Genomic DNA, 61,713 nt, shown 5'->3' with positions numbered 1-61,713 from the left:
TCGGCGCCGCTGAAATCCATCTCTTCTTCCTCTTCCTTCTCTTCTCCTCTTCTTTCCCTTCTTTTCTCTCTCCTCTTTACTCCTCTCACCAACGTCCGAGTGTCATAAATGAGAAAAGAAAAAGGAACATAAATGCTATATATACTTCTTAAAATAACTAAGTAATCACATGGGTGGGTCACTCAGGTGGGTGGATGCGCCCACCTATGACCACTCACCTGAAGGCCAAAACTTGGCCAACAAGTGTGATTTTGACAGAATTCGACCCTCGGCACGAATCTTACTCTTGGCATAAGATGTACTATACGTATGTGCCTTAAGATACGGCTACATACCTGCTTTATCCGTACATGACCTTATGATAGGAGCATGTACACGGCTTGGGTACACCCGTTTCCTCTGGCACTGGCTCGGACTTGTCGGGCCAGCCGGTGCTTAAGGTCACCCTTGCCATCATAGTCCATAAGGATCCCGCCTTAGCTCTCTCCGGTTCGGGTCCTGCATGGTTAAACCGAGTCAACCGTGAAATCAGACCGGGTTTAAGAAGTAGGGTATTACAAAAGGACATGAGATTAGATTGGCACTCATATGATGGGGTGGTCATGAAAAATTTTTGTGAGTGGATTTACAAAATTGAAGTATTTGACTCTAATTTATTTTGATTTACTGAGGTAATAGATAGTACAATAATGAGTAATGCCCAATCTGAGAGTAATGTGCATTAATCTTCTTTTTTGTTTGAAAGAGATTCTTTGTGAGCTTAACCATATCACGATTTTGTAAAAACTTTCCTTAAGTATACCTATAGAGTTCCTTGAGAGGGTTTGAGAAGGTGGAACAGATTGGGAGGTAGCAAACCCAAAAGAGATATCCCAAGACTTTTTTATAAAGGAATACAAGTGGTTTCAATCTATTGAGTAGTAAATCCTCTAGGACCATTAAATTTGACCCAGCTGACATCACATCTAAAGTCGGTGAGTTTTGACTCTCTCTCTCTCTCTCTCTCTCTTTGTGGGTGTGCCCAAATTTAACAACTATTTATGATGTTAGTTATTGCTTTGGAGAGATAGATGCAAGGACAATGCTCTGATTTTGATGAGGTAGATCTAAATATAGGAGAGCATATTGAAAACACACTAAAAACTTAACTGGACTTCTTATGAGTTAGTTTGTGAATTGATAAGGATATATAAAATGAAATGCTTCAAAATTTTGTAGAATATAATTTTTTATTTTCTTTGCTTATTCCTTTTAATGTCTTGATTATTGTGTGAGATTTGAATATCAAAATGACTTTCAATACAGGCAGATGTGATTTGCATTATATAGATGATCAATTCTATTTTGCATCATTCTCTATGTAGTAGGAGATTAAATTCTTGAATAAACTCAGTATTTGATCTACAAATGTTTCAGTAGGCTAGTCATTTGCCTTACTCGACGCCAGATTTATCTATATGTACCGGTACTTTAGTGTTTATTTTGTTTTTTCATCTGATTTATATTTTTTTTCCTTTAAAAATTTTTAATTAAAATTAAAAATATTTTAAAGCAATGGATCTTTGATCACATAAGGATATTAGTTTCATATAATTTGAATTGAAATTTCAACCTCTGTTATTGTTGAGAGAGATTTTAACTATCTAATTTGTTTACTAATTTTAATTTTATAGATTAAAATTTTAGAGTAATTTAGTATTTGGTCTATCAGATGTTTTAGTGTGCTAGTCATTTGTCTTATTTGACGTAGCTTTTATCTATATGTTCCGAGCCTCTAGTATTTGTTTTGTTTTTATCTGATTTATGATTTTTTTTAAAATCTTTTTAATTATATTATAACCCTTTTGTAATAATAGACCTGAGATCATATGAGGAGATTAATTTTCGCATAATCTGGACTGAAATTACAACTTCTCTTGCTTTTGATAGAGATTTAGTTATCGAATGTTTTTACTAATCTTAAGTTTTGAGATTAAATTATTTAAATAACTCAGTATTTTGTCTATCAGATTCTTCAGTGGGCTAGTCATTTGCATTATTCGACCTAAGTTTTATCTATATTTTTCTCGAATATGGTGTTTGTTTTGTTCTTCATCATATTTATGTTTTTTTTTTCTTCTCTTTTCTTTTGGAATTTGTTAATTGAATTTTTAACTGTTTTATAGTAATATACTTGAGATCATATGAGGAGATTAATTCTCGTATAATTGAACTGAAATTCTAAATTTTCTTAATGCTGAGAGGGATTTTAAATATCTAATTTGTTTATTGATCTTAATTTTTAGGTTAATTTTTTAAGTAAATTAGTCTTTGGTCTATCAGATGCTTCAGTGGGCTAGTCATTTGCCTTATTCTACTTAGGTTTTATCTTATGTTTTTGGTATTTGGTGTTTATTTTGTTTTTAATCTAATTTATATTTTTTTCCCTTTAAAATTTATTAATTGCAATTATAAATTTTTTGTAGCAACGGATTTGAGATCATTAAAGAGATTAATTTTCATCTAATATGAACTAAAATTCAATCTTCTCTTACCACGTAGAAGTATTTTAAGTATTTAATTTGTTTGTTGATCTTATTTTTTTAGATTAATTTTTTTTTAGTAAATCAGTATTTATTCTATCAGATGCTTTCGTGGACTAGTAATTTACCTTATCCGACATATGTTTTATTTATATGGTCCTAACTTTTGGTGCTTTCTTTGTTCTTCATTTGATTTATATATTTTTTTCCTTTAAAATTTATTAATTGCAATTAAAATCTTTTTGTAGCAATAGATCTGAGGTCATATGAGGAGATTATTTTTTACATATTTTGAACTAAAATTCAGCATTCTTTTGTTGTTGAGAGAGATTTAAAATATCTATTTGTTTATTGATCTTAATTTTTTAGATTAAGTTTTTTAAGTAACTCAATATTTAGTCTATAAGATGCTTCAGTGGGCTAGTCATTTGCCTTATTTGATGTAGATTTTATCTATATGTACCTAGTCTTTAGTTTTTATTTTGTTTTTCTTATGATTTATGTTTCTTTTTTCTTCTCCTTTGGAGTTTGTTAATTGTAATTATAATCACTTTGTAGCAATAGAATTGAGATCATATGAAGAGATTGGTGCTTGCCTCATTTGGGTTGATTTACCTTAGAAATTATCCAGTTTTATTTTTTATTATTAACTTTTTTGGGATATAACTTACCTCATTTGGGTTGACATTGATGCCTTTTGAATGGTTTCTCTGTGATATTTTCAATAAGTTGAAATCTTGTGAATTTAATTCAACTTGAAAAGTTATTGCTAAAGATAGCCAGAGCATTAATTTGTAAGGGAAAGGTTATGATATATCCTTAATTCAGTGCCCTCATTGTACATTTAGTATAAATCAAGTAATATGATAAAAAAAATTCTGTTGGATAAATGCTTCTCGGATTGGTTAATATTCTCATATAGTGTTGACCCGAGATTTTTTACTTACGGTGAAAGAAATATATGGTAATAAATGTCGTCGCTACTGTACAAAGTCATCCATGCCCTTAAGAGTTTCATCCAATGACAATGAATGTAGGGAATCCGTTCACCATGGTCGAAGGTTAACTTGGTCCAATGTTATTGTGATAACATGCTGATTGAAATCAACAAGTCTTGTGATTGTGAATAGCAACTCCCATTTTTGTCTACTCATATTTGTTGATAGTCTCATGTATTACTGATGTTGTTGGTATTGGTTTGGATGCTCCTAATAAATTTGTGGTGGTCCTTGGAATGTGATTTCTGAAAACTTTGTTAGAAAGTGTTTGAACAAGTATGTTGGACACTCTTAACATACTATAGACAACTAACTCATCTATTTACCCATAAAGAAGGACAATTAACCCATCTAGAAGTTGAAATGTATCAGCTTATTCTTGATACATTAGCATATACCTAAACTGACAAGTGCATTTAGTGTGATCCTACTTTGCTTAATTGTTGTCGTCTTAATTGGGTGCAAATTTTTAAAATTCTTATACCAGTTCCATTATAAATACAAAGAAAGTCATTCAAGTTGGTCAAGACATTTAAAATAATGCATATAATAGAAATCATAGATTTTTTTTGAAAAGATATCCAACAAACTATAGATCTTCAATATTGGACATTTGGGTGAAGAAATATGACACAAATAAAGTGATTATATTATGGGATTTAAAATTTGTATTTTTTTCTTATTTTAGAAAAGATGGTTGATCAAATAACAACTAGTAAGAACTTCATCTAACTAATAGGACTTAGATAAATTTTCATGAAACAACAGAGAAATTTTTTCATTCGGCAACTCCATTTTGTTGGGGAGCGCCAACACAAGAAGTTTGATGCACAATTCCAAGGCTCTTAAGAAATTATTCAGACGGGTGGTTGGTATACTTGGTCCCATTATCAGTTCACAGGAGCTTGATACGAGCATTATATTGAGTGAAAATTATATCGCAAAATTCTTGAAAAACTTAAGAACTTCACTCTTGGAAGTCAATGGATATAATCAAGTAGAATGAGACTTATCATCAATAAATGTAATAAAAAAAATGAAAACATCATGAGAATCAAATAGTTCATTAAACACATGTGTAGTAGTGAAAATAGGCAATCTATGTTGCTTTGGGTAACGATAAATGTCACAATGACTAAAATCATGAGAAAAAAAAATATGAATTCAAGTGATGCAGCACATTATCTGAAGGATGTCCCATGCGCCAATGCCACAGTTGAGTTTAGCATCTTTTTTTTTTTTTTTTCTCCCCGAGTAAGAAGTAGAAGTTGCTTTTTTGGTTGTTACATTGAATTTTTCTTTTACCCTTCCTTCCTCGTAGTAAACCGATTTGGCCAGCATACAACGCCCCGGCCCCATTAGCCTTGCATAATATTCTCCTCTTTGGCCCATGGGCCTCAAGGCATTAAAACATGTTGTCCCATATTAAGGAGGCTGAGGTTATTAACTAGCCCAACAATCTCTTCCTAGGCGATGTGGGACTAAAGTTTGTACACCCTCACTAATCTTCCAAACCCCCTAGTACTTATAGTATTTTTGGTGGGAACACCTCACCGATCCTATTTTTCACACTGATTATAATCCTTGACCTTTTGAGTAGAGAGGTGATACTCTCGTGTCTTATCCAACTTATTTTTTAGATTCTGAAGGTGTACAATAAATAATTTGTCAGATGCTTGTGCATTATGGACGTATATGGTCTTTATAGATCCTGAAGGACCTTTGCCGTATCTAAGTATGAAAACATTTCATAAATTGAAGTGTCCATGGAGTTAAAATCCATGTCATAACAAGATTATCATTTTCTTGCCATTCTACAAACTTATGATTGGTGGAACCAGGGGGTTTGATGGTGCCATTAACATAGATAAGTTTAGATCGTCCTCCAAGAGCAACGAGAATGATTCTACACCAAGACAGACAATTTCAGCCATTAATGAGGATGGAGGTAAGATGATTGCCTCCCTTATTGAATCTGGGTTAGAATTCAAAGCAACCGTAGATCCAGCCATGAATTAAGGAAAAAAAAAAAGAAAAGAGAGACTACCAACGAATGAGTAAAAGAATTGACAAAACACAACTAGTTGATTGGAATTGAGAAAATTTTGTCTCTATTGTCTTAAACATATAATTCACAGCGAGATAAGGAAATAGATCGAACGAAGCAAGGTGTGTGTGCTGCCCTTTCAAGGGAAGAAGAAAAAAATTACAAATTCAATTCCATACTTCCATTGGTAAATCAAATCGGAGGGTTGGGTGATCCTGATTCGATCATCAGATGGGCTGTGGCTGTCCTCTCCCTTTATTAATTCCTATCCAGCATTGATAAGTTCAATTTCAAGCTCGGGCTGAGTCTAACATCTCTGCTTTTTTCATTCCTCCCAGAGGAAATGGCTTTTATCTGTTTTCATTCAAGTTGTAGCCGCTCGTTGTTAGAAGCTCGATACCCTGAGATTTCTAAAGTCCATCCCGCTTCGATATCATACTTTAATCTCACTCATCATGAAAGAATGAAAGAATGAAAGAAAGAGAGGAGAAAGGAAGACATGCAAGAAATTAACGAGGTTCAATCATTCAAGATGGAAGCCTACTCCACGGTGCTAATTTTTCCCATTCAACTTAATGTCTTTGGGGTGGATTCGTTCGCTTTAAATAGAATGCATATGATCTTGTTTGCTAACTACAACTGCCACACAATTCTACCTGATACCCTACTATATTGGGATTAAGGTTATCTATCATCCTTATCTCACCAACAGTTGGAGACTTTGAAGATGATATCTAGCTTGGAGGTTGGAATAGTGGGCCAACTTGAGAAAAAAATTTCATGTCATCGAAGAGCAGGGGACCTCAATAGGAATGTAGAAACCGCATGTTTTGACAGGATAAGCTACAACAACAGCTAATTGTTGGGCATGAGGAAGGAGATTGCCTTGCCTAGGGACTACATAGATGAAAGAATGGGATCAAGCTCTGCAATTATGAAGAGAAATTTGACGAGGTTGCAGTCGACTTCAACACATTCATTGGTAAGGGGATCATGAGGAGATGAAGCTCTACAACTCCTCCGTGATGATGGTGCTACCTAGAAAGTCCCATTGGGTTGAGACGAAGAAGAAAGATAGTGGGAAAAAATTGTTTCGTAATTTACACAATTACCCTTGAGAATAATTCTAGATACTAACACCATTTAAACTCTTTTAACTTACAAGTTTTGATTTATATATATTAAATGAATAACATTTTTCTCTGAATCTTCGACAACCATATTATTTCATCAGACATTGATGAAATTGTTTATAAAACAAATTTTTTATTTTTATTTTTAGGAAATAGACTTATTTATTCAAGCATGTCCAACTCAAGGTATCAAAATTACAAGATTCAGACAACCAAGGAGTGGAGTCCAGCCAAGTTATCTTACACGCACAAAGACAAGCCTTCCAAGTTAAGGAGTCAGTCAAGTTGTTAATCTTCCTAGACATATGGCGGAATGAACAATTCTTAAAGAAAGAAACTATTCTGTACATCAAAAGGTGAGAGAGAAGTACTTAAATCTTTGCAATTTGATTCCACCTCCAAGTCATCAATATCTTCTGCAATCAATAAAGAAGACCGTATTTGAGGGCTAAGGCTTCTCCTTGAAGCACAAAGGAGAAGGAAGCTGGAATAGACACTGCTATCAAGGGATTTCCTTCACAATTATGAATCACACAATCGAGGCCCCCTTTTGTACTAGTCAAAGATGCATATGAATTCAGCTAAAAATAGCTATGCTTATGAGGGGATCAACATTCTCTTGATTCTGATAGTTGGAGGAGGAGTTTTAGAATTGTTCTGTTGAGTAGAGCTAAAGGTTTCATTAAACTATTGAAAGTGGGTCTCCACCAGTTGAATAACTTCCAATGGGTGCGATCCTTGCCATTAAATAACAGATCATTCTGAGTCAGCGGAAGAGACCAACCTATGAAGGATGCAAAGCCCATGGTGTCCTTATGCAACTGCTTAGAAGAGGCTTTCATATCTCCCCATACATCTATGCGTTGATGGAGTTCAGTATTCTGAGAAGGGGAGAGTAAGAGAGTCCAAAATAATTGCTTATGATTTTTTATGAGAATAGATTTTTCGGTACAACATTTTCTATGAAACTGATTAAGAATCATATAATCATTAAATAGGCAGTTCGATTTTGGTTTTATTATATGAAACAACTTATTAAACAGTTTGGTTTTGACTTTTACCTTTGACTCCGTGAATCGAATCAAATCATACCATTTAATTGAAATCAAATCATTTAACACCTCACCCTATAGACACCATTGGAACATCCCTTGATCGTGGGTGTGGAGAACACGGCCAGGGGTAGATTTTGAATTATGAAAAAAATAAGTAACCTCAAACGTAACATTGTTGAAATGTAAGATATCTCAACCATAACAGTAATGAAATATGGGATACCCAAAACATGAGATTACGAATGTTGGATACCATCCTATAAGTGTATTTTATTCAAATGTTTGGTATCTCAAATGTCATTTATCATAAAAATAAAAGAGAATCAGAATGCTAAAAAGTAGTGTCACCTAGACATAGGGAGGGGTGAAATGGCCTCAATTTCTGATTGGCCTCCGTGCTAGCGCAATGGCCATGCGACCAAGTAACGATCCCCAACCATGATGATATATATGGGCATCCAAACATGGTTTTAAAAATCAAATCAGATCAGATTGATAAGGATTGCCTAGATTGGATCAATATCAGCTGAGACCATTCCTTGATACGGATAAAAATCCTTTTTTTATTTAACAGGGTAAACCCATCCGATCTAGTCCCATCCCGACCGATAACGATCCGATCCGTTTCCATATCGGTTGAGACCGATCCCGAGTTTTTAAAGCGCCAACTGAAGTGAAATCAAATACTTGTCTTTTATGGAGTGTTTCTTTCATTTTCAAGAAAATTCTCTTCACTTCGAATTGGGAAGTTTTCCTATTTTCCTTCGTACTTCCCATATGAACGATTCTCATTAGTTTCTTCGGCTCTTTCCTTCAACTCTCCTCCCAAATCAGAATGGCCACAATCATCAGAACTCCAGCGTTCCTCATCCCTCCGTTAGGCCTCGACTCCACTTCCTTGGAAACCCCTAAACGATTATCTTTTTCTTTGAACCAGAGACGTGTAAGACCTTTCCATGTATCAATCTCCAACCATTTCTATAAATCATCACTGGGGCTCCAAAAGCTAGTACATTTCTCCGCTTCTGAAGAAACTACAAAGATTAACGAGTTTCAAGAAACTGAGATACGGGTAATTGTTTTTCCCCCCAACCCCCCCTAGTTATTTTCTTCTTGGTAGCTAAGGTGATGGGTCTGGGCAAATATCTACTTAAAAATCCCATTTTGGTAATCCTGCTGGGGTTTTTTGTTGCTCAAGTGGATTGAATGAGCACCGAGTTTTCTCTTTGTTTGATATTTTCTCTGTTTTCTGGGTTTTAAGTTCAATGGAATTTACATATTGTTACATTTGTTAGTTATACTTGTAGCTAATAATTGTACCAAGAAAAAAAAATACTTGTAACTAAGTGCATATTTTGGGTGAATTTGTACTCTTTCATAGAACTTTTAGTAAAGGGTGGGTGGGGTGGGGTGGGGGGAGTAGAAATGATATTATAAAGATGTACTGCACATACAGTTATATATGAAAAGCTCTTTGGCAATTATGCTTTTCTATTGGGATCTTAGTGTCATGTAACACATTTGTTTGAGTTTTAAAGGTTATGAAGCTCTAGAAGTGATTAACTGAAACCATGTCCATGAAATTAGAAAAACATCGAAAGGGCCCTGTTTTATTCCTTAAGGCGAGAAATAGAAGGTAATATCGGGGAGATTCTAGAGGATATGATATGAAGGTCAAAATATTTAAAAACTATTGAGAAGGTCCATATTTGTTGTGATATTCTTCTGCGAGAAGAAATGATACGCTGCTAAAATCTTGCTCCAGTAAATGTCAACATAAAGAAAGTATACCCTCGATTCAATATGTAGGATTCACATAAATGTAGCTGGGAAATATTCTTGACGTAAGACTAAATTACCAAGGGCTAATTAGTCCCAGTAGGGTCCATCATAAACTCCCCATAAATCAAGTTCAGATTCAACAGAAACTCGGATCTGGAAAATATAGCTGAATTGAGGAGATTTTGATTACTCATAAAGCAGAGCTCATATGGAGCTGAATTTTGGATTGAATGGAGATCCTATATGAGGGAACAAACCATCAAAAGTTGAACAAATTCTGCTGGCTGGATTGAGAGATATGTTGGTTGCATGAAAAATGAAACTTTTGGTGATTTTTCAAGAACTGGAGTTGGAAGCATTGGATGATCCTCAAATTTTAGTCAAGTGGTCCTCCTAAGGTCCTCAACAAACCCTCAAAATCCTGCAAGAATTTGGGAGATATGCACTCGAAATTCTTCCTAGGAAAACGTTGTAACTAGATTCGGTAGCCTGGATGTGTGCTATTCTGACCAGCAATCTTAGAGGGCTTCCATATCACTTTAGTAGACAGATAAAAATAAAGAAAAAAGAAAGAACCAAGAAGAAGGGGGTTAGGGAAATGGCTATCTCAGCCTGAGCCTCTCACTCATAGCTGTCCCAACTGTTGAACATCCTATCTCAGGAGTTGGGAGTAAGGAGCAGTGATGGTTGTAAATTCATTCATTCATTAATTCTCAAAGCATTACATCAACTCTTCTTATATAACAGAGGGCACAACCTTACAATTTAGAAACAAAACCAAAATAGAAACTAACTGATTTTAGCACCTAAATACTAACTTGGTCACTGAGAAACTAACATAAGACCATAAAAAGGACTCTTCTAGAATACTAAAACTGACTTTGGCTACTTGTTAACACAGAAAGGAAACAACAAGGGTCCAAATTGGGATTGGCTGGTCTGGTTTGATAGAAACAGCAGCCCCCTTCTTTTGTAGGCTCGATCTACATCAATCCTCTACCAAAACCTGTAAGGGCTTAGGGAATAAGCTGAGTGGAAGAAGTTAATCATTTTAATAGAAATTTGATTATGTGGCTATAGTTATTGTAATTTGCACTATTACTCGGTCTTCTCAGTCTTCTCAACGTTGAACTGCTTTCTTTAAGCCAATTTTCCATCTGGTCTTCTGCAATCAAGCAGTATCATTTATATCCAACACTAATAACATGCTTATTAACCTATTTTGTGTTGAGTTGAAATCCTCTAACTTGAAAAATATTACCCTTTTTAACCTCACCTTAACAAAATGGTCTGAAGCTTCCGTCTTCGGACTGATGATAGTACCAGAGGCCAAATGGGATCTTTTTTACATAATGGGAGTATCTTCTTGGACTTTGGATTCCGTTGGCTTTGAGAAATCATAAAATGGGCCGCTATTAGGTTGTCGATGACTTCTGGGCTTATTTTCTTTACAAGCAACTGATTGCTAGTTGTCCTACAGTTGTGCTGGTTATAGCTCGAAAACTTGGTTGAAAGCACCAAGATTTCGCCAAATATTTTGGTTTCAATGAATGTCAAAATGAAATTGGGTGTGTCTCAGTAAGAATGTAGTGTGTTGACCGAAATTTTGGCATTTCTGTAAAAATTCCGGTTTCCACTCCATTTCAACTCTGTTTCCGTACAAAACAGTATAGAAAAGCACACTTTTGATTGAAGTTTGGTTTCAACTCAGTTTCAATTCAGTTTCGGGTGTTTTCACCTCTTAAGAGCGGAAAACACTCTAAAAATGTGTTGGGATCTACTACAACGCATCAATAGCAATGATTTTTCACATTTGAGCAAGGTTTCGAGCCTTCCCAAAACTCTGTCGCACTGGCATAAATTTGAAAGAGCGGTATCACAGGGGTGTGATAACCTTGGTTGTGCACTTGTACTTGACTGCGTTTAACATTTGTACACTTGTACTTATACTTGTAACTCTTTGACATTATGTAACATTAAATTCTTTTTCTTCATTCATAATTCGTATTTTAGTTGTTTTCATTGAATTTTGATGTTCTAGTACTAAATTATGTATAGAATAGGCTATATTTGAGATAGGATATAGCAAGGTACGGCCTACAGCCGTACACTACCAACCTAGGGTACAAAACCAAGCTACCATTTTGGGTGTGTTTTTTTTAACAATCTAAAGTTTCCATTATGTTTAGAAATGCTTAATTAGAATTTCCCTGAAGTTTTGAGGTCAAAATATGGCCATCTGACCACCAAAATGGCCAACAGAAATATGCAGAGTTTCGGTCGAAACCCAAAATGTTCCATGTCGAAACCGAAATCTCAAGCCTTGGTCCTGGGTGAATCATAGAGTTCAATTAATCCACTAGTATCTAGGAAGTAACATAGGGTTTTGATTTGATTTAATTAAAGTGGGATTATTCCTTCCATTGCTAGCAGATTTTCTTTCAGTACATCGTAGTTGTCATGGCGCCAGGGCGATCCATGACGGTTGGTAGGTGCCTAGGAAGTTAAGTCGAGCACCATATTTTAGGGAAATATGCCCCATCCCATCCCATCCCATTCCATCTCTTATACTAATTTCAGTTCCATTCTTTTCCCTCCTTTCCCCTCCCTCCCTCCCTCCCTCCCTCCCTTCCTTTTTTCCCCTTTTTTTTGGACTAAAACTGTGGTCTGGCCACTGGGAACCTAGATGTATAGGTTAATAACTTGCCTCGGCCATTTCTGGGTGCTTTGTTGCCGAGGCGGCGCCTAGCGTAGTGAGTATGTCAGCTTATTTAATTAGGATCTTTCGTGACAATGTGATTATGTTTGAATTAGAAACTTATTTAGGAGTTTATATATATGTGGTGGAGGAAACAGTGTGTTGTATTGGTTTGAATCTTGAAGGGAGTATGAGTTTGAAGAAAATTTTGAATATCTCTCATTACTATACAGGTCTTCTTTGATACCACTTCCATTGCTTCTTTTTTTCAGGTTTAGCTCTTTACTGTTTTGTGAGAAGGTGAATTGTTTTGTCCATCTGATCATATAGCCATTAATGTAGAACTAGGATTGACAAGCAACCTAATCCCAACTGTAGGATTTTATAATCGGGGAACAACCATAAAACAAACCAATCATATAGCAGAAAATTAGATCAGAAATAGGTTGACACAAAGGACTATCGATTCCCACAATAGGGTAGTTCAGGCCAAACCAGAAAATAGGATCAGCAGCCTATTAAAGAGTAACTACAGGTCTTCTACAGACCAAATAAAATACTCAGCGGTGTTGAAACAACAGAAAACCAAATCACAGCAGATAAACCAATCGATCCCCAATAACAGTCCCAAACATCCACTACAGGACAAGAAATAGGTGATTTCTTATAAATCACCAACCACTGGTCAGGAAGACCTGAAAATTGGATCAAACAAGCCCCTTATCATGTGCAACAGTCGACCAAAAGATGGGAACCAATGGATGGCTGGTTGGTCTAAACAGTGAAGGGTCAGGTAGGAGAAATCTGGGAATTCCAGAACCAGAAATTAAGAAAGTTCAGATCTATTACCTGGCTGTAGAACCACAATATAGTCTTGTAAATAACCTTGAAAATGAAAGAAGAATACTTGAAGAAGATCCTCCTGGGCTTCCCACCGCAAGGAGTCGAATGGATCACCCACCAAACCCTTCTCTTTGATCAAACACAAAGAACACTCACAGAGGAGAAACACAGCAGTATTATTTTGTTTATGAAAATCATTCTTTTTTTAGGAGCCTCCTCCTCTTTATTTATAATGTTGATAGGGGGGGGGAATTACAAAATAGAAGGTTCCTCAAAAAGGAAACCAAATATTCTCCTAATACAATAGTTACTAAAAACTGAAATTAGAAACTACATGAACTTAGAAACTAGTTGAAAAAGGAAACTAACTACTAATGACTTGACTCAACTAATAACTTGACTCCTAAGGAAACAAATATAACTCAAATCAAACCCAACTAAAAAGAAAACTAATGAAAAATGAAACAAACTAGTAATCCCGTATGCAACCTTAAAGCCCTTCTTTTAGGCCCGTAAAAGTGGGCTATTACACTCAAAACACACAGGATCAAAGGCCCAACATGTATGAAACCCAACCCTAGGCTTATTCCTAATAAAATAAGCTTAGTTTGGTGAAGAATCTACATTAGCCATATTACAACTGATCAATCTAACTTGGGTTCCCCGATCATCTACATCTTCCAGCCTAACCCAGGCCTTTAGATCATCTAGCCTGAGACCAACCTGTCCATTTCTGGCACGTCTTCTGTTTGTTCTTCCAAATCCATCTTTAAACCTCTTAATCTACTCATTTATGCATGTCTTTTTTGTTTCAGCTTTATCATAGATCTATTCCTCTGTTCTTTATCAATGCTGAACTACCCTTGTTTCTTTGCACCTAATGTTATGGCCATGCGGCAATTTCTTTTTCATATTCTATTTGTTGCATTCTCTGTAAGTTTGCCTTTGGATTTTTTCCAGCATCAAAATTTCTTTCTGAGATCATGACATTTATTTCTTTCTCAGTTTTACTTGGGAAGTTCTACCATTTGCTGTATACCGAGTTGAACAATATAGAATTTCCGCATACATTATACAACTAGGTTGCATAATATTGTATGTACTACAATGATTCTTTTGAAGAGTTTCTTTTGTTTGTATGGTAGCCTGTAATGCCCTTTTGTACCTCCATACATGTCCTCTTTTGGACGACTCCATTTTGAAACCTTTGTTGTTGTCATTCCCCTAATATTGGGGAGGCTTCCTTCTACTTTTAAGTACTGTGGCCCACTCTAGAGTTGAATATGATTATTTTTCAATATTTTTTGTGGGTCTCCCTTTACTAGTATGGTCTTCTATATTTTCTCTAACAACCATAGGATGTGCGCTGCTGGTCCAACCAGGTAAAGGTGAGCTGATGTGTCAATTAGGCAGCTTACATTCTAAATCTTTAGCCAATCCATCTAAGAATGGATGCAGAAGATTCTATGTTTATCGTTGAATGACATGACAGGATTTCTGTAGCTTACCGCATGTAGTTGGGGGTGTGGCTTAGTGCGTTGAGCTGACAGAGGGATACACAATTTGTCCTATAAAAAGAAGTGTTAGGCAATGTTTCTTTACAATGATCGATACAGTATTTTTATTGCATGTTTTAGTATCTATTTTGTTTACATTATAGGAATTGGATCAGTTGCTCTCTCTAATGACCTTCCAACTTGTTAATTTCTTAAAATTTTTGTACCTCATGTTCACCTTTTCTGTTTAGGTAGTACTACATTCTGTTTTTATTAGGTCTTGGTGGTACCACAAGTTTCTCCATTCCATACTTTTCTGCTATCTAAGTGTTACCATGCATCCATGTGTGCTGTTCATAGTTGTCCAAATAGTTGTCTAATATATGGTGTATGCCCCATCTATATGTTCTGTTAATAGTCATGCTATTCTTATGCTGCCTATTTTCCACATTTTCTTATTGATACACCAAGAATTCCAGAAGCACATTTTGGGTGGCTTCTCGGCTTATGAGGTGAAGATTCCAAATGTCACATTTTGATTGCAGCCGCATGTTTTTAAACTCCAGAAGCTGGCTTCTTAGAAGCCTCGTGGAAGCTTACCCGAACATGTACCAAGTCTCTAACATTCTGGTTTTGTGCCCAGAATCAATTTCTATGTATTAAATTATTGAAGATCTTGTTCACCCTCTGAGACTTTTGGGGGCACTTCCTTTATTCTGAGGCCTTAACTGTGGAAAAGGTTCATTTGACTGAAGTTATTGAACTATGTATCAATTTGGTTTCATAAAGAAAGTATTTGACCATTTAGCAAGCTAATGTCAGATGCCAGGAAAGAAGTAGAAAATACTTCTGTATGTTGAAAGAGATACAGGATAATCTTGTCCCTTGGCCCCAATTCTAACTGAAAACTTTTAACTGTCAGTTAATCAATGAACATTATAAAGAATCTAGTATTTTACTGCTAATAGACTGATTTACAGGATATCTCGCATGAAGAAGGCATTGCTAACATGGAAGAAAGACCAGCTTCTCCAATTATACCATTACTGCAAGCATAGAAGGAAGCATTAGCAAGTAACAACGAGTCCAAGGTTACTGAGATAGAAGCTTTTCTTCAGTCCCTTGAAGATGAGAAAATATCTCTTGCAAACAAAGTAGCTGCTTTATCTGTAGAGCTGTCAGTGGAGAGGGATCTGATTCTTAGGGTCATCGCAGACTTCGATAATTTTAGGAAGAGGACAGAGAGAACGGCTTTCTTTGGTGACAAATGCAAAGGGGGAAGTGGTGGAGAGTCTGTTGCCAGTGTTGGATAACTTTGAGCGAGCTAAAGCCCAAATTAAAGTTGAGACTCAGGGAGAGGAGAAGATCAATGATAGCTATCAAAGCATATATAAACAGTTTCTTGAGATTTTGGGATCACTTGGCATTGTTCCTCTGGAGACAGTTGGGAGGCCCTTTGACCCATCGGTAAGTTTGTTATTTCTGTTTCCTTGAAGTAGAAGAGGGATGCTTTGTACACTGATATGAGAAACTTTTGCACCGTAGATGTGGTACATGTGATTACCCAAGTCAATGGCTTCCACCTAGCCGATCTCCTTGCTGGGAATTGGGAACATATTGTGACCAGATAACCATGTGGAACAGGTCTTTGTCTGGACAGTTCCCTGGCCATTACCAACCCCCCAAACACACACACACACACACATACACAACTGACAAGATGAGGAATGTGGTAGATTAGGTGGGATGTTTCTTATATGAATCAACAAATCTTGAGAGATAAAAAGGTGCTGTATGACCATAGGATGGGTTCCCATGAATCCTGCCATCTTAGAATGGGCACTTTAATGCTCTCTTGAACTTGCTGCTTGTACCCAAAAACTTCTCAATGTCTTCAAAATAGAAAAAAAAGAAAAAAATGAAGATGTTGCATTTATGGAAATTTGAAGATGGGAAAAGAATTGTCTTGTAGCAACTTGCCTGCTACTGGTCTCTGCATTAAAATGTATTACGATGCCCTCTTTAACCCTTAAAACAATTGTGATCATTTTATCCAAAGGAAAACTGGGAAAAAAGTGATGGAGAAAGGTTTTTTAGTTTGAAGTCACTCCTGTTAAAACAGTTTAGAAGATGGTGGGAAGAAAAAAGAAAGATGAATATATCTGATTAATGAAAAACAAGTATTGCCAAACAAATAATTGGTTAGCATACGAATAACTGGACATGGATCTAAAAGAGCTGCCTTTTTTTTGGGGGGGGGGAGGAGGGGAGTCCTGGTCGAGTGGAGGGTCTTTAAGGAGAATTGAGGCCTCAAAACTTGAGCCCAATCCAAGTGCTAGATGGGCCAAAAACTACGGCCGAAATCTAAGTTCAGAATAGGGGCTTGTTTTGATGGCAGGTTGGATGAACTTGAAGAGAACTCTGTGATAACAGGTGGGAGTCAGTAAACATTGATGGACATAAAACCAGGGACAAGGGACAGGGGTTCAGACACATGCGTGGCCCTTAAACAGAACCAACAGTTCTGATAACCTTTGATCTGCAGACCGAATACTAACAACCAGTTGCAGAACTCTGTGATATTGGTTAGAATCAACAGATGTGGAGATGGGATATGAAACTGAGGTATAACCAAAAGAAAACTCAGAAAGACTGTTCTATATTCACTGCTGGAAAACTGAGACCAGAAAAACAATGGAAATGAAAAGTTAGGAAGGAGGGGGGGATAGGGAAGGGCCTCCTCTCAGCCATGGTCTTGCCATGTTACACCTGTGCCCTGACTCGGTCTAATTTGAACTGTTGTGGTAGGTCTCGGACTGAAGATCGGAAGCACTGCCTGGTTTTGGCTCGCGGCCGCCCATTGCCGAAGGGGGAGAGATGACCCCAAGTATTTGTGCATCGCGTGCCAATCTAACTGGAGGGAGTTCGTACCTTCCGATCCCAGACGGTAAGTGACCCTCGACTCCTTACACATAAATCCCTGCACGTACCGAAGTTGTCGAAAGACCATGAGCACTACCGAGGGCAACCACTCGTGCAAGGCCAGTTGGTGGACAGCAAGCTGTCTTGACCACCAGAAATATGCCACCGGAAGCACTGGGCCTGAATCCGGTGGGCTGTTTCCGGTGAGCCATGCTGTCAAGGTTCCGATGCCCGTGGGTCTCGCCACTCGCATTGTAGACAGTCTCGGATGATCCCAAATCATCCTCCACATCTTCCTCGTGACGTGAGCACATTGCGGACCTACGTAGTTGGGTTCTCGGGCTTTGAAAGTTGTATTAACCTGATCGATCCGAATAGGGTCCAACCAAATGGACCCTGAGGTCCAACTTAACATATAAGAAGGAAATGAGGATTTCATTTCCTCATTTCCTTTGTGTCTAGCATAGGAGAGGAGAGAAAGAGGGGAAGAAGGAAGAAGAAGAAGGGGAAGAAGGAGGAGGTCTTACCTTGGTGCCGGCTGCTGCCTAGTCGTAGGAATCATTGCCGGAGGTAAGTGCACTCACTCCCACCACTCTTTCTCTTCATTTTAACCTATATTAAGCTAGGTTTGGATGGAATCTTAGTGTACAAACCATGTTGAGGTTGGGGAATGCGTATTCCACCCTCCCGGTGCTATTGCCGAGTTCAAACCAAGCCCGGTGAGCTCCAGCAACAAGTAGTGCCAAATGACCAACTAGGGTTTCGATCGTTCGATTGATGTATCTCCCAAACGGCTCGGTGGAATCGGAATTTTATTGGCTTAAAAGGATGCTGGGAACCTTCCTTACAAACTCCACGAACAAATCCCGACGATCGGGCCCGAGCCGGAAAGCCTCAAAATGAGTAGCCAGTTCTGTACTGCCACCGGAAGCAAGCCACCGGATCCACTGGACTTGCTTCCGGTCGGTTGTTTTCGGTGAACCACAGAGTTCAAAGCTCTCTGTCACCACCACCAGAAACAGGACTGATATTTCTGCTGGAAAAACCCTGTTTCCGATGGGTGTTTCCGGTGACATTACTGTCACTGGGAAACCTTGTCTGTACCTTTTGGGGGTGACCCAAGTGGGCCTCTCCCGATCTTTCTAACACGTACTGATGTACGATTGCCCTTGTTTCTAGGACAGTGACGCACACGTGCCTCGAGACTGAAACTGAGTGGATTGATTGGTGGCCTTATTTGAATCCTAACACAAGCAGAGATCAACAAGGTGAGAGATGGTTGCTTTGTTTTTAGATTGTTTTATTATTATAGAATTGCTCACGTGTAGGATTATACATGATTATTAAATGTTCAAATGATGATGTTCTATCACATGTTTCATTTTTATGATTATGATATGAATTGTTATGGAGATGTATGGCGGGATCTGGTGTGGCCGAGGTGGTACCGGTACCGTGATCATGTGTTTGGTTGTATGTATGAGACGGAATCCGGTGTCGCCAAGGTGGTACTGGTGCCGTGATTCTCGTATGCTTGTTGCATTCATGCATTGAGTATGTGCATTAGAGTTAGTTGTAGTTGCGAATTACACTTTGTGGCCGATGTGTTACCGGTATCGTGTGCTTCGGGACTACATTTGGAAAATGATACTCTTCGTGGTAGATATATATGACCTCATGGGCTGTTTCCAAAATGGGCTGAGGAATTATTGATGCCATCAGTGAGGAACTTCCCAAGCTGGGGAGTATAATAAGCCCCCTAGCAGTATTGTCTCTGATAGTCCCACAGTTCAACCAACAGGTGTCCATATGATGGTAGAGAAAGGAAAGGCTCCTATACGTAGCGGCAATAACACGAATTGCTGTCATTGCCACCAGTATGTTCACTTTGCCAAGTTATTCCCTCAACGACCAACGAATCATACTGTAGCAGCCCTAGAAGCCAACCCTGAGACGACATATTGTGATCCACTTTCCTATGACGATGAGATTGATGATCAGCCGACTGATAACACTGAAGAGGATTAACACGACACCCTCATCATTCATGTTTTGTGTATGTCTCCTTCGATAGGTGTTACAGAGGACAGCGGTGAAGAAGATTCTGAAGCGTTTGAAGTGGAGGTTAACCAAGGTGATGATGTTGCAGAAGACCACTTGGTTACAGCCATTACTCTTGATGATGATTGTGTTTGAGCACATCAAGTGTGCTATTCCACCCAAGTTCTTTGAGGAGAGAGGGCCATGTCTGGAGGACTATATCCATAGTTATCGCTAGCTGTCTGAGTACTTGTATAGACTGAAATTCGATATCCATCACACAGTTGGTCCCTTGACTATCTAAAACCTGAGGTTGAGTGTTTTTAAGCGGGGGAGAGCTGATATAGTTTAAGAACAGTCCAAACAGGCCCCTTAATAGTCCATGTGGGTTTGGTTATAGGCAGCCCAAACCAAGGCCTATTCTGGTCATTGATTTACTCATATACAGGCCCGTATTGTGTTGAGGAGGAGATTCTGTCGGATTTAGTGGGTCCTATAGGATCCATGCATGGGAGAAGAACTTGGGAAGATTTTCCAGATCTGGTCTGGCCCTCTCTGGCCATTTTGTTGAGTCATTCTGAAGTTGGGATGCTGCCTCGCATGAAAGAGAGATTAGAAGATCTTGGTGGTCCTTTTACAGCTATCGCATGGACACCACCTGGACAGCTAGCATGGAGGAGTGGCCACCAAGATCTTTCAACTTATTTTGTTTCTTTTTATTTACTTGTAGTTATTAGTTAGTTGTTACTTGTTAGCAAGTAGGAGTTTCCATTTTTTGTCTTTCTGTTTCATGTAATAGCAATAGAGAAATTCGTTTCTATTTTTACCAAGAGACCTCCACGCATGGAGAAGTACAGTTTTGTGATTGATTGTTTACATTATTATAAATACAACAAAGGGAGACATCCCTTATCAGTTTTGGTGATTAAAAGAAATAGTTTGACTGTGTGTGCTGAGTAATTCAGTTGCTGTGAGAGGCAAATATGGTGAGAGGCACTTCCCTATTCCCTCTTCTTTCCTAGCTTTTCTTATTTTATTCTTTGATTGTTATTCTGGTCCAGTAAAGTCCAACAGCCATCTTTTCATTATTGTGGCTCATACCAGGGTAATCTCAGGTAGTGTTTTATCTTATTTCACTGTATTGTTCTTCATTATCCTAATCTATTCTTTAGTTTTCCTGTTCTGATTTATGTCTGCGATGAGTTTTCCCCCTTGATTTCTAGTCATCAAATCATCAGATTGCTCTGAATTTTTAGTATGTTAATTCCTTCCCTGGTTGTTGCCTTTGATCCCAGCCTGGTCTCCATTGGACTGCTGGATTGAGATTGACCGATATTAAAAATTTATTAGTTGATATTTCTGTTTTCTCCTTACTTTCTAATTTCAGTTCTGTTTTTTTATCTCCCAATCCCTCCATTGGTTTAACCTGAAATTTTGAGCACTCATTCAGTATAACAGCGCCTTCTTTCAACTATGATTTCAGCCCCATCCAGTGGTTTGATTTGTAATTATTAATTCTGTCATATTTTGTCCATATATCCTGTTGTTTTGGCCACTGCGATTCTGGAATTCTGTAGATGTATTAGTGTTGTTCTGTTTCAGCCTATCATCCCACATTTGGGGAAGAGGTATGGCTATACAGAGAATTGAATCCTTTTCTGAATTGCTATATTTTCAAAATCAACAGATAGTGAATGTGTAACGACCCCAAATCCGATCTAGGAGTTTGGTCGTTGGCGGTCCAAGATCAATTTCATTTTAGGGAATGAACCGGTATGGATTTCCATAAACCATGGGAAAAAACATATAAAATAAATAAAAGATGTGATTAATTCATAGAAATGTGCAGCGGAAGTCTTAAATAATAAATAACAAAATAAAAGACACTTCCCCAATAGGAAGGTTTAAAATGAAGATGACATTAAAGGTCAATAAGCCTTACAAAAGACTTTAAAGAAAATGCTAAAGAAAATAGAATCATCAAGAAACTAGAAATAGCCTCCACCCAAGTCAAAGCCACCCTTATCCTTGTTAGACCATAGGTATGCAATAGGTTCTTCATCTCCCTCTCCATGAATTTCAATCCCATCATCTGAAATATTGTTAGGGGTAAGCTTTTGGGGAAGCTTAGTAAATGACAGAAATCACAATTTATACAAGTTTGAAAACAAAAGAAATAAAGTTCTCTTTTCAATGAAATGTGAACTATTATGAAAAAAAAAAAAATTAACGAGTCATTCAAACAATAATAGATATCACAAATCATGATTAATGAAATTTAACACCACTGTCTCATATAGTACTATGGCTCACACTGTACTGTGATCTTGATCGGTTTGTTAACCCATTCACATAATTCATAATCTCAATAATAGTTCAAACATATGGGAATGACATATGCCCCCGTACCGTACTACGACTCACACCGTACTGTGACCATGATCTACATCAATCCTATATGCAAGATATTACAATCACACCATTGGTTCTTGTAAGGCGTAAAACACATCCAATCGTCTCGTACCGTACTACGGCTCACACCGTACTGTGATCTTGTTCGATAGTGAGGTTTTCGCACAAACAAAATGTGCTCAATGATAGCATACATCATCCAAAAATCCGCATAGGGACAATGTAACAATCACACTGAAAAAAATGAAATAAATATAAATCAGAATTTTTAATATGCTTGTATTATTAAGTGTGAAATGCCAAACCCAATAAAGAGATAGAAATTTCAAGAGAAATAATTTACAATTCTAAGAAAAAAAGTTAGTCATTTAATATATAAACATACAAGTTAATTTCCTATATCACATATCAATAATTATAAAACAAAACATGTGTAGAGAGTGAATTAAACCACTTACTGAAACTTTCATACAAGGCAAAAAAAAAAAAACCTTTAGATATAAGGTCTTGAATGAACGTCTCCTTCCTAATCAAGCAAAGCCAAGGGAAGGGGTTGAACCTTTCTTCTTCTTCTCTTTCTCACTTGAATCACCAAGAGAGGGGAAAAAGATGGCGGTGTCCCACTCTCTCTCTCTCTCTCTCTCTCTCTCTCTTTTCAAAATCTGTAGCCTTGTGAGAGGCTATCAACTTACCCTCTTCTCTTTTTATTTCCCAAGCTCTCTTCCTGATTCAAAGAAGAAATAAAATCTTTAAGGGTCATTTAGCTTTCCTCCTTGTCAATTTACTTAGCAAGGCTAAGAGGAGATGCCAAAAGTGTTGCCCACATGCCCTTTGATTATGCAATTTTCCCCCCTTGATTTGATCATTTGTCCCCTCTTGATTGGAATCTTATAAGGAAGGGAAAAAAAGATAATCAATTTACCCTCTTGATTTGAACTCACAAGGAAGGGGAAAAAGACATCACTAAGTTAGTATAATTAAAAAGATATTAATCTAGGTGTCAAATCATAATTGCAGGAATTTGAATAATTAACATAATAAGTAGGGTGGTTTGAAAATCAACCATAAGTATATAAACTAAATAAGGACATAATGTGAGGTGGGGAAATAAAATACCATATTTAATATGGTTTATAATAGGCAAGTAATTGTAAGGCAAATTAGGAGTTTCTATAAGTGACCGACAACAAAAAAGACAGTTATGCTTCACCACATAGTTATCCTAAAAGGCATGAGTCTTAAAAAAAAAATTTGCAATTCAAAAACATTTAAAAATGCTTACCAAAAATAGAGCGGTGACAAGGCTAAAGAATCTTAGACTTTTGTCAACAAGTTTACATTTTGACTGCCATGCCATCCATTACAAATATTGACTCTTACTGCCCTGTCATCAATTGATTCATCACTTCAGGTCAGGGTTGGACTAAGTCAAAGAAAAATCAGGGGTATTACATATCAAAGAGTTTCGCTTAGAAACTATCCCTGATGCCAAGCCCTCTTGAACATAAACTAGTGTATCTCTACCTTCAGGGGAGATTTCAATTGCCAACAAGATGTATGCATCTTGCCCTGTCCAAGTAGGAATAAAAACTTTAATGGCAGACTTGATATTGCTAGAGATGAAAGACTTGGATGTAATTTTTGGCATGGATTGGCTATCCACTTATAGGGCAACAATATTATGTTGCGAGAAGGAAATCTTGTTTAGGCCCGAAACTAGGAAAGAATTTAAATTCTCTGGGGTGAAGAAAAGCAAACCAATCCTGCCTATCATTTCAGCTGTGAAGGCAAGGAAGCTACTCACTCAAGGATGTCATGGATTCCTAGCGGCTATAGTGAAGGAAAAGATGGAAATCAAGACAAAGGACATAGAAATAGTCAGGGACTTCCCCGATGTCTTCCCAGCAGACCTCGATGGTGTACCACTAGAAAGGGAAGTTGAATTCTCAATAGACCTGATCCCTGGTACAGCACCAATCTCAAAGGAACCCTACCGGATGGCTCCAACAGAATTGAGGGAATTGAAGGAGCAACTACAAGAATTGTTAGAGAAGGGATACATCAGACCGAGTGTATCGCCGTGGGGTGCCCCAGTCCTATTTGTGAAGAAGAAAGACGGGATCATGCGGCTATGTATTGACTATTGTGAGCTGAATAAGGTCACAATAAAGAACAGGTACCCGTTGCCCAGAATTGATGGTCTTTTTGATCAATTGCAAGGGGCTAGCGTATTCTCTAAAATAGATCTGCATTCTGGGTACTATCAACTTCGAGTGAGGAAGGAAGACATACCAAAAACAACGTTTAGAACACGTTATGGACATTATGAGTTCATAGTTATGCCGTTCGGTTTAACCAATGCACCAACTGTGTTCATGGACCTTATGAATCGTGTCTTTCATGATTACTTGGATCATTTTGTGATAGTGTTCATCGATGACATCCTAATCTATTCCCAGAACAAGGAGGACCATGCTGAACACTTGGAGATCACACTACGGAAGTTACAGGAGAAGCAATTATATGCCAAGCTGAGTAAGTGCGATTTTTGGCTCGATCAGGTGATGTTCTTAGGTCATGTGATCTTTGGAGAGGGAATTTCAGTAGATCCTGCAAAAGTCAAGGCGGTAACCAAATGGGCTGTTCCTACCTCAATGACTGAGATTCGAACCTTTTTAGGAATGGCTGGATATTATAGAAGATTTATTGAAGGCTTCTCTAGCATTGTTATACCATTAACCGCTTTGACTAGAAAAGGGACAAAGTTTATCTGGACGGAAGCATGTAATAAAGCTTTTAAGGAGTTGAAGAGGAAGTTGGTGACTGCGGCTATCCTAACCTTACCTGAAGGGACAAGTGGAATGGTGATCTATAGTGATGCATCCTTGAGAGGTTTGGGTTGTGTGCTGATGTAGCACGGAAGGGTTATAGCTTACGCTTCTAGGAAAATCAAAGACCATGAGAGGAATTACTCTACTCATGGCTTGTAGTTAGCGGTAGTAGTATTTGTAATGAGGATTTGGAGGCACTACTTGTATGGTGAGAGGTGTGAGATATATACGGATCACAAAAGCCTCAAATACATTTTCGCTCAGAGGGAGTTGAACATGAGGCAACGTCGATGGGTGGAATTCATCAAGGACTACGACTGCGACATCCTATATCATCCAGGAAAGGCTAAGGTGGTTGCCGATGCACTCAGTAGGAAACCATAGGGGTTGTCCACAGCTCTGTTGATTGGACGAGCGAAGTTGAAAGAAGAGATTGATGACTTTGAATTGGGCCTGCTTGTTAGTAGACCTAAGGCCTTATTTTGCCACTTGGTTATCTAAGAATGGTTTTTAATGGACCAAATCAAAGAGGGTCAATTGAAGGATCAGAGATTAACCAAAGTTAGGAAGGTGATTCAGGAAGAGGACACACCATTCAATGTAGCCATGAATGGCATCATCAGAATAGGTGAACGACTATGTGTACCCACCGATGAAGATATAAGGATGATGATTCTGACCGAAGCTCATAGCACACCTTACTCCATTCACCCTGGGAGCACTAAGATGTATCGTGATCTGAAAGAACGATATTGGTGGGACAATATGAAGAGAGATGTTGCCAACTTTGTTAGAAAGTGCTTGACTTGTCAACAAGTGAAGGCTGAACATCAACGACCTTCTGGACTCCTGAAACCATCAGAAATTCCACAGTGGAAATGGGACTCCATCGGAATGGACTTTATCACTGCATTGCCAAGACTCCAAAAGGTCATGATGCTATATGGGTTGTGATGGATTGTCTAACTAAATCCACTCATTTTATTGCCTATTCTATGAAGTATACCATGGAGACAATGACTCAATTATATATTGATCAGGTATTACGCTTATATGGAGTACCCTTATCAATTGTATCGGATAGAGATGCTAGATTCACCTCTCAATTCTGCAAAGGGGTGTAAGTCTATGGGAACGGAGTTGAAGTTTAGCACTGCTTTTCATCCTCAGACAGATGGGCAGACTGAGAGGTTAAATCAAATCATTGAAGACATGCTTCGGGCCTGTGCTTTCGACCTAAAGGGCAGTTGGGAGAAGCATCTTCCTTTGGTCGAGTTCGCTTATAACAACTTTCAAGCGACCATTGGAATGGCTCCTTATGAAGCCTTGCACGGGAGGAAATGCCGCTCACCCTTGTTTTGGGATGAGGTTGGGGAAAAGAAGTTAGCCAAGCCTGACTTAATCAGTGAGTCATAAGTGAAAGTCCAACTTATTCGGTTGAGGATCAAGGCAGCCCAAGACAGACAAAAAAGCTATGCTGACACCAAATGGATAGAACTGGAATTTTCTGAGGGCGATAATGTGTTCTTGAAGATTGCACCGATGAAAGGAATAGTCAGATTTGGGAAGAAAGGAAAGTTGAGTCTTCGGTTTATCGGACCTTTTGCAATCTTGAAGAAGGTTGGAACTGTGGCATACCAGCTCGCTCTACCACCCGCCCTTTCTGGAGTACATGATGTTTTCCATGTGTCTTTACTCCGGAAGTATGTAGCAGACCCATCATATGTCTTAAGTTATGAGTCATTGCAATTGGACACCAATTTGACTTATTAAGAGTCACCTGTACAAATCTTAGACCTCAAAGACCAAGTGTTACGAGGACGTACTATTCTGTATGTGAAAATTCTTTGGAAACACCACGGTAATATTGAGGCTTCGTGAGAACTAGAAGAGGATATGCGGGCCAGATATCCACAAGTATTTGGTGAACCAGGTAAACTTTGAACCTAAGTACATACCTCAAATTATTGTTACGCTCAGGCTAAGCTCAGTCTAATTGTGTCATACCTTAACAGGTACCAATGACTTAGGAGCTGTAGCAATCGAGGGAAGAGAGGAAGATAGGATTCAAGCTATGGATCTTGAGGTAACTTCTTTTTCTCTAGAAAACTTTTAAATTTCGATATGAAATTTCTTTAAGGAGGGAGGACTATAATACCCTTGATTTTTCTTTGACTTAGTCCATCCCTGACCTGAAGTGATGAGTCAACTGATGATGGGGTAGTCAAAGTTAATGTTTGTAATGGATGACGTGGCGGTCAAAATGTAAACTTGTTGACAAAAGTCCAAGATTCTTTGGCCATGTCACCGCTCTATTTTTGGTAAGTTTTTTTAAATATTTTTGAGTTGCAAATTTATTTATTTTATACTCGTACCTTTTAGGATAACTATGTGGTGAAGCATAACTGCCTTTTTGGTTGTTCACTTATAGAAACTACTAATTTTCCTTACAATTACTTGCCTATTATAAACCATATTAAATATGGTACTTTATCTCCCCACCTCACATTATTTCCTTATTTGGTTTATATACTTATGGTTGATTTTCAAACCACCCTACCTATTTTGTTAATTATTCAAATTCCTACAATTATGATTTGATACCTAGATTAATATCCTTTTAATTGTACTAACTTAATGATGTCTTTTTCTTCTTGTGAGATTCAAATTAAGGGGGACAAATTATCAAATCAAGGGGGATAAATTGATTATCTTTTTTTCCCTTATAAGATTTCAATCGAGGGGGGACAAATGATCAAATCAAGGGGGGAAAAATTGCATAATCAAGGGGCATGTGGGCAACACTTTTGGCATCTCCTCTTAGCCTTGCTAAGTAAATTGACAAGGGGGAAAGCTGATTGGCCCTTAAAGATTTTATTTCTTTTTTGAATTGGGAAGAGAGCTTGGGAAATAGAAAGAGAAGAGGGTAAGTAGAGGCTGTAGATTTTGAAGAGAGAGAGAGAGAGAGAGTGAGTGGGACACCCCCATCTTTTTCCTCTCTCTTGGTGATTCAAGTGAGAAAGAGAAGAAGAAGAAAGGTTCAACCCCTTCCCTTGGCTTCACTTGATTAGGAAGGAGATGTTCGTTTAAGACCTTATATCTAAAGGTTTTTTTTTTTGCCTTCTGAGAAAGTTTCACTAAGTGGTTTAATTCACTCTCTACACATATTTTGTTTTATAATTATTAATATGTGATATAGGAAATTAACTTGTATGTTTATATATTAAATGACTAATTTTTTTCTTAGAATTGTAAATTTATTTCTCTTGAAATTTCTATCTCTTTATTGGGTTTGGCATTTCACACTTAATAATAAAAGCATATTAGAAATTCTGATTTATATTTATTTCATTTTTTTCCGGATTTGTGATTGTTACATTATGTCCCTATGCAGATTTTTTGATGATGTATGCTATCATTGAGTACATTTTGTTTGTGCAAAAACCTCACTATCGATCAAGGTCATAGTATGATGTGAGCCGTTGTACGGTACGAGACAATAGGGTGTGTTTTACGCCTTACAAGAACCAATGGTGTGATTGTAATATCTTGCATATGGGATGGATGTGGATCATGGTCATAGTATGGTGTGAGCCGTAGTACGGTATGGGGGGCACATGTCATTCCCATATGTTTGAACTATTATTGAGATTATAAATTATGTGAATGGGTTAACACACTGATCAAGGTCACAGTACGGTGTGAGCCGTAGTACAGTACAGGACGGTTGTGTTAAATTTCATTAATCATGATTTGTAATGTCTATTATTGTTTGAATGGCTTGTTAAATTTTTCTTTATTTTTATAATAGTTCACATATCATTTAAAAGAGAAAACTTTATTTCTTTTGTTTTCAAACTTGTGTAAATTGTGATTTCTGCCATTTACTAAGCTTACCCCTTACAATAGTTCAGATGATGGGATTGAGATTCATGGAGAGGGAGATGATGAGCCTATTGCATAGCTATGGTCTAACAAGGGTGACGGTGGCTTTGACTTGGGTGGAGGCTATTTCTAGTTTCTTGATGATTCTATTTTCTTTAGCATTTTCTTTAAAGTCTTTTGTAATGCTTATTGACCTTTAATGTCACCTTCATTTTAAACCTTCCTATTGGGGAAGTGTCTTTTATTTTGTTATTTATTATTTAAGACTTCTGCTGCACATTTCTATGAATTAATTACATATTTTATTCATTTTATATGCTTTTTCCCATGGTTTATGGAAATCCATACCGGTTCATTCCCTAAAATAAAATCAATCTTGGACCGCCAACAACCAAACTCCTAGATCGGATTTGGGGTCGTTACAGAATGACTTAGTCAACTTTTGTTTATTTGGGAGCTTTTTCATTCACTTATTATTTTGATACACAAAAGAAAGCTGCAGAAATCATAAATTGGTTCCACTCATTTTCATCCTTTTGTTTTGCAGCGAGCTTTACACATCAACTAATACAACATGAGGTGTTCTTATTTTCTTTGTCATATTTTGGGGTCGGTTTAATGTTACGAACAAGACAATTTTTGTTAAACCTGCCACATATCAAGATGCTATATTTGCACAAATGAATTTTAGAAGATCCTTGCCATGAATTTGTTTGTTTTGGCCCTTTGAGCTCATTCCGGGGGTTTGTTTTTAAACAACCACATACTTTGATTCTTTTATTATTATTATTATTATTTATTTATTTATTTATTTATTATTGTTATTATTATTATTTTTTTAATCTTTTCTGTGATTGATTTATTTTGGTTTTACCATCAACAAAATCAGTTGTAGAGTTCTGACAACCAAGTAAACTTCATTGTAGTGGACAGATGGTAACTGTATTGGGGGAAATTGTCATTTTTATTGATCAGCTTATTTGCACAATACAGGTTTGATACTGAGTCGACTCAAAACTCAGCTGGGTACTTGACGCTTTTTTTTCAAGTACTGAATGGAATTTGTTCAGGTTTATGAAGACCTGGTTACCTTTTTAGACAGCCCAGGTCTTGATTAAATTGAGTCTGACTCCTGGGGTTTATTACTGGTTGCACTTTCTAGTAACGGGGTTTATGAAGACCTGGTTACCTTTTCAGTTCAGCCCAGGTCTTGATTAAATTGAGTCTGACTCCTGGGGTTTATTACTGGTTGCATTTTCTAGTAACGGCTTAAATGAGGAAAGGTGCATGCATATTTTATATATGAGGAATTATCACTCCCCTCCCCTTAACTATGGCTAAATATCAAGTTCCCCCATGTTTTTTAAAATATTTCACTCCCCTCCCCCTAAATCAAAAGATTCTATCAACCGTGACTAAGTGTTAGTTTTTTCTGTTAAGTGCTTATCCTATTTTTCATAATACCCTAAATGCCCCCTCCCTAATTGATCAAAATGAAGAAGAGGAAGCCTACTTTGTGTGTTCGTGTGTTCTTCGGCGAAACTCTCACCAAGAAGACCTGAAGTTCTCCTCCTTCAATCGAAGCCCTGCTTGCTTGAAATCGAAGCCCTCCTTCAATTGAAGCCCTGCTTGCTGATCAGGGCTTCCTCTTGCAGACATTTGACCATCTATTTCTCATTATCTTTCCATTCCTTGCCATCATCCCCATCAGATCAAAACCCTCCGAATGAAACCTTAATCTCATCTGTCGTTTCGATCCTTGAAGAGCAGCGCTCAAAGAGCCGATTGAACTTTATCAAATGCCTCTATCCTGATGCTTTAATGGCGGCTTTTTGTGATGAAGGAAAGATGACAGAAGCTCTAAAATTATGGGAAGAAATGAGAACAAAACAAATTGATCCTGATGTTGCTGCTTATAACACATTATTGGTGGTTTCTGCAAAATTGGGCAAATGGAAAGGGCAGAACAATTTTCCGGGATATGGCATTGAGTGAAATTGAAGCAACTTGTCTAACTTATGAACATCTGATTAAAGGATACTGTGAAATTAATTCTACAGTCCTTTTATATAAGGATATGTGCATGAAAGATTTCAGGCCAGAGGCTTCCACAATCGATAAAGTGGTACAAGTGATGTGTTGTAGCGGTAGGGTCAATGAAGGTTTGAATTTTCTAAGGAATGCCATGAAAGGGCAAGATTTTTTCAGGTATAAAGAGCTATGAGCTTCTAATAAGAGAGTTATGTAAAGAAGGTGAAATGGAAGAAGCATTGCAACTGCAATTAGAGATGGTGGGAAAAGGTTTTCAACCAAATTCAGAGATCTATGGATTTTTCATTGAGGGATACAGGGAACAGGGTAATGAGGAAAAAGCAAGAGATTTGATGAAGGAGATGCTTGAAATTGGACTGTATCAGCATTTGGATTAAGTTTTCTCAGCTCTTTTTTATTTGGGTTGCTGTGTTTGGCTACTTCTTACTCACAGTCTTGCTGAAAATTCTTGCAATTGAACAACCTAAAATGGCAGGGCTTCGATTGAAGGAGGGCTTCAATTGAAGGAGTAGGGCTTCGATTGAAGGAGGCGAACTAAAGATTCAGTCGCTTTGATTGAAGGAGGAGAACTTCAGGTCTTCGATTCAAGCAGGTCTTCTTGGTGAGAGTTTCACTGAAGAACACACAAAGTAGGCCTCCTCTTCTTTTGATCGATTAGGGAGGGGGGCATTTAGGGTATTATGAAAAATAGGACAAGCACTTAACAGAAAAAACTAACACTTAGTCATGGTTGATAGAATCTTTTGATTTGGGGGGAGGGGAGTGAAAATATTTTCAAAAACCTGGGGGAACTTGATATTTAGCCATAGTTCAGGGAGGGGAGTGATAATTCTTCTTTATATATTCATTTGTCCTCAATATTTGAGGGCAAGACTACTTATGAAATACTCCATTCTCACAAGTGAAACTTATTTTCTTAAGTCAGTATGTTGTGCTATACTAGTTCAGGGCAAGTAATGATCTCATTACATACCCTTAATTCTTTTTTTTTTTTTCAGCTTCATGGGGCAATCATGCGTGAAGAGTCCACAGAATTTGCAGAAGGTATCATAATTGAAGAATTTCGTAAGGGTTTCAAACTTGGTGACAGGCTCTTGCGTCCATCATTGGTCAAGGTATCTGCTGGTCCTGGCCCAGCTAAGTCCAGAGAGCAGCAGGGCAATCAGAGAAATGCAGGTAAGAGCAGTGAAACAAGCGATGGAACTCATCCAGGAGAATCTACTTAATTTTCCTGGATACTTAAATTTAGATCAGTTTTGTAGAAATAGTTCTTGTTTGAAGGGGTGTAGAGTTTTTATTTATTTATTTGAAAATTTTTCATTGTGAAGTAGTTGTTGCATAGGTAAAAGAAAACTTTCAAGATAGGATGTCATGATGTATTTTCTTTTTGAATCTTCTTTACACATTTAGATGATCATGTTTTGGGTTGCAATCTCTACTCCATCTCAATTTACTTACAGGCTGTGTTTGGTATGCGTATCAGAAGTTCTGGGTCTAGAATGCATTCTGGAATGGCAGAAATCAGTAAGATTCAGATTGAATGGACATAGAGGGACGGAGTCTAGTTCAGTTTTCTGGGGTGAAAGCCTTGAAAACCGTTTCGCCGTTTCCTAGCACGCCCTTTGTTTGGTACACATTCTCATTCTAAATTCCTAGAATGGAGTCAAGAATGGACCTCGTTTTGGAATGGGTTTTCCCATTCCACGTTCCACGTTCTCCTTTTTTTGTTATCCCCGACTCTTCACTGACTCCTGACTATCAAAGCTTCTCGTTTATGTTACTTGGAGAATAGGAGCTTGGATTGATGGCTCCACAGGAAGATTGGAGGATTGACGCTGTCTGGTTCTGTCCATCACTAGAGTTGGATTAACCTAAAAGGTTGCAGATTGCAGTTGGAGCTTCACAAGGGCTTTGTTACGTGAACCATGATTGCTTTTTGCCAATTGTTAACCCTGATGTGAAGTCAAGCAACATGCTACTAGACTTAAGACTTCAAGGCAAGGATTGCAGATTTTGGGCTTGCCAAGCTGATGCATAAGCCAGGGGGCCTAACAAAATGTCTTTCTTTTGGCTACATTTCTCGAGGTGAGTGTAGTTTTTGAAATTGCAGAATTCTCTGTTCTTAATTTTAGAATTTTTCCTTGAATGGCAAAGCCAGGAATTCCTGTGTTTATACTAGTACATATTTTGGTAATTGGGTCTACAGAATTTTCTTATACAACCGATGTGAATGAGAAGATTGATATCTACAGCTTTGGGGAGGTGCTGTTGGAATTGGCAACAGCAAGAGAAGCCAATGATGGAGATGAGCATATGTGTCAGGCTGAGTGGGCATGGCATTACTTCCAAGACGGCAAATCCATCATCGATGCCCTTGACGTGAGGATAGGGAACTTCCATGATGAGGAATTTGTTTGAACACCCAGCAGCTTGGCATAGTAATGATTCCTCAGAGATCACTTCCTTGATGTTGTACTTGAGGGTAAAGGTTTCCCAGATCTGAATTTACCTTAGTCTGAAGAAGGGATCATTGCTCTGTTGGAAAATCCTACAGTTGAGTTCGACTTTGCTGCTGATGACTTAGATCTCGAGATAAATGGTTTAGTTGTTAAGATGGGGACGGAGTCTGAATTAGAGGTGCTTGTAATGAATGGTCTTTGAGTAAGGAAGACGAAGAGGACGGGCTTTGATGGAAAAAAAAAGTCGAAAGATGACAGGTTTAAGGAATGAATGGAGTGTTAGAAGTTAGAAAGCAGGAAATGCCCAGACTATGCAGGATGCAAAAAGATTGTGCTGCCTCCCCCCCCTCCCCTTTGGTGTGTGCTGAATATGCTGCCACATGCCCTCCCATTGGCCCGTTGGTTTACTGTTTCCACAGTTCTTTCGCCCTAAGAAAAGAGCCCTCATAACTCGTGCTAGTGCAGCCTAAGAGGATAAGGGTCCAGTTGTGAACTTGTGGTGACATGGACAGATTGTTTTGCCAGCGCAAATGCCACATGGTATATACCTATCTAAAGCTGTCTAGTAGGGTTTTAAGAATTGGAATCAGATCGGGCGAGGCTGATTTGGAGTCGATCTTTGCATGGATTCTGGGGTTAGGATATGTCTTGGCCAATTTTGATCGATTTCTTTTCGATTCTGATCAAAGTCGGCTAGGAGTCTAGGACCAAGACAGATCCAGCTCCCGATTCTAGGTTTTTGATCTCTATTGTCTAAGGAACTGTGGCAGAATGAAGGAACATACGCCCATTTATTATGTCAGACAAGGCTAGTTGGAGTGCACGCTCGGCCCTAAATTTCACTGGGCTTCTAATGGAACAATTGTAACAGCCACATATCGGCATAACTTGGTTGTAACAGGCCTGGATGACCCTTGGAGCGCCCAATCTAAGTCAGTCCAGTTGAGCATCAGTAGACTTGGCTTGGGATCAGGTAAGAATGAATAGTGGGAAATCAAATCCTGAGGTCTAATAATTAAATCATTCAAGTATCCTTTGGTAGCATGTACAATGGTTTGGTCTATTTTCAATCCATGGATTCAGGATTCTACCAAAACACATTTATATAAATTTAATTATTCGATATCCGTAAAATAAAATTGTATAAATTTAATTATGAGCTATCATTATTAAATATTAAAAGGAAAAATGTTTCCTACATAGGGGTGTGAGATACGCAGGCATGAACTCGTTTTGTCATGTGGGCAAATTCTATAAATAGGAATATCTTAAATCATATGTTAAATTTGGTGGTCATTCTCAAACATGGTAAACCATGTGTCTTTTATTTTTCTTCTTCAACATTTCTTATATTTTTCAAATAATTATTAAAACGTCAAATGGCATAGAGGAGTCAAATTGTTTGAACTTTAATTCATTGATTAGATAATGGCATTGACAATATGTTCATAAAAATTGAACCCATAAAAAATTATAATATAAAAATTCAGAAAAAAAAAAGGAAAAAGAAAGGTACCTCGTCAGGTGTCCCTTGCACCCAGACACAGGGGTGTGTAAAGTCACCGTCCATCCCTCTGAAATCAGAAAATCTTATTCATATTGATGTCTTTATACATGGTCTTATTGGCTTCCGCACTAGTGCAAAGGACCACACAACTAGCCATCGTCTCTTTCCCCCCCCCCCCCCCCGCCCCGCCCTAAAAAATAGTGGAGATGTCTGCCCTCGATATTAATGTAAGAAACACTCTCACAAGATTTTTTTTATCAAAAAAAAAAAACCAAACCCTCACTCAATAAAAGGTATGGTGATATAGTGATACAGATGGGAGAATAGGTCTTGACTTCCTATAGCTCTATGTCTTACCACATGGCATGTCTTTTATTTTTGGCACTTGAAAGTTGAAACCCGAGAAGTAGAGAATTTATAAAAGCTTATTTAGGAAAGAAGATACAATTTTGCGAATATCCTTCAGGTATGTCGTCACTTACCCAAGAGCAGGTTAGAGTAAAGCCCATTTAGAAATATCATTGGCATAAGTATTCACATTTCTATTTACAAAATAGATGTAGGTTTCAAGAGTGTAAAATGAACAGAGATATCTAGACAATTACATGTTCAACCTTAGGTTATATGGTTCATTCCTCACCAGTGCCAATCCTAATCTGATCCCAAAGCCATAAGGGGGCAAACAAGCCTCGTCAACCGAGTTTTAATTGAGAATGGTTGTTTAGGATTGCTTTGTAACGAGTCGGTCCCTTAACTGACATGATATTGTTCATTTTGGGGGTTCCTTTCACAGTTTTATTTCTTCTTCCGTTCACGGTTTTAATCCTGATAATGTCTCTGAATATCAGTCGATCCAGTTTAATGCTGATTTTGAAAAACTGCAATGAAGACAATCTCAACTTTTCAAACCCTACAAATGGTTAATTTCAATTCGATTTTGACACTTTAGTTATGTCATGTTAAGGAGGCCATCTTTTATCAATAGTTCAATATATCCTTCTCTAACCAATATGAGACTAAAAAGGCAATAACCAAGAAATGACCCACCAAGAACCTTTGGTCCCACATTGGCTGGAGAGGGAGATATTAGACTATTGGTAAAAGGTGACCTCCTTAATATGGTTTGATATATTTTAAAGCCGAGAGTCGTCTACAATTCACACCAAGTGGTAAAAATGCCCTCAATCCATCACTGCTTGAGTCATGCCCGCTAACGTCGATTGGTCCTGTGGAAGAGTCGCTTGCCGTACGGGGGCTTGTCCTGGGCCTATGATCACCACTATGGAGCACCTTTTTTTTTTGTACCAATATATATATATATATATATACATAAACATAAATCTTCTCGCAAATTTTATAAAAATTTCCACAAATCTAAAAAATATGTGTCCCACAGACCATTTACAACCCCTGAGTTTTACCATAAAACTCCTTCAAAGCCAAAATATAATAAATACAGGAAGCCTTTCAAGGCACCTAAAAATTTCAAAGATAAAAAACTCGACAAAACTACTCAAGGGTGTTTCAAATGTGGTAAACCAGGCCACATTGCCAAATTTTGTAGAGTCTCAAACAATATCAATTCTTTATTGGTCAGTCATAATTTTCTGTATTCAAAAATTTTCTGAAACTTGTAAAACTTGTCCATAAGGATTGAATATGGCATTCATGATTTTCTGAAATTCACTAGGGGCATTTTTGAGGCCGAATGGCATGACGTTCCATTCATATAAGCCAAAGGGGGTTGTGAAGGCGGTTTTATAATGATCCTTATCTTGGATTTGGATCTGCCAGAAACCAGACTTCATATCGAATTTGGAAAAGATTTTTGCTTGATAAATTCTTTGTAAAAGATCCTTTTGATTTGGGATTGGATATCTGACCCATTGGAGGGCATCATTTAAGGGTTTGTAATTAACTACTAGCCGAGGAGTACCTCTTTCTATTTCAGCAGCCTTATTGACATAGAAGGCTGTGCAACTCCAAGGTGAGGTACTAGGTCGGATGAGTTTTTTGGCTAAGAGATCATTAATCTCTTCTTTGCAAGTTTCAAGAAGAGTTTGATTCATTTGGGCTGGTCGTGCTTTAGTGGGGATTTGAAGATCTGAAAACCCAGTAGCATAAGGTAGGGAGACCATATGCTGTTTTCGGTGCCAAAAGGCATCAGGAACATCAGAACAAAGATTAGATTCAAATTTTAATTTGATTTGGTTAATTTGTTGGATGGTCTTGGGGTTTTTGAGATAGTCAGAGATCCGTTTATGGAGAAGCTCTGTCTTGAGAAAATTTAATTGTTTAATTTTCCTAATGCTTTGGTCATTAGAATTTTGGGCTTGTAAGAATGGAAAGACAATTTTTTGACCTTGGAATTTTGTAGAAATCCCATCTTGGGTTATTTTGAATGGTTTGTTTTTTTCTAAAAAGGGTTGACCAAGGATTATATCTTATTTATTTGAGCCGGATATTGGCCGGACTGTCCTATAACCTGGAACAGTAACAGTACCCCCTTTCCTTACTAGGTCGTCCGGGGTTATTTGACTAGGTACGGTTTAATGACTGTACCCGTCGGCTAGTTTCTAACCGTCTTAGCAGATTGTAAGGTTGAGGAGAATTTTGGGTAGAAACATTGTTTCTAAGATGCTCAAGGCAAGCCTTCTTTTGTTCTGGGTCTGCTAAGCTATCAATATAATCAAAAATACTTGAATTTGGTGATGCTCGCAGCATTTGGACAGATTTGGGAGCACAGTCTTCGCAGCTAAGACCAATAATACAAGAATCACAATTGCAGGCTTGAAAATTCTCATATAAGCCAAAATCCAGCAAGGAGTGTAATCATTTTCTTTTAAGCCAATCTGAGAAGATCTGGATTTGAGACTGTAATCTGATACCAGATTACAGGATCGAGATATGCTAAAATCCAGGGAAATAGGGATCTCCTGGTTCTGTATAGCAATCAGAACGAGATAGGTGCAATACCTTACTCCGATCCAGCAAGGAGACACACACTGAGATGGGTGCAATACCTTACTCAGATCTAATTATGCAGAAATAATGAACAAAAGAAAGATCAAAACCATAAACTTTGAACAAAGGATATGAAATTGCACAAAATTTAAAAGCTGCTTGACTAGATCTATCTTTCAGAATCAAGAGGCACGACTGTAGGCTTTGATCTGAGGATAGAACAAGAAGCTGCTATGCAGATGCAAATGCAGATGCAGAAAGAAAGCTAATAATACAATCAAAGAAAATACTTTGAAATATATAATTGAAAGTAAAGTTACAATATTTGGAGATTGGTTTGGGTAGGCTTGGGTTGGAGGATTTGAGAAGAAGAAGGATGTTTGGGTTGGAGTCTTTGAGCTGTGGGTGGCTAACCTTTGAAGGATGATCAGACTTGAGTTGATCGGAGTTTCTTGTTGCAGACTGGCGATATGCTCGGAGAGATCTTGGAAGAACTTGTGGAGGCAAAGCTTGCTTCGGAGCTTCTCTCTCTAAGTCTTACAAGTTGGAGGAGTTCTAAATTTTTTAAGTTGTTTTTGAGAAGGGGTGATGCTCCTTTTATAATGTAAGGAGGCTCATTTGAATTACATGTGGGTTTGGATTACATTTGAGTTTCATTTGGTACTATACCAAATTAGGTACTATTTAACATTTCATTTGTCACTATTTGGGACTGTGCACTTGAATTTGTATTTGAAGTGAACAGTTGCTGCCGACAATTGAAGAACTGTTGGCGCCGAAAGTTGGAGTTGCTATCAACAAATGATTTGGAATCTTTGATATGGTTATTGTTGACAGTTAATTTGGAATCTTCAATGATCTTACCACGGCATTCCATGTGTCGAGGACACTATTCTCCGTATTGGTTTGATCAAGAAATTTGTATCCTATTTATTTGAGCCGGATATTGGCCGGACTGTCCTATAACCTGGGACAGTAACAGTACCCCCTTTCCTTACTAGGTCGTCCGGGGTTATTTGACTAGGTACGGTTTAACGACTGTACCCGTTGGCTAGTTTATAACCGTCTTAGCAGACGTTGTGGACCAACCTTACGGTTTGGTTGAAGAAGACTTTGATTTGGTATCCCGGAGAGATCGACGGGAGATAACTTCTTTGAATTTGCTGGAGGAGGATGCCTTAGAACTGGCAGGGACAAAGTCAGGATCATCCTCATATGGATCTTGCCCATAGCAAAGTTCATGGGCAGGAATAGATCTTTGCATGGATTTGAGACTGTAGGCTCCATCACTGGAACCTTCATTGTCTTCATTGTTTGAGTCGGAACCCAGTTCGGCAAGTTGGGCACGAAGGGCTTCCTTCTCACTTTTGATACTTGATTTTGAGGTACTTTGGATTGTTGGAACAGGTTGGAGACCTGTGAGGCTTTTGATTAATGCAGTTCTTTCACATTTGGAGACATCACAATTGTCCCACCATTTGACATTGAAAGACCGGCAGAGGACTGGAGCAATCCAGTCATTTACCTGGTAGTCATAAATTTGATATTCCCAGAATAATATCCATGCGAGATGGCAGTGGAGAAAGAATCTGAGAAGATCAGGTTGGTGAGGTTGGGGGGTTGTATTTTGGCAAAATATTTGGAAGGAATCTTGAATTTGTGGTGGTAGAATTTCTACCATAGGACCATATTGATCCCACCATTTGGGAAACCAGGTGGGAGTTTGGTTGTTAAATCTGTATTCAAAACAGAAAAACCATGAGTGGCGGTTGATTCTGTTTTGGAAAGAGAAAGCTTTGAACCAGGCATCCTGGTAATCCATGTATGTATAATTTGGTGGGGAGAAGGTATTTGAAAAGCTTCTTGGGTTAAGGGGGTGAGCACCCCAGTCTTGAAGAGACAGGATTTTGCAGATGGTTACAGTTGTATATGTAACCAAGGTTTGGTCATTTCGGTCATAATTGAGTTTAAATCTGACCGAATCAGTTTCTACGAGGATATACTCGTAAAATTCTAGATGTTTTGCAGAGGAGTTGGAATGGTGATTCCATCCTTTGTAAAATATTTGTTGTGCCATCATTATTGGTGAGTCAATGTATTTGAACAGGGGCTCTTCAATAGTGAAGAGGTCTTCTTTGCATGGCTTTTTATGATATTGGCTTTTGAGTTTGGAACCTTGGGTAGTTTGGAGGGGTTTGGCTTGTGTAGTTTGGAGGCTAGAACTGGCCTTATTTGTGGTTTGAATGGGTCCTGCTGCAGAGAGTGCTACTACAGCATGGGAATAGGGAGTTTTTGTTGTAGCCATTTGAGATTGGCTACGGGTTACTATTTGATGAGCTGGTGCAGCAGAGGTTGCAGAGACACCATAGCTGGATTTGGTTTTGACAACAGAATTTGAGGAGGTAGACTCCTTGGGGGGAGCCATCCTAATAAGGTTGATTTGGAGAGTCTGGCCCTGTAGGAATTCACGGGTAAGAAAGTCAGGGACAGAATTGGATTCTCCTTTAATATATTCTATTTGAAATTCAAAAATTGATAATAAAGCTTGCCATCGGGCAAAAATTTGTTTTGATGCAAGGTTTGAAACATCATTTTGTAAAACATATTTAGCTGCGCTACAATCAACACGAACTAAAAATGGTTTATTTAATAATGTATTTTGAAATTTTTGAATACAGAGGACAATCGATAAAATTTCCTTTTTGATGGTACTGTAATTCTTTTGAGCAGAATTCCAGATACCAGAGGTAAATTGAACTAATTGTTCTTTGTTATTATCAGGGAGTCTTTGTTTGAGAATACCTCCATATCCGATATCTGAGGCGTCGGTTTCTACTATTTTAAAAGCCTCAGGGTTAGGGATAAATAAACAGGGGATTTCTTTGACAAGCTTCTTGATTGTTTGACCTGCTGTGGTTTGGGCTTGTGACCAGGGAGTTGGTTTCTTTTTAAGCCGAAGGTATAATGGTTCGGCAATCTTACTGATTTGAGGAAGGAAATCACGAACATAATTTAAACTTCCTAAGAACCTTTGTAATTGAGTTTTATCAAGGATTTGGTCAGGGAATTTTTCACCAAAGGTAATGGCACGATCAATAGGGGTAAGAGTACCCTTTTCAATTAAGTGCCCAAGGAACCTAACTTTGGTAAGAAAGAATTCCATTTTCCTCTTTGATAAAACAAGACCATTTGATCTAATGATTTGATAAAACGTTCTTAGGTGTTTGAAGTGTTGTTCAACAGAATTTGAGAAAACCAGGACATCATCAATATAGACAATAGTGAATTGTCCATAAGGATTGAATATGTCATTCATGATTTTCTGAAATTCACTAGGGGCATTTTTGAGGCCGAATGGCATAACGTTCCATTCATATAAGCCAAAGGGAGTTGTGAAGGCGGTTTTATAACGATCCTTATCTTGGATTTGGATCTGCCAGAAACCAGACTTCATATCAAATTTGGAAAAGATTTTGGCTTGATAAATTCTTTGTAAAAGATCCTTTTGATTTGGGATTGGATATCTGACCCATTGGAGGGCATCATTTAAGGGTTTGTAATTAACTACTAGCCGGGGAGTACCTCTTTCTATTTCAGCAGCCTTATTGACATAGAAGGCTGTGCAACTCCAAGGTGAGGTACTAGGTCGGATGAGTTTTTTGGCTAAGAGATCATTAATCTCTTCTTTGCAAGTCTCAAGAAGAGTTTGATTCATTTGGGCTGGTCGTGCTTTAGTGGGGATTTGAAGATCTGAAAACCCAGTAGCATAAGGTAAGGAGACTATATGCTGTTTTCGGTGCCAAAAGGCATCAGGAACATCAGAACAAAGATTGGATTCAAATTTTGATTTAATTTGATTAATTTGTTGGATGGTCTTGGGCTTTTTTAAATGATCAGAGATTCTTTCAAGGAGAAGCTCTATTTTGAGAAAATTTATATTGTTTAATTTTTCTAATACTTTGGTCATTAGAATTTTGGGCTTGTAAGAATGGGAAGACAATTTTTTGTCCTTGAAATTTTGTAGAAATCCCATCTTGGGTTATTTTGAATGGTTTGATTTTTTCTAAAATTGGTTGACCAAGGATTATAGTTTGGTCAAGGTCTTTTGCAAGGATGAAGGTTTGGGGAAGGCAGAGGCCTTGGTTGCAGATATGGGTGTTTGAAAATTTGTATTGGACATTCAACCCAGATCCATTAGCCGTGTTAAGGCGTTGGGTAGTTCTTTCATAGAACTGGGTAGGAATAGCACCTTCGTTGATACAGTTGGCATTTGCACCAGAATCGACTAAGGCAATGGCAGAAAATTTGAACGAGGTATTAACAACTAAGGTTATACGAACATACCAATTTTGACAGGTTATGGTAGCCACAAAACCAGGGGTTGTTGGGTTTGGTTCAACAAGTTCTTGATTTGCGAAAGGATTTATTAATGGTTCATTGTTTGAAGTCGAAGCTTGTTGGTTTTGTTGTCTGTTTAAGAGGGATATTTGTTGTTTAATTTGTTTTATTTCATACTGCAAAGATGCAGTAGTGGTTTCAAGGGATTTGATCCGACCAGAATGATCAGGAATAATGGGTTTTGATATTTTATCGAACTTTGCCGTTATTTGATGGAGATTGTATGGTTGAGGGGAATTTTGGGTAGAAACATTGTTTCTAAGATGCTCAAGACAGGCCTTCTTGTGTTCAGGGTCTGTTATGCTATCAATATAATCAAAAATATTTGAATTAGGTGATGCTCGAAGCATCCGGAGAGATTTGGGAACACAATCTTCACAGCTAAGACCAATAATACAAGAATCACAATTACAAGCTTGAAAATTCTCATTATTGGAAGAACTGGAAGTATTATGTTCAGAGGCTTGAATTTGATTAAGTTTATAATTTTCATCTTCAGAAGGGGATGAAGAAGTTTCTGGGAATAGAGCAAGGATTTGGGTTTTATCTTGCTCAGAAATTTGTAAAGAATTGATTTTGTTTGAGACTCTACAAAATTTGGCAATGTGGCCTGGTTTACCACATTTGAAACATCCTTGAGTAGTTTTGTCGAGTTTTTGATCTTTGAAAATTTTAGGTGCCTTGAAAGGCTTCCTGTATTTATTATATTTTGGCTTTGAAGGAGTTTTATGGTAAAACTCAGGGGTTGTAAATGGTCTGTGGGACACATATTTTTTAGATTTGTGGAAATTTTTATAAAATTTACGAGAAGATTTATGTTTATGTTTTGATGGAGGTCTGAGAGATGGGAATCCAAATTGTTCACAGAATCCACCTAGTTCTTTTTTGTAAAACTTGTTTTCTCTATGGATTTGTTTCTTTAGCCTAATATCAGTACAGAGAGCAAGACCCTCTTCATGAATAAGACTAATTATTTGGCCATAGGACATTTGATCATAGGGAATAATCCCATCATTCTCCTTCCTAAGGCGTTGTTTGATTTTTTCAGAAAACAAAGTTGGTAGTCCTGTAAGAAATTTTTCTTTCCAACAGGGAAGGTTTGCGTCGGGTCTGTTTAAGACATTGGTTAAGAAGGTGTCTTTGTACCATTTGAAATCATGTAATTTCTTACATCTAAGGTTTGATAATTGTTCAGCTGTTCTATCTTTGAGACGAGAAGGATTTCCTAAAAAGTAATTTGCAATGCTGAAAATAAGGGTATTAACAGCATCCTCAATAAGAATACCTTCACCATCAAGAAGGGGAACACCTTCAGGAGTGATTTGAACAACCATTAAAATTTCTATTTTTTGAACGTCAGTCAGGACATAATCCCACCAACCTTTGAGTTGGCCTGTAAAGCCAGAAACAAGCAAGGTGGCAACAGCACTATCAGGAGTATTCTTGATACGATGCGCATTGCTAACCATGGTCATTTCTTGGAGTTTGTTCATGAGATTATGTTCAGACAGACCATCTATATTCCATTCATAGATGATACCACTTTGGTAGGAAGCCTGAGGGGCAGTTCCTCTAGCTTCAATTTGTAGATCAGGGAAGACTGGATGTTGGTTTGAACTTTGACCAATTTGGTTAATTTTGGGGAAGTCTTCTTCTTCAGAGCTTGAGGAAGTATCTGAAGAACATCCTATGATGGTGCGAACACCTCTATTGTTTGATTCAGCCGAAGGCTCATTTGGGGGCTGATTTTGGACTGGTGTTTGTGGATCACTTAAGTGTGCCTCAGTAGCATTAAGGATAGTAAGTCTTTGATTAATTTGATCTAAAACAATGGATTTGTTAAGGGCGAGTTGCTATTTTTGAGGAATATTATATGGTTTGAATAAAGAAACGGAAGTTGGAACCGAAGCCGGTGTCATTGATGAAGAGGCTATTGGTTTTGGTTGGACAAGGTTTTCGACTCTTGAAAGTTGATTACCTATGGTTTGAAGACTTAAATTTGTAAAGTTTAATTGTTCGATTTGTCTTCGGTTTGGGTCTTCTTGTTCAGCAATTTTGAACGGAGAAGCAATTATCTCATTATTTTGTAGTTATGTTTGATGTTTTCTACCGGAGGATGGATAGCATTTGTGGTTTGACCTTCGTAAAGGGTCTAGGCTTTATGAGAAGTAGTTTGAGTACATATCTGATTATGCCAGGGATAGTAAATATTATTATCCTGGGCATAGATATCAAAATATGTAAAGAAGAAAACATTTGTTTTAAGGTTTGTCATAAAATTATACCAATTTGTTCGAATTTGTGCTTGTTTTTCAAGATTAAAAGTTCTTAAAAACCATTCTCTTTTTTCTTTGTTTTTTGATGATTCAAAATCTGTTCTAAGTAAAGGTTTGTCTATTTGATAATTTATGGTTGTTTGAATCATACGAACTCCTGGATTTCTAGAATCACGAGGAGGAGGTTCAACTTCAGATTGGGTAGGGGACCTTTGGTCTGTAACTTCAGAAGGGGTTGTTTCAGGAACAGTGGAGGTAGTTTCGTATGTTCCATGGATAATATTTTGATTGGTTTGAACTCCAACAAGGTTAGGGAATGGTGGAGTTGTCCTAGTTTGAGAAACCCATTGGTTTAAGTCAGAAGAAGTTGATGCCTCAGAGCATGATCTTCTAGAGCTTTGGTAAACCGGAGGGGGAGCTTGTCTGTTAAACCTAATGGCAACTAATCCGTCTGAATCCTGGGAAATAGAACGGATACTCGTGTTTGAAACTTGAGGGGGAATTGTAGTCGTTTGCAACTGCCATTCCTCAGGGAAAGTAATATCTTCCCAACGGTAAAGTTTTGGGTAAAAAATTTGTCCCTGAATACAATCAGTTTCAAGGTAAAGGGTTTGGCCTTTTGAAGATGTTCGTTTGGCACGGGGTTGGACAGATTTCATTGCTTTTTATTTTATGCGATGGATGATGGAAATTGGAATGGTTCCATGCATTAATTTGTAACCATGGGTTTTAAGGTTAAGTTTGAGTGAATGTAAAATATTTGGGTCTTCTAAAGCTATGGACATGTCAGGATAGACATTGAAATGGACAGGTCCATAACAAAGGCTGGTTTCAATGGCTCCTAATAGGGAATCATTGAATTCAAGAAATCTTTGGTCACGAAGGGCTAACAACATGGAAGTGTTTAGACCTTCTCGGTGAAGGGGTTTGATGGCCACTTGGACTAAACCAATATGGACATAATTATATTTGCGGTCATTGTATAAATCTTGTAAAGTGATTGGATCAAAAAGTTGGATTTCTTATGTTTGAGGGGTAAAATTAATAGTTTGTTCTACGGTCTTAACTGTTTCGAGTCCGAACCAGTCTCGATCATAGAGATCATTTCTTGAAATCTTTGGCATATCCCAACTTCTAAGTCGTCGGTTAATTCGTGAAGTTTGTTCATCATAATCAAGCACATTAGAACTTGTGCTTGCCTCACCTGCCGATCTCATCGACTTGGAGCGGGGTAAACGACTCATAATTTGAAAATTCTTAATCTTGGGGTAACCACCTAGATCTAAGTTTTAAAATGGTATTTCCAACATAACTTGGGCACAAACGTGGTCTTACACTCTTCTGCCACTCCTCCCAAGTGTCCAAAGGCATATACCGCGTCGAAAACTTAAAAGAAAATGATTACACAAAAGTAAAGAAATCTTGAAAAACTCATCCGACCTAGTACCTCACCTTGGAGTTGCATAGCCTTCTATGTCAATAAGGCTGCTGAAATAGAAAGAGGTACTCCTTGGCAAGTAGTTAATTACAAACCCTTAAATGATGCCCTCCAATGGGTCAGATATCCAATCCCAAATCAAAAGGATCTTTCACAAAGAATTTATCAAGCAAAAATCTTTTCCAAATTCGATATGAAGTCTGGTTTCTGGCAGATCCAAATCCAAGATAAGGATCGTTATAAAACCGCCTTCACAACCCCCTTTGGCTTATATGAATGGAACGTCATGTCATTCGGCCTCAAAAAAGCCCCTAGTGAATTTCAGAAAATCATGAATGACATATTCAATCCTTATGGACAATTCACTATTGTCTATATTGATGATGTCCTGGTTTTCTCAAATTCTGTTGAACAACACTTCAAACACCTAAGAACGTTTTATCAAATTATTAAATCAAATGGTCTTGTTTTATCAAAGAGGAAAATGGAATTTTTTCTTACTAAAGTTAGGTTTCTTGGGCACTTAATGGAAAAGGGTACTCTTACCCCTATTGATCGTGCCATTACCTTTGGTGAAAATTTCCCTGACCAAATCCTTGATAAAACTCAATTACAAAGATTCTTAAGAAGTTTAAATTATGTTCGTGATTTCCTTCCTCAAATCAGTAAGATTGCCGAACCATTATACCTTCGGCTTAAAAAGAAACCAACTCCCTGGTCACAAGCCCAAACCACAGCAGTTCAAACAATCAAGAAACTTGTCAAAGAAATCCCCTGTTTATTTATCCCTAACCCTGAGGCTTTTAAAATAGTAGAAACCGGCGCCTCAGATATTGGATATGGAGGTATTCTCAAACAAAGACTCCCTGATAATAACAAGGAACAATTAGTTCAATTTACCTCTGGTATCTGGAATTTTGCTCAAAAGAATTACAGTACCATCAAAAAGGAAATTTTATCGATTGTCCTCTGTATTCAAAAATTTCAAAATACATTATTAAATAAACCATTTTTAGTCCGTGTTGATTGTAGCGCAGCTAAATATGTTTTACAAAATGATATTTTAAACCTTGCATCGAAACAAATTTTTGCCCGATGACAGGCTTTATTATCAATTTTTGAATTTCAAATAGAATATATTAAAGGAGAATCCAATTCTATCCCTGACTTTCTTACCCGTGAATTCCTACAGGGCCAGACTCTCCAAATCAACCTTATCAGGATGGCTCCCCCCAAGGAGTCTACCTCCTCAAATTCTGTTGTCAAAACCAAATCCAGCTATGGTGCCTCTGCAGCCTCTGCTGCACCAGCTCATCAAATAGTAACCCGTAGCCAATCTCAAATGGCTACAACAAAAACTCCCTATTCCCATGCTATAGTAGCACTCTCTGCAGCAGGACCCATTCAAACCACAAATAAGGCCAGTTCTAGCCTCCAAACTACACAAGCCAAACCCCTCCAAACTGCCCAAGGTTCCAAACTCAAAAGCCAATATCATGAAAAGCCATGCAAAGAAGACCTCTTCACTATTGAAGAGCCCCTATTCAAATACATTGACTCACCAATAATGATGGCACAACAAATATTTTACAAAGGATGGAATCACCATTCCAACTCCTCTGCAAAAAATCTAGAATTTTACGAGTATATCCTCGTAGAAACTGATTCGGTCAGATTTAAACTCAATTATGACCGAAATGACCAAAACTTGGTTACACATACAACTGTAACCATCTGCAAAATCCTGTCTCTTCAAGACTGGGGGACTCACCCCCTTAACCCAAAAAGCTTTTCAAATACCTTCTCCCCACCAAATTATACATACATGGATTACCAGGATGCCTGGTTCAAAGCTTTCTCTTTCCAAAACAGAATCAACCGCCACTCATGGTTTTTCTGTTTTGAATACAGATTTAACAAACAAACTCCCACCTGGTTTCCCAAATGGTGGGATCAATATGGTCCTATGGTAGAAATTCTACCACCACAAATTCAAGATTCCTTCCAAATATTTTGCCAAAATACAACCCCCAACCTCACCAACCTGATCTTCTCAGATTCTGTCTCCACTGCCGTCTCGCATGGATATTATTCTGGGAATATCAAATTTATGACTACCAGGTAAATGACTGGATTGCTCCAGTCCTCTGCCGGTCCTTCAATGTCAAATGGTGGGACAATTGTGATGTCTCCAAATGTGAAAGAACTGCATTAATCAAAAGCCTCACAGGTCTCCAACCTGTTCCAACAATCCAAAGTACCTCAAAATCAAGTATCAAAAGTGAGAAGGAAGCCCTTCGTGCCCGACTTTCCGAACTGGGTTCCGACTCAGACAATGAAGACAATGAAGGTTCCAGTGATGGAGCCTACAGTCTCAAATCCATGCAAAGATCTATTCCTGCCCATGAACTTTGCTATGGGCAAGATCCATATGAGGATGATCCTGACTTTGTCCCTGCCAGTTCTAAGGCATCCTCCTCCAGCAAATTCAAAGAAGTTACCTCCCGTCGATCTCTCCGGGATACCAAATCAAAGTCTTCTTCAACCAAACCGTAAGGTTGGTCCACAACGTCTGCTAAGACGGTTATAAACTAGCAGACGGGTACAGTCGTTAAACCGTACCTAGTCAAATAACCCCGGACGACCTAGTAAGGAAAGGGGGTACTGTTACTGTCCCAGGTTATAGGACAGTCCAGCCAATATCCGGGTCAAATAAATAGGATACAAATTTCTTGATCAAACCAATACGGAGAATAGTGTCCTCGACACGTGGAATGCCGTGGTAAGATCATTAAAGATTCCAAATTAACTGTCAACAATAACCATATCAAAGATTCCAAATCATTTGTTGATAGCAACTCCAACTTTCGGCGCCAACAGTTCTTCAATTGTCAGCAGCAACTGTTCACTTCGAATACAAATTCAAGTGCACAGTCCCAAATAGTGACAAATGAAATGTTAAATAGTACCTAATTTTGTATAGTACCAAATAAAACTCAAATGTAATCCAAACCGACATGTAATTCAAATGAGCCTCCTTACATTATAAAAGGAGCATCACCCCTTCTCAAAAAACAACTTAAAAAATTTAGAACTCCTCCAACTTGTAAGACTTAGAGAGAGAAGCTCCGAACCAAGCTTTGCCTCCACAAGTTCTTCCAAGATCTCTCCGAGCATATCGTCGGTCTGCAACAAGAAACTCCGATCAACTCAAGTCTGATCATCCTTCAAAGGTTAGCCACCCACAGCTCAAAGACTCCAACCCAAACATCCTTCTTCTTCTCAAATCCTCCAACCCAAGCCTACCCAAACCAATCTCCAAATATTGTAACTTTACTTTCAAATATATATTTCAAAGTATTTTCTTTGATTGTATTATTAGCTTTCTTTCTGCATCTGCATTTGCATCTGCATAGCAGCTTCTTGTTCTATCCTCAGATCAAAGCCTACAGTCGTGCCTCTTGATTCTGAAAGATAGATCTAGTCAAGCAGCTTTTAAATTTTGTGCAATTTCATATCCTTTGTTCAAAGTTTATGGTTTTGATCTTTCTTTTGTTCATTATTTCTACATAATTAGATCTGAGTAAGGTATTGCACCCATCTCAGTGTGTGTCTCCTTGCTGGATCGGAGTAAGGTATTGCACCTATCTCGTTCTGATTGCTATACAGAACCAGGAGATCCCTATTTCCCTGGAATTTAGCATATCTCGCATATCTCGAATCCTGTAATCTGGTATCAGAGCCACGGTGGTGGTGGATTCGGTTTATTTCTTTGCAGATTTCTTTACTTTTGTGTAATCATTTTCTTTTAAGTTCTTCGACGCGGTATATGCCTTTGGACTCTTGGGAGGAGTGGCAGAAGAGTGTAAGACCACGTTTGTGCCCAAGTTATATTGGAAATACCATCTTAAAACTTAGATCTAGGTGGTTACCCCAAGATTAAGAATTCTCAAATTATGAGTCATTTACCCCGCTCCATGTCGATGAGATCGGCAGGTGAGGCAAGCACAAGTTCTAATGTGCTTGATTATGATGAACAAACTTCACAAATTAACCAACGACTTAGAAGTTGGGATATGCCAAAGATTTCAAGAAATGATCTCTATGATCGAGACTGGTTCGGACTCGAAACAGTCAAGACCGTAGAACAAACTAATAAATTTACCCCTCAAACACAAGAAATCCAACTTTTTGATCCAATCACCTTACAAGATTTATACAAAGACCGCAAATATAATTATGTCCATATTGGTTTAGTCCAAGTGGCCATCAAACCCCTTCACCGAGAAGGTCTAAACACTTCCATGTTGTTAGCCCTTCGTGACCAAAGATTTCTTGAATTCAATGATTCCCTATTAGGAGCCATTGAAACCAGCCTTTGTTATGGACCTGTCCATTTCAATGTCTATCCTGACATGTCCATAGCTTTAGAAGACCCAAATATTTTACATTCACTCAAACTTAACCTTAAAACCCATGGTTACAAATTAATGCATGGAACCATTCCAATTTCCATCATCCATCGCATAAAATACAAAGCAATGAAATCTGTCCAACCCCTTGCCAAACGAACATCTTCAAAAGGCCAAACCCTTTACCTTGAAACTGATTGTATTCAAGGACAAATTGTTTACCCAAAACTTTACCGTTGGGAAGATATTACTTTCCCTGAGGAATGGCAGTTGCAAACGACTGCAATTCCCCCTCAAGTTTCAAACACGACTATCCGTTCTATTTCCCAGGATTCAAACGGATTAGTTGCCATTAGATTTAACAGACAAGCTCCTCCTCCGGTTTACCAAAGCTCTAGAAGATCATGCTCTGAGGCATCAACTTCTTCTGACTTAAACCAATGGGTTTCTCAAACTAGGACAACTCCACCATTCCCTAACCTTGTTGGAGTTCAAACCAATCAAAATATTGTCCATGGAACATACGAAACTACCTCCACTGTTCGTGAAACAACCCCTTCTGAAGTTACTGACCAAAGGTCCCCTACCCAATCTAAGGTTGAACCTCCTCCTCGTGATTCTAGAAATCCAGGAGTTCGTATGATTCAAACAACCATAAATTATCAAATAGACAAACCTTTACTTAGAACAGATTTTGAATCATCAAAAAACAAAGAAAAAAGAGAATGGTTTTTAAGAACTTTTAATCTTGAACAACAAGCACAAATTCGAACAAATTGGTATAATTTTATGACAAACCTTAAAACAAATGTTTTCTTCTTTACATATTTTGATATCTATGCCCAGGATAATAATATTTACTATCCCTGGAATAATCAGATATGTACTCAAACTACTTCTCATAAAGCCTGGACCCTTTACGAAGGTCAAACCACAAATGCTATCCATCATCCGGTAGAAAACATCAAACATAACTACAAAAATAATGAGATAATTGCTTCTCCGTTCAAAATTGCTGAACAAGAAGACCCAAATCGAAGACAAATTGAACAATTAAACTTTACAAATTTAAGTCTTCAAACCATAGGCAATCAACTTTCAAGAGTTGAAAACCTTGTCCAACCAAAACCAATAGCCTCTTCATCAATGACACGGGCTCCGATTCCAACTTCCGTTTCTTTATTCAAACTATATAATATTCTTCAAAAACAGCAACTCGCCCTTAACAAATCCTTTGTTTTAGATCAAATTAATCAAAGACTTACTATCCTTAATGCTGCTGAGGCACACTTAAGTGATCCACAAACACCAGTCCAAAATCAGCCCTCAAATGAGCCTTCGGCTGAATCAAACAATAGAGGTGTTCGCACCATCATAGGATGTTTTTCAAATACTTCCTCAAGCTCTGAAGAAGAAGACTTCCCCAAAATTAACCAAATTGGTCAAAGTTCAAACCAACATCCAGTTTTCCCTGACCTACAAATTGAAGCTAGAGGAACTGCTCCTCAGGCTTCTTACCAAAGTGGTATCATCTATGAATGGAACATAGATGGTCTGTCTGAACATAATCTCATGAACAAACTCCAGGAAATGACCATGGTTAGCAATGCGCATCGTATCAAGAATACTCCTGATAGTGCTGTTGCCACCTTGCTTGTTTCTGGCTTTACTGGCCAACTCAAAGGTTGGTGGGATTATGTCCTGACTGACGTTCAAAAAATAGAAATTTTAATGGCTGTTCAAATCACTCCTGAAGGTGTTCCCCTTCTTGATGGTGAAAGTATTCCTATTGAAGATGCTGTTAATACCCTTATTTTTAGCATTGCAAATTATTTTTTAGGAAACCCTTCCCGTCTCAAAGATAGAACAGCTGAACAATTATCAAACCTTAGATGTAAGAAATTACATGATTTCAAATGATACAAAGACACCTTTTTAACCAAAGTCTTAACCAGACCCGACGCAAACCTTCCCTGTTGGAAAGAAAAATTTCTTACAGGACTACCAACTTTGTTTTTTGAAAAAAATCAAACAATGCCTTAGGAAGGAGAATGATGGGATTATTCCCTATGATCAAATGTCCTATGGCCAAATAATTAGTCTTATTCATGAAGAGGGTCTTGCTCTCTGTACTGATATTAGGCTAAAGAAACAAATCCATAAAGAAAACAAGTTTTACAAAAAAGAACTAGGTGGATTCTATGAACAATTTGGATTCCCACCTCTCAGACCTCCATCAAAACATAGACATAAGTCTTCTCGCAAATATTATAAAAATTTTCACAAACCTAAAAAATATGTGTCCCACAGACCATTTACAACCCCTGAGTTTTACCATAAAACTCCTTCAAAGCCAAAATATAATAAATACAAGAAGCCTTTTAAGGCACCTAAATATTTCAAAGATCAAAAACTCGACAAATCTTCTCAAGGATGTTTCAAATGTGGCAAACCAGGTCACATTGCTAGATTTTGTAGAGTCTCAAACAAAATCAATTCTTTACAAATCTCCGAACAAGATAAAACACAAATCCTTGCCTTATTCCAAGAAACTTCATCTTCTTCTGAGGATGAAAATTATAAACTTAATCAAATTCAAGCCTCTGAACATAATTCTTCCAGTACTTCCAGTAATGAGAATTTTCAAGCCTGCAATTGTGATTCTTGTATTATTGGTCTTAGTTGCGAAGACTGTGCTCCCAAATCTGTCCGAATGCTGCGAGCATCACCAAATTCAAATATTTTTGATTATATTGATAGCTTAGCAGACCCATAACAAAAGAAGGCTTGCCTTTAGCATCTTAGAAACAATTTTTCTACCCAAAATTCTCCTCAACCTTACAATCTCCACCAAATCATGCAAAAATTTGATAAAATATCAAAACCTAACATTCCTGATCATTCTGGACGGATCAAATCCCTCGAAACCACTACTGCATCCTTGCAATATGAGATAAAACAAATTAAACAACAGATAGCCCTTTTAAACAGACAAAACCAACAAGCTTCAACTTCAAACAACGAACCATTAATAAATCCTTTTGCAAATCAAGAACCTGTTGAACCAAACATAACGACCTCTGGTTTTGTAGCAACCATAACCTGTCAAAACTGGTATGTGCACATAACCTTAGTTGTTAATGCCTCATTCAAATTTTCTGCCATTGCCTTTGTTGATTCTGGTGCAAATGCCAACTGTATCAATGAAGGCGCTATTCCAATCCAGTTCTATGAACGAACAACCCAACGCCTTAACACGGCTAATGGATCTGGGTTGAATGTCCAATACAAACTCTCAAACACCCATGTGTGCAACCAAGGCCTCTGCCTTCCCCAAACATTCATCCTTGCCAAAGATCTTGACCAAACCATAATCCTTGGTCAACCCTTTTTAGAAAAAATCAAACCATTCAAAATAACCCAAGATGGGATTTCTACAAAATTTCAAGGTCAAAAAATTATCTTCCCATTCTTACAAGCCCAAAATTCTAATGACCAAAGTATTAGGAAAATTAAACGATTAAATTTTCTCAAGACAGAGCTTCTCCATAAACGGATCTCTGACTATCTCAAAAACTCCAAGACCATCCAACAAATTAACCAAATCAAATTAAAATTTGAATCTAATCTTTGTTCTGATGTTCCTGATGCCTTTTGGCACCGAAAGCAGCATATGGTCTCCCTACCTTATGCTACTGGGTTTTCAGATCTTCAAATCCCCACTAAAGCACGACCGGCCCAAATGAATCAAACTCTTCTTGAAACTTGCAAAGAAGAGATTAATGATCTCTTAGCCAAAAAACTCATCCGACCTAGTACCTCACCTTGGAGTTGCACAGCCTTCTATGTCAATAAGGCTGCTGAAATAGAAAGAGGAACTCCTCGGCTAGTAGTTAATTACAAACCCTTAAATGATGCCCTCCAATGGGTCAGATATCCAATCCAAACCAAAAGGATCTTTTACAAAGAATTTATCAAGTAAAAATATTTTCCAAATTCGATATGAAGTCTGGTTTCTGGCAGATTCAAATCCAAGACAAGGATCGTTATAAAACCGCCTTCACAACCCCCTTTGGCTTATATGAATGGAACGTCATGCCATTCGGCCTCAAAAATGCCCCTAGCGAATTTCAGAAAATCATGAATGACATATTCAATCCTTATGGACATTTCACTATTGTCTATATTGATGATGTCCTGGTTTTCTCAAATTCTATTGAACAACACTTCAAACACTTAAGAACGTTTTATCAAATTATTAAATCAAATGGTCTTGTTTTATCAAAGAAGAAAATGGAATTTTTTCTTACTAAAGTTAGGTTTCTTGGGCACTTAATTGAAAAGGGTACTCTTACCCCTATTGATCGTGCCATTACCTTTGGTGAAAAATTCCCTGACCAAATCCTTGATAAAACTCAATTACAAAGATTCTTAGGAAGTTTAAATTATGTTCGTGATTTCCTTCCTCAAATCAGTAAGATTTCCGAACCATTATACCTTCGGCTTAAAAAGAAACCAACTCCCTGGTCACAAGCCCAAACCACAGCAGGTCAAACAATCAAGAAGCTTGTCAAAGAAATCCCCTGTTTATTTATCCCTAACCCTGAGGCTTTTAAAATAGTAGAAACCGACGCCTCAGATATCGGATATGGAGGTATTCTCAAACAAAGACTCCCTGATAATAACAAAGAACAATTAGTTCAATTTACCTCTGGTATCTGGAATTCTGCTCAAAAGAATTACAGTACCATCAAAAAGGAAATTTTATCGATTGTCCTCTGTATTCAAAAATTTCAAAATACATTATTAAATAAACCATTTTTAGTCCGTGTTGATTGTAGCGCAGCTAAATATGTTTTACAAAATGATGTTTCAAACCTTGCATCAAAACAAATTTTTGCCCGATGGCAAGCTTTATTATCAATTTTTGAATTTCAAATATAATATATTAAAGGAGAATCCAATTCTGTCCCTGACTTTCTTACCCGTGAATTCCTACAGGGCCAGACTCTCCAAATCAACCTTATCAGGATGGCTCCCCCCAAGGAGTCTACCTCCTCAAATTCTGTTGTCAAAACCAAATCCAGCTATGGTGCCTCTGCAACCTCTGCTGCACCAGCTCATCAAATAGTAACCCGTAGCCAATCTCAAATGGCTACAACAAAAACTCCCTATTCCCATGCTGTAGTAGCACTCTCTGCAGCAGGACCCATTCAAACCACAAATAAGGCCAGTTCTAGCCTCCAAACTACACAAGCCAAACCCCTCCAAATTGCCCAAGGTTCCAAACTCAAAAGCCAATATCATGAAAAGCCATGCAAAGAAGACCTCTTCACTATTGAAGAGCCCCTGTTCAAATACATTGACTCACCAATAATGATGGCACAACAAATATTTTACAAAGGATGGAATCACCATTCCAACTCCTCTGCAAAACATCTAGGATTTTACGAGTATATCCTCGTAGAAACTGATTCGGTCAGATTTAAACTCAATTATGACCGAAATGACCAAAACTTTGTTACACATACAACTGTAACCATCTGCAAAATCCTGTCTCTTCAAGACTGGGGGACTCACCCCCTTAACCCAAAAAGCTTTTCAAATACCTTCTCCCCATCAAATTATACATACATGGATTACCAAGATGCCTGGTTCAAAGCTTTCTCTTTCCAAAACAGAATCAACCGCCACTCATGGTTTTTCTGTTTTGAATAGAGATTTAACAACCAAACTCCCACCTGGTTTCCCAAATGGTGGGATCAATATGGTCCTATGGTAGAAATTCTACCACCACAAATTCAAGATTCCTTCCAAATATTTTACCAAAATACAACCCCCCAACCTCACCAACCTGATCTTCTCAGATTCTTTCTCCACTGCCGTCTCGCATGGATATTATTCTGGGAATATCAAATTTATGACTACCAGGTAAATGACTGGATTGCTTCAGTCCTCTGCCGGTCCTTCAATGTCAAATGGTGGGACAATTGTGATGTCTTCAAATGTGAAAGAACTGCATTAATCAAAAGCCTCACAGGTCTCCAACCTGTTCCAACAATCCAAAGTACCTCAAAATCAAGTATCAAAAGTGAGAAGGAAGCCCTTCGTGCCCGACTTGCCGAACTGGGTTCCGACTCAGACAATGAAGACAGTGAAGGTTCCAGTGATGGAGCCTACAGTCTCAAATCCATGCAAAGATCTATTCCTGCCCATGAACTTTGCTATGGGAAAGATCCATATGAGGATGATCCTGACTTTGTCCCTGCCAGTTCTAAGGCATCCTCCTCCAGCAAATTCAAAGAACTTACCTCCCGTCGATCTCGCCAGGATACCAAATCAAAGTCTTCTTCAACCAAACCGTAAGGTTGGTCCACAACGTCTGCTAAGACGGTTATAAACTAGCAGACGGGTACAGTCGTTAAACCGTACCTAGTCAAATAACCCCGGACGACCTAGTAAGGAAAGGGAGTACTGTTACTGTCCCAGGTTATAGGACAGTCCCGCCAATATCCGGCTCAAATAAATAGGATACAAATTTCTTGATCAAACCAATACGGAGAATAGTGTCCTCGACACGTGGAATGCCGTGGTAAGATCATTGAAGATTCCAAATTAACTGTCAACAATAACCATATCAAAGATTCCAAATCATTTGTTGATAGCAACTCCAACTTTCGGCGCCAACAGTTCTTCAATTGTCGGCAGCAACTGTTCACTTCAAATACAAATTCAAGTGCACAGTCCCAAATAGTGACAAATGAAATGTTAAATAGTACCTAATTTGGTATACTACCAAATGAAACTCAAATGTAATCCAAACCCACATGTAATTCAAATGAGCCTCCTTACATTATAAAAGGAGCATCACCCCTTCTCAAAGAAAAACTTAAAAAAAAAATTTAGAACTCCTCCAACTTGTAAGACTTAGAGAGAGAAGCTCCGAACCAAGCTTTGCCTCCACAAGTTCTTCCAAGATCTCTCCGAGCATATCGCCGGTCTGCAACAAGAAACTCCGATCAACTCAATTCTGATCATCCTTCAAAGGTTAGCCACCCACAGCTCAAAGACTCCAACCCAAACATCCTTCTTCTTCTCAAATCCTCCAACCCAAGCCTACCCAAACCAATCTCCAAATATTGTAACTTTACTTTCAAATATATATTTCAAAGTATTTTCTTGATTGTGCATCTGCATAGCAGCTTCTTGTTCTATCCTCAGATCAAAGCCTACAGTCGTGCATCTTGATTCTGAAAGATAGATCTAGTCAAGCAGCTTTTAAATTTTGTGCAATTTCATATCCTTTGTTCAAAGTTTATGGTTTTGATCTTTCTTTTGTTCATTATTTCTGCATAATTAGATCTGAGTAAGGTATTGCACCCATCTCAGTATGTGTCTCCTTGCTGGATCGAAGTAAGGTATTGGACCTATCTCATTCTGATTGCTATACAGAACCAGGAGATCCCTATTTCCCTGGATTTTAGCATATCTCGATCCTGTAATCTGGTATCTATATATATATATATCTATATATATATTTTAAAGTCGCGAGGGAAAAGCCTCAAACCGAACAATATCATGCCAATTAAGGGCAATTCAACAACCAAGAAACGACTTGGTTAAATAGAAAAAACCAAGAAATATGACGTTAAGGTGAACCAAGAGCTTTTAGCCAATAAACGATCTGTTGAAACCCCAAAGTGAACATATCATATGTCGATTAAGTGGCCGATGGATTACATGCTCCATTGATCTCGACTTATAATATAACATTTGTACAATTCTAATACTTATGATCCTATGATTTCAAATGTGACTCATTGGCCCAATGTCACCCTCTATTTATGTTCATGTGTGCTCTATTTATTATCCTGTACGGCCAATGAGTACTATTTTTCTCTTTTTTAATCAACAACGTCAATATTCTCGCAACGCAATCACTAGCTGGACCGTGGTAGCCGCGTCTCACACTCCCAGCATCAATTAAGAGTAGGGGTGTCAAAAAAGCCTCGTCAACCCAAACCAGTCCAAGCTCGCCCTGAGCCCAAACAGGGCTTGGACTGAGATTTCAGCCCATAAGGTGGGTTAGGATTGAGATTTTCAGGCCGGAGGCAGGGTTGGGTTGGGCCTCAGTTGAGGTCTCAACCCAACCCAATCAACGAGGCCCAACCCAACCCAACCCAACCCAACCCAATCCAACCATGTTTATTAAGTATATAATCATATAAATATGCTAATAATTGTTAATGGGTACTAATAGAAAAAGGTCTTTAGTTTTCGTATGTTTTCCACAATTTACATATATACGAAAACTTTGGTCTTTGGCCTCTATGGTGCATCAATATCAAACAATCAAGGAACCGATAGTATTGGTTTGGATTGCATTAGGTTAAATCCAGCCCAATTAGGGTTCATCAGGGCTGGGTTGGGTTGGGTTGGGCCTGGGCTGAAATATCCCAACTCGACCTAGGGTTGGGTTGGGCTTAGATTGAGTTAAGAGACCTTCAAAACCCAGCCCAACCCGGCCCATTGACACCCCTAATTAAGGATCATTCAAGCAATCAACACAGTTCTACGTGGCAAAGGCAAATCCTTAGCTCTTGAATGATTTCAAATTAAGAAATGGAACCCCACCAGTAACTTTGGTGCATTAGTCGGCAGATTTTCCCGAGCACTTATGTAGAGGATTTCCTTTTTATGGGACTTCTTGATGATTTAAAGGCATTGCCATTTAGAAAAGTAACTAACTTTTGGGGATTGAAATTTGGGTGAGAACATGCAACTCTGATTAATTCGACCGACAGGCCCCGCCATGGCACCTTTATAGAACTATAATTGAAATAAGACAATACACACATGCCCCTGAAAAGAACTACGGATAGATAATTAAAGGTGCTGATTACTTTAAGTGGTCACCTTATAAATGGGGTCTCTCATTTCTCATCCATAGAACATGTGCTAATAATATTTTTTTTTTCCTTTTTTAATATGATGCTGATAATTTTTTTTTCTTTATATATATATATATATATATATAAAGGTTCATTGAAGTAAACAAAATAATTGATCGGAGAAAAACCCCGCAGATCTAATGTAGAAAACGACAGAAGTAAGGGCCAATGAGAGGACCCACAGGAGGATTTTCCGCATGCGACAGGGGTGAGGGGCAGCAAATTTATTCTTGTTTGTTGTGCCTGAATGTTTTCTGCACCGGATCGATAAGGTTCTTTCTTCACAATAGATTTAAGAGGAAAAAGAATGTCTGGTTGTGTGGCCTCTACGCCAACACAAGGACCAATGAAAAACTGCACATGACATTAACCTCGGTGGAGGCATGAATTATTCATCCCTTCCAACGAAAGGTTTGGAGGAATGTTCAAGAAGTGAAAGTAAATGAGTGAACTATAGGTTGATACTTGGAATGCTTCTTCTTTCTTGGCTCGGGGTTGTTCACACAATTACATCAAAAGAACAAACATTTATATCGTGACCTTATCAATTGAGTAGTTGCATTAGCAAGTTCATTGTCGAATGCTAAAACCAATTCCTCATGTAGTTGCATCAACTCTATTTTATTGATTGACTTTTCGGATGCTAAAACCAATTCTTCATGCAGTTGCATCAATTCTATTTTTGTTGATTGACTTTTTTTGGATGCTAAAACCAATTCATCGTGCATATGAATTATAAAAAATCGTAAGCTTGCTTGTTAGATACAAAATCCTTGTCGATCTATGGAATCTCATATTCTAAATCTTGAGTTTCTTTTGAAACAAGTACATCATTTATATCATCTATCTTCTTTGTTTCTTTTGTAATTTCTACAAATACTTTCTTTGATATTTATTTCTTCTTCATTGTTCATCTCTGAGCTATTTTTACTACTAGTTTCCATGGTAAAATAAAGGGAAAAAAATCCCTACCTATCAGGGTTAGGCAACGGCCTAGACATAGGCAGGCACAAAAATATTGCACTACCCCCCGCCCAATGTGCTGAAGATGCTCCCACGTGCCTTTTGATTGCCCTGCCAATTGGTGCTATGTGCACCAAACCTGCAGGATTCTCAAGCCCTATAATAAAATACTTTGTAAAATGATGAATGATGCAATGTGCTAATATATAAGAGTATATAGTTCATTTATCAAAACAATATTCTTACCGATTTATTAAGAACAAGTAGATCTACGTCAGGGGAATTAGTAATGTGTCAGGAAAAATTGGTACAAGAAGCCGTGGATACACTTCTTGATAATGGGATCCATGGGTTGTCTAGATGTTTAGGGCGAATTGAATATTGAGTGGATAGGCGTACAGTCCCTGGTTCGATTCCCTACTTTTATATCTACGATATAAATAGAGACCATGGTGGTGAGTTGCTGTGCTAGTCTCCCTGAAGATTAGTCGAGGTGCACGTAAGCTAACCCAAACACATTGGTTAACAGAAAAAAAAAGGATCCACAGACAACCAATGAGGAATGGTCATAATAAAGTTTATTAGTCATTTCCAGATGTAATTGAAGACAAAGAAAGAAGATTTTGCAAGACTCTACTAGGTAAATAGGTTGAATATTCGGGGCGCTTTGTCATTATCATGGGCCCTTTGCTTCCATTATATCGATATGGAACGCAATAGATGACTTTAAAAGAACGAAAGATGATACTAATAGAGGGACATTTGGACACAAAGCAAGTTTTGAACTAAAGGTCTGAAAATATGGACAACTTGTCAATCAAATTTATGCACCAATAATTCATGTGCCACGTGAGATAGAGGATATGGAAGAAGACTTTGCACGTAAAAGGCCTCACTGCTCACTGTTCAAAAAAAGAGAGAGAGAGAGAGAGAAAGCATAGCTGATGGGATCCCACTTGCGATCCCGTACAGGTATGCAGTCCATCAATAGACTCAATACACTGGGGCCTGGGCTCACAAAAAGTTAAGCCTCAGAATAGTCCAACTTTAATTGCCGATATTTGTTGTGGAACCTCCTACACTCTTTGGCTTATCATGAAATCCTGCGGTCAAGTAAGACTGCTCCTTTTGTTTCATCATCCGTCTTTACGGACGTTGAAGACTATGGTCACTCGAGTCATCTCCCTCCCTCTCTCTCTCTCCCTTCGTTTTATGTGTGTTTTATTTGATACAGACGTACAAATTAACAGTAACCGAAACCAGGAGAGAGAAGGGACACCTGTGCAAAACTGAATTCTTTCTCTTGGTTAGTTTCAACTTTCAAGTGGCTTTCTATGTAATTACAGAGACTTGAGGAGATTATCATCAGATGCAAGGATTTAGGGGACGGTATCGCGCTACCAGTATCCTGATCTAGATCGGATTGGATCAATGGGCATTGTTTTATTTTACCTCTATTTTTTATAAAAAGTACTATTTTTTTACCATTTTACCCCTGAAACAATACAGAACACCAATTTGTCTCGATCAGGGATCGGAAATTGATCTCAGTCGATACTAATCCAATACAAGACTGATACTTGAAACCATGATCAGATGTCGTCTTGTTTTTGCTCCATAAAATTTCAG

The 61,713-nt window shown here is 38.0% G+C and overlaps 1 pseudogene; it reads left to right on the top strand.

Annotated features, from left to right (window-relative positions):
* Window positions 1-15,548: 15,548 nt before the first annotated feature.
* Window positions 15,549-34,206, top strand: LOC122065298 (annotated as a pseudogene).
* The last annotated feature ends 27,507 nt before the right edge of the window (window positions 34,207-61,713 follow it).

The sequence above is a fragment of the Macadamia integrifolia genome, unplaced genomic scaffold (assembly GCF_013358625.1).
Source record: "Macadamia integrifolia cultivar HAES 741 unplaced genomic scaffold, SCU_Mint_v3 scaffold1966, whole genome shotgun sequence".
Lineage (NCBI taxonomy): Eukaryota > Viridiplantae > Streptophyta > Magnoliopsida > Proteales > Proteaceae > Macadamia > Macadamia integrifolia.
The sequence above is the reverse complement of the archived record's forward strand: the minus strand, read 5'-3'. Positions and strand labels throughout refer to the sequence as shown.